The sequence below is a fragment of the Gymnoscopelus microlampas genome (assembly GCF_963454915.1).
Source record: "Gymnoscopelus microlampas genome assembly, chromosome: 8".
In the NCBI taxonomy this organism is placed as follows: Eukaryota; Metazoa; Chordata; class Actinopteri; order Myctophiformes; family Myctophidae; genus Gymnoscopelus; species Gymnoscopelus microlampas.
In genome coordinates, this window is record NC_139945.1 from 57,156,946 (window position 1) to 57,217,893 (window position 60,948).

Here is a 60,948-nt window from a genome sequence, read left to right on the forward strand (position 1 = left end):
TACACTGTCTCTCTGTATTATATGATCCTATAGTTTACTGAGACACTACACTGTCTCTCTTTATTATATGTATGTGTTTACCTTGCCTACTGTTCTCTCTCTCTACGTCGTCCTCAGACGAGCCCTCCATCGGCGTCTCCAGTCATCTGGGTTCTCCATACATCTGGCCAGCTCCTTTGTGCTTTCTGCACCAGCATCTTTCCTTAGTACATCCACGTAGGTAGGTGTTTATACATGCTTATCTTCAGTGTGTGTGTGTGTGTGTGTGTGTGTGTGTGTGTGTGTGTGTGTGTGTGTGTGTGTGTGTGTGTGTGTGTGTGTGTGTGTGTGTCAACATGTGAGAGTGAAAACATATAATTATGTACAGTCCATGATGAGTGATTAATGAAGGTCATGACAGGACTTAAAGGAATGCAGTATCTCAATAGTTTGATGTAAAGGAGCCTAACTTTGATCAGAGGTGAGGAGGAGGTCTGATTGTGAGGCTGTGGATCAAGGGTTTCCATGGATTATGATTGTGGAGCGTTGTTACGGGGCCAGGCTTCAAGCCAGGGTCTGTTTTGATATTGGTATTATTCCGTTTCTTATGCCGTTTTTGGCAGTTCTGGCTTAACCGTGCAGCTCTTTTTACGAAACCCGGCCATATGGTAGATGGTCATGAAAAACTATCAAGAAATAATTCTCACAACCTTTCGTCAAAAGGTGGCGCTATAGCACTCAATTGAAAATGCCAACTTTGAACAGGTACAACTCATGCCCTATTTGACCTACAGCCATGGAACTTGGATACACACATGCGTCTCCTCATGCTGAACAACTTTCACACTCTGACTTTTGACCTCTGACCTTTAGATCTCCCATTTTTTTTGTATGATATGAAAATTGGCTCTTAAAAGCTTCATTCTTTCACTTATGGAAAATCCGCCACTAACGTTTTGTCGGCAGAGGTCCAAAGTTCATGTGTAAAAGGTTTCGTGCAGATTACTCAACAACATCCAATCATCTGCCCCTAACACATACATGCAGACCCACATTTGTTTAAAACTTTGCAGAAATGTAGAGGGTCAATCCAGATATCACTGAAACCAATCTTACTCCAATTGGCCAAAGGGGGGCGCTATAGCAATTTTTTGAAAATGCAAACTTTAAACAGGCCTAAGTCATGCCTCGTTTGGCCGAAAGTCGTGAAACTTGCTTACACTTGTGCCTTGACTCATGACACTTGTGCCATGACTCATGTATCACTTTGACCAGTAAGCTCCGCCCTTAGATTATCCGCTATTTTGAGCAGTTTGAAAAATACTTGTTTTTGGCAGTTCTGGCTTAACCTTTGCATACGCTTTTCACATTGGACATGTAACAATTTTGAGCAGTTTGAAAAACACTTTAACCCAGGATTTTCCAGCTATTTGTGTGAAACTGTATCATCTGCGTGAGCTCCTTCTTCACTGGTTCTGGTCCGTTGGTCCAATGGCTTCTCTCTACAGGTCGCCGGGTCAAGCCTGACCTCATACAGTCTCAATTTGAATTGCATTGCAAACAACATGACTGTATCAATGAATTCATGTGCAATAGAGAGTATGTTTTTTTCAATGTACAGTATACCCTATTTCCTTGTGAAAATAGCCAATCTAAAATCTCACAACTTTTCAGATAGCAGTACTTTTTGAGCTTGTAGATTGGGTACTTTAACTCAGTTCTTAGGAGACACAACATTTCTTTATTGGTAAATGCTTTGTGAACCAGTGATCTAGAGTAGTTGGCGAAACAGAGGCTTGGTTCATCACAAACATAAAGGGTTGTATATATCAACAGACACTATCAGGACAGCCGTATCTCTAGTTCAATGAGAAGAGAGGCAGCCTGTGAATCCGGAGGTTGTTGGTTCGATCCCTGTCCCGACAATGTGTTGAGGTGATTGTGATTTGGCATTCTTAGGTTTATGCATAGTGCTTCTTGAGGTTAGGGGTAGGCATAGTTTTAGAGGTTAGGGTTAGTGAGGGTGGGTGAGAGGAAGCATTGCAAAAAACATGACCTTGTTAAGCTCAGTCTTCTATGTTTCTATGGCTTATTGTGCATATTACTTAATGTTTGGTCTTTCTTTTTCTTTCAATGTATGACATACTTCATTTTGAAAATAGCCGATCTACAATCTCACAACTTTTCAGAAAGCAACGTTTTGTGAGCTTGTAGATCGGCTACTTTCTCTAGTTTTCGTTCCGAGGAGACAAAAATGTCTTAATGGTAAATGGCTTGTGAACCAGTGATCTAGAGTAGTTCGGGACACAGAGGCTTGGTTCATAATGGACGGAAATGAGGATAGGCTTAGGCGTTGTTTTACTGAGGTTAGGGTTAGTGAGGGTTTAAAATGCTCATGTTAATTGCATGGTCTTCTATGTTTCTATGGCTTATTGTGCATATTACTTATCATTGCTTCTTTCTTTTTTCTGTCTGCCTTCCCTGGCCCGCTTATTGCTGCTTGCAGGTATATTAGTATACTTATTATTTTAGCTTTCCATTTGCTCCTTTGGTCGTTCATCTGGATGTAAAAGTGTTGTTGTTGTTGTTGTTGTTGTTCAGGTTTTTGATGACTTAGCATAAGTTCAGTTCATGTCCAGTAGTTTGTTGAGCTCTGTACAGTGCTGTATCATAGGCAGCAGAGACATCTATAAAAAGATGCTTTAGTTATTACATTCAAACCATCGTCAATGTGGTGGGTAAAGATTAATAGCTGTCCAGTACCAGGTGGCCTTAATGACCTGGAGGCCTGTTTCTATTGAAACGGATGAAACATAGTAAAGGCTGCTACTGTCCAGTACTGGAGCGGCCAGGGCAGAAACCAGCTTGGAGTCTATGAGTGGTATGAGACGTACTGTAGATTATAATAATAGTTAATGTACAACATTTAACAGACACAATAAAACCACCTGACCTAGCTGTCACCTTTATGTTGTTAGACTTTGATGAGGAACAACATGTTTAAACTGCTCATATAATCATAAAGTTTAATGAGGGGTGGCCATGGCTGGATGAGTAGAGAAGCCTAGTTTATGTGTCAAAGGGTCTCTGTCTATGTGTGTCACTGAGCAAGACATAACTGCTTCCCTGTAGCGCCTACTGCTCCTGATATTAGGATAGGTTAAATGTCCCCATATACCCCCCACCCCCCCTTGGTTAATGTTTACCAAGAGAGTAAGCCTACCTCAGATTTATCTTGTTTCTTACCTTTATACCTGTATTGTGGTTGCACTATTTTACTTGGGGGTGTTCACTCTCCATTCCGACATCTCACCACTCCGACTAGTGGCTTCCGCGTGCGGTTAGGGTTAGGGTTAGGGTTAGGTATAGGGTTCGTCAACGTCGGAAAGGCGACATGTCGGAAAGGAGAAATGCACCCTTACTTGGGTAAAGTTACTTGATTTCACTTTGAAAAAGTACACGCTTATCTTTGTTGAGATCAGATGCTTTGGCCCTTTTCAGACTGTGTGTGTGTGTGTGTGTGTGTGTGTGTGTGTGTGTGTGTGTGTGTGTGTGTGTGTGTGTGTGTGTGTGTGTGTGTGTGTGTGTTCTATGATCCTATAGTTTACTGAGACACTATGTTGGCTCTCTGTATTCTATGATCCTATAGTTTACTGAGACACTACACTGTCTCTGTATTCTATGATCCTATAGTTTACTGAGACACTGCTCTGTCTCTGTATTCTATGATCCTATAGTTTACTGAGACACTACACTGTCTCTCTGTATTGTGTTTACCTTGCCTACTGTTCTCTCTCTCTACGTCGTCCTCAGACGAGCCCTCCATCGGCGTCTCCAGTCATCTGGGTTCTCCATACATCTGGCCAGCTCCTTTGTGCTTTCTGCCCCAGCATCTTTCCTTAGTACATCCACGTAGGTAGGTGTTTATACATGCTTATCTTTATTGAGATCAGGGTGTGTGTGTGTGTGTGTGTGTGTGTGTGTGTGTGTGTGTGTGTGTGTGTGTGTGTGTGTGTGTGTGTGTGTGTGTGCGTGTGTGTGTGTGTGTGTGTGTGTGTGTGTGTGTGTCAACATGGGAGAGTGAACACATATAATTATGTACAGTCCATGATGAGTGATTAATGAAGGTCATGACAGGACTTAAAGGAATGCAGTGTCTCATTAGTTTGATGTAAAGGAGCCTAACTTTGATCAGAGGTGAGGAGGAGGTCTGATGGTGCGGCTGTGGATCAAGGGTTTCCATGGATTATGATTGTGGAGCGTTATTACGGGGCCAGGCTTCAAGCCTAGGCTAATTTTTGAAATTGGCATTATTCCGTTTCTTATGCCAATTTTGGCAGTTCTGGCTTAACCGTGCAGCTCTTTTTACGAAACCCGGCCATATGGTAGATGGTCATGAAAAACTATCAAGAAATAATTTTCACAATCTTTCATCAAAAGGTGGCGCTATAGCACTCAATTGAAAATGCCAACTTTGAACAGGTACAACTCATGCCCTATTTGACCTACAGCCATGAAACTTGGATACACACGTGTCCAAATTTTGAATGATATGAAAATTGGCTCTTAAAAGCTTCATTCTTTCACTTATGGAAACATTGGACATGTAACAATTTTGAGCAGTTTGAAAAACACTTAAACCCAGGATTTTCCAGCTATTTGCGTGAAACTGTATCATCTGCGTGAGCTCCTTCTTCACTGGTTCTGGTCCGTTCGTCCAATGGCTTCTCTCTACAGGTCGCCGGTTCAAGCCTCAATTTGAATTGCATTGCAAACAACATGACTGTATCAATGAATTCATGTGCAATAGAGAGTATATTTTTTCAATGTACAGTATACCCTATTTCCTTGTGAAACTATCAGACACTATCAGGGCAGCCGTATCTCTAGTTCAATGAGAAGAGAGGCAGCCTGTGAATCCGGAGGTCATTGGTTCGATCCCTGTCCCCGACAATGTGTTGAGGTGATTGTGATTTGGCATTTTTGGGTTTATGCATAGTATTTCTTGAGGTTAGGGGTGGGCATAGTTTTACTGAGGTTAGGTTTAGTGAGGGTGGGTGAGAGGAGGCATTGCAAAAAACATGACCTTGTTAAGCTTCTATGTTTCTATGGCTTATTGTGCATATTATTGTTGTCTCCGCCAGGCCGAAAGGCATGGCGAGAGAGTATGTGTTACCCTCCGTCCGTTTGTCCGTCCGTGTGTGTGCGCGTGTGTGTGTGTGTGTGTGTGTGTGTGTGTGTGTGTGTGTGTGTGTGTGTGTGTGTGTGTGTGTGTGTGTGTGTGTGTGTGTCTGTCCGTCTGTGACCAGCTAATCTCCGCCACCGTTGCCTTGATCGCAGCGAAACTGTGCACACACACTCCCTGGATGCCAATTCCGAACTTCTGCCCCAAATTTTTCACATGGGCCTTTTATAGCGCCACCAGGTGGCCAATTTGTGCAAAACATATTTTTTGACAGTACTCCTACATATTTTGTCCAAAAATCTCGCAAATCGGTACACAGTATCTCTATAGTCATTAAACGAAACAGATCTTTCAGATTTTTCATATTCCATCCTGATTGACTCAAAATGGCTTCCAAAGTTTGCAGGAGTGCTCCGTTTTCAACAAAATGCCTCAAATCATGAACACAGCATTCAATTTCCGTGAAACTTTGCACGCATATTTCCACTATGCCGAGGAATAAATGCCACTTTTTCAAATCAGCCTCATGGTGACGCTATAACAGGCCGATTCATGTTTTTACCTATAACTGCACCGATCTGTGTAAAACTTTGTATGCGCACTCCCTAGAGGTAAAGGAAAAACCTTTGCCCTGCATTTTTCACATCTACCTTTTATAGCGCCACCAGGAGGCCGACTTATGTAAAACACATTTTTTAATATTACTCCTTCCAATTGTATCCAAATTTCACGCAAATCGGTACACATGATCTCCATAGTCATGTGATCAATGGGCGGCAGTGGTTCAGGGGTAGAGTGGCCGGGTAGAGTGAGCTGGAAAACCGCAAGGCTCCCAGTTCGATCCCGGGCTGGGGCGCTCCCCTAGAGTTAGTGTCGAAGTGTCCTTGAGCAAGACGCTGAACCCCTAATTGCTCCCGATGAGCAGGTTGGTGCCTTGCATGGTTTCCTCCGCCATCGGTGTATGAATGTGTGTGTGAATGGGTTAATGGCACAATCAATGTAAAGCGCTTCGGATAGAAGCGCTATATAAATGCACCATTTACCATCAAGACGGATGTGTTTGATTTTTCATATTCCATTCTCATTGGCTAAGATTGACATCTAAAGTTTGCTTTAGTGGCTTGTTGAACGCACCGTCCGATTGCGGTCAAACTTTGCACGCACATTCACACTATGTTGGGAACTAATGCCACCCTTTTAACATTGGCCTGTTATAGCGCCACCAGCAGGTCTAATTTAGCAAAACTTTTTTTTGCACAAAATGCCTCAAACCATGAATGCAGTGTCCGATTGCCGTGCAAGGCCCAAGAACAAATGGCACACTTTTCACATTGGCCTATTATAGCGCCACCAGGAGGCCACAATAACTTACCGGAGCTGGCGGAAACCTGTGCTCCGAGGAGCACTTTTTCTAGTTGGTAAATTGTTTGTGAATCAGTGATCTATAGTATTTCGGGACACAAAGGCTTGGTTCATAATGATATAAAAATATTAACAGACACTATCAGGGAGGCCATATATCTAGCTCAATGGGAAGATATGCAGCCTTTGAGTCCATAGGTCGCTAGTTCAATCCCCGACAATGAATTGAGGTGATCATGATTTGGCATTATTAGGTTTTAAGGGTTTAAAATGCTCATGTTAATTGCATGGTCTTCTATGTTTCTGTGGCTTATTGTGCATATTACTTATCATTGCTTTTTTCTTTTTTCTGTCTTTTTTTTAGTTATTGCTGCTTGCAGCTTTATTAGTATACTTATTATTTTAGCTTTCCATTTGCTCCTTTGGTCGTTCATCTGGACGTAAAATTTTGTTGTTGTTGTTGTTCAGGTTTTACTTATGCTAAGGCATAAGTTCAGTTCATGTCCAGTAGTTTGTTGAGCTCTGTACAGTGCTGTGTCATAGGCAGCAGAGACAGCTATAAAAAGATGCTTTAGTTATTACATTCAAACCTTCCTCAATGTGTTTGATTAGTAGCTTTCCAGTACCAGGGTGGCCTTAATGACCTGGAGGCCAGTTTCTATTGAAACGGATGAAAAATAGTAAAGGCTGCTACTGTCCAGTACTGGAGCGGCCAGGGCAGAAACCAGCTTGGAGTCTATGAGTGGTATGAGACGTACTGTAGATTATAATAATAGTTAATGTACAACATTTAACAGACAAAATAAAACCACCTGACCTAGCAGCCTTTTGTTGTTAGACTTTGATAAGGATCAACATGTTTAAACGGCTCATATAATCATAAAGTTTAATGAGGGGTGGCCATAGCTGGATGAGTAGAGAAGCCTAGTTTATGTGTCAAAGGGTCTCTGTCTATGTGTGTCACTGAGCAAGACATAACTGCTTCCCTGTAGCGCCTACTGCCCCCCCCCCCCCCCCCCCTCTTGGTTAATGTTTACCAAGAGAGTAAGCCTACCTCAGAATTATCTTGTTTCTTACCTTTATACCAGTATTGTGGTTGCACTATTTTACTCAGGTAAAGTTACTTGATTTCACTATGAAAAAGTTTAACTGACCAGTGACCACCTGTAACTGCGCTGTTTATTGTCTCCACCAGGACAAATGGCATGGCGAGAGTATGTTTTGCGAATATATGCACACACACTCCCTGGATGCCAATTCAGAACCTCTATCCCAATTTTTCACGTGGCCTATTATAGCGCCACCAGGAGGCCGCTTTGTGCAAAACCCATTTACTCCTACAGATTTTAGCCAAATGTCATATAAATCGGTACACAGTATCTCTATAGTCATGTGATCAACACGGATCTGTCCCATTTTCCATATTCCATCCTCATTGGCTAAGGTTGGCTGCCAAAATTTGCAGGATTGGTCAGTTTTGAACAAAATGCCTCAAATCATGAACGCGGCTTGTGATTTCCGTGAGATTTCACACGCACATTCCCACTAGGCCGAGGAGGAAATGCCACCCTTTTTACATTGGTCTGTTATAGCGCCACTAGCAGGTCTAATTTAGCAAAACACATTTTTGGCACAAAATGCCTCGAATCATTGCCTCGAAGTTTCATGGCTGTAGGTCAAACAGGGTATGAGTTGTACCTGTTAAAAGTTGGCTCTTTCAATTGAGTGCTATAGCGTCAATCTTTGACGAATGAGTGTGAGAGTTATTTCTTGATCGTTTTTCATGACCATCTACCATATGGCAGAGTTTCGTAAAAAGCGTATGCACGGTTAAGCCAGAACTGGCAAAAGCGGCAGAAGAAGAAAAAGAAGAATAACGCCAATAACAAAACAGAGCCTTGCAATTTGAGCTCCTCAGACAAAGCTCTACTCGAAATTCCAATCTCCCATGAAAAAAAAATAAAGGTGATCGGGCCTTTGCTTTTAGAGCCCTGACTCTCTGGAATGCCCTCCCCTTAGAGATCTGGAATGCCCTCCCCTTAGAGATCAGGCTTGCAGAGTCTGTGCCCCGGTTTAAATCCCTCCTGAAAACCCACTTATATAGAGTCGCTTTTATTCCCTAAATGCTTTTACCCATTGTGTCCTACTGTACTGCTGCATTATTATTTATTTTTTTATTTTTTCTTTGCTTTTAATGTTTTCATGTTCTTTTTACGGGGCCAGGCTCTGCAGAGCAAGGCTCTGTTTTGTTATTGGCATTATTCTTCTTTTTCTTCTTCCGTTTTTGGCAGTTCTGGCTTAACCGTGCATACGCTTTTTACAAAACTCTGCCATATGGTAGATGGTCATGAAAAACGATCAAGAAATAACTCTCACACTCATTCGTCAAAGATTGACGCTATAGCACTCAATTGAAAGTGCCAACTTTTAACAGGTAGGGGAGACCGGGGACGAAAGTAACACTTTTTGTATTTGCCTTCATAATTCACAGACTACTTGAAATATCCTAGTCATCTTTTGCAATAAGAAACATATATATGTGCCCTAATTAATAATACAATTTTTAAGCTTTCACTTATAAGGACAAGACTAAAATATTAATTTGAATGCAATGAGTCACAGTGTTACGATTGCCCCCTGTGACGGGGGCAGTTGTAACAGTGGTTGGGGGCAATTGTAACACTGTAAAAATAAGTCATAACACACTTTATCTCAAATAAAAACACATCACTAAGTAATATGTATTTGTTATAATTTAACATTTATACTTACAAATGTTTTATATACATAATTACAATTATTTTGTATTTTTATTCAAATTATTTATTTCTCAATTTAGTTTTTTCACATGTATGTCATTTTTTTTATTTAAATGTATTTTTACTATGAAATGTAGTGACATTTAGTGAAATATGTTCATTTACTAACATAAAAGTATGTAATCCCAGACAAAAAATATGCTTGCATTGAAAACACATTGTTACAATTGACCCCGGTCACTTTGTTACAATTGCCCCCGATGGGTCAATCATGATAAAATCACATATTCTAGCTAGAAACACCTATACTAGCATAGGCTGCTGATGTTAATTTGTGACCAATAACATAGAGATACAAGTCATCTAAGTTTAAATCAGCTGACATCTTATCTTTAGACAGCAGAAGGAAAATACCGTACACTCAAAAATGTACGTTTACACCTCAAAATCATTTTTTTGTTGAAAACTTCTGCTGAGATGAAATTATCATTCTATCCTTCCATAGGCAGAGAGAGGACCCTACTGAGCATGTGCACAAGAAGTCTCACCCCTCTAGCTTGTTCCTAATTAGAATTATTGAGTGTGTTACTTTTGCCCCCGGTTACTTTTGTCCCCGGTTTCCCCTACAACTCATGCCCTGTTTGACCTACAGCCATGAAACTTCGATACACACATGCGTCTCTTCATGCCCGACAACTTTCGTGGTCTGACTTTTGACCTCTGACCTTTAGATCTCTCACCATTTTGAATTATATGAAAAACAGTCATTGGCTCTTAAAAGCTTCATTCTTTCACTCATGGAAAATCTGCCACTAACGTTTGGTCGGCAGAGGTCCAAAGTTCATGTGTAAAAAGTTAGGTGCAGATTACTCAAAAATCCCAGGAGGAGATTAAACTATTGCAGTGGTATGAAAATTATTCATCTGCCCCTAACACACACATGCAGACTCACATTTGTTTGAAACTTGGCAGTAATGTAGAGGGTCATTCCAAATATCACTGATCTTACCCCAATTGGCCAAAGGGGGACGCTATAGCAATTTCTTTAACATGCAAACCTTAAACAGGCATAAGTCATGCCTCGTTTGGCCATAAGTCGTGAACCTTGCTTACACTTGTGCCTTGACTCATGAGGAACACATTTATCACTTTGAACAGTAAGCTCCGCCCTTAGATTGTCTGCAATTTTGAGCAGTTTGAAAAACACTTAAACCTAGGATTTTTCAGCTATTTGCGTGGAACTGTATCATCTGTGTGAGCTCTTTTTTCACTGTTTCTGGTCCGTTGGTCCAATGGCTTCTCTCTACAGCATCTGCCTTTCGGCCGCAAGGTCGCCGGTTCAAGCCTGATCAAAAATAGTCAATCTACAAGCTCACAACGCTTCGCAGCGTGACACGTTTTGAGCTTGTAGATCGGCTATACAATGTTCCCCCCATGCTGGGGTTCATGTGGTTAACTCATCCAGTGCCACAGGACGTAAAAAACGTCCTCTCTAACAAACGCCCTGAGTGCCACTGAACGTAAAATACATAGATGAAACTCTTTCCCAGCCTGTGACAAAATTTGGGGCTTCTATCATGAAAGAAAACATGAAATCATGCCATCATAAGGTCAGGGTGACCTAGAATCAAAAACATCTTATTTAGAGTTAGAGTTCCCATGATCAGAACAGCTTCTGTGACAGTCAAACGTAAACATTATGTGATCATTGCCGCTGTCGGCCACGTGATAAAAACAACTCGTCGGAACACACACACACACACACACACACACACACACACACACACACACACACACACACACACACACACACACACACACACAGACAGAGCGTGGGGAAACAAATCCTTGGGGCTTCTTTGATGAAGGGATCACGTGAGAAAACAACTTATTGGGGCCTCTGTGATCAAACAACACCGACATCAAGTCATGGGGTCAGCATGGGGACAGCTTCTTTGAAGAAAGGAGACACGTGAGAAAACAAACTTGTTGGGACCTCTGAAATCAAACAAACCCCGACAACAGCCATCAGGACTGATCATAAACAACCTGTGAGGCTCCGAAGATCAAAGGACCGCCGTCCACCACCTGACCAAAACAGAAGTTTATAAAAGTTTGTGGGACACAATGCCCATTGTGGGGAAGCAGTGAGGAGTGCTTGTGAGAGAGAGCGTAAGCGATCGATCGATTTTACAGAGAGAGTTTGAGAGAACACACACACACACACACACACACACACACACACACACACACACACACACACACACACACACACACACACACACACAGGAGAACATGCCTGCCAAGCCAGTCAAGCGCAAGCGCCTAGCCTCCGTCGGGCGCAGACGCGCTGCTTCTGTCGGCGATGTCGCTGGGCCCAGCTGGGCCAGTACCGGGACGCGCCAGCAGACCATCCAGGAGGCGTTCCGTTGCGTCGAGGTACCGGTTACCGCAGCCTCCGCGAGTGTACCGCCCGTGCCCGTTGCCAAGGTGCCCGTAGGAGAGACAGACTCGGAGGTCTATGGCTGTGAGGGTCCATTTGATCCCCATTTGTATTTTGTATACACTAAGAGTCCAGACCTGTTTGTATACACTCTAAGAGTGTATACAAACAGGTCTCAAGCTTCCTGCCCATGGCAGATTACATAAATACAACTTAAAATACAACATTGGGCCCGTTACCTCACATCTTAACAGAGGACCGGACAAGAACCTATTTGAAGAGATGAGATTGTCTTCTACTCCAGGCACTAGAAACAAAATGTGTCCTCTTAAATACCTCATAATTAAACAACCACTCCAACTTTTGGCCCTCATCTTGCCAGAATAGATCAGGTTTTTGTTTTTGCATTACATCAAATAAAGGAACCCTCAAATCGTCATACAGAGTACAATAAAACATAAAATGGAATTCATTGTCGACATCTTTCAGGTCACATACATTGCATATTCTATTCTCTTCTGGCACAGCTGAGAACCGACCTACCTCAATAGCAAGAGGCAGGATACCAGCTCTCGGGTGCATTTCGCCTTTCCGACATGTCGCCTTTCCGACGTTGACTAACCCTATACCTAACCCTAACCCTAACCCTAACCGCACGCGGAAGCCACTAGTCGGAGTGGCGAGATGTCGGAATGGAAGGAGCACCCCCCAGCTCTCAGCTGAGCACACAATGACCGCTGGTTTCTGGTTAAAAAGGATTTGACATAGGACTCAGTACCAAAACACTGCTTAATCTGGACACCAAAACACTGCTTAATCTGGACATATGATCTAAGTTTTGGCTTAGACCATATGTCGTTTGACCATTTCTCTTTGTAATTACAAAATATTTTTTCTTTCAACAGGTTAATGTTAATATATATATTATATCAAAATGTGATATATTATAATAATGTAGATGATATATTATAATATAATACATTTCGTATTAATGATGTAATCTATTATATTAATAATTTTATATGTTGTTTTATTGTATAACGTGATAAAGAATGTTTTCAGTGGGATGTTGCGTGCTGGTGGTATGAAGAAGTTAGGCCTATCCATGGGCCCGCCATGTCTTAAGGCGCAGTGTGAGTGTCCAGGGGCCGTTTTTGAAAGTCCTTTGTAAGTGTAAGCACGTTTGCCTGTGACGGTGTGGGCTGGAAGATTTGTGTACATAAACGACACACACACACACACACACACACACACACACACACACACACACACACACACACACACACACACACAGGGGGAAAGGGACCGTCACGGCCACACCCCCTCCCCATGCGCGGGTGCACGCACGCACGCACACACACACAGTATCAGATGTGCCGTCCGTTTACACGGGAACAGTGTTTACAGGGCTTGAATCTGCGAAACCAACCTCCAGAGTGGAATTCTTTGACAACGCTCTGTGTCCCGTCTCTCAAATCCTCAAAGCTGTGTATAGAGACGGGGACTTCGTCACCCGTCTAAAAAATGTCCAGAAGTGCTGCATGGGCTTGTGACAACTAGCGTCAACTTGTGTGTCTGGACGCACCTATCCACACGTTTCCTAGGGCGTTGTGGGCATCACTTCCTGTCCATTTGATCAGGCATCATGGATCAAATGGACAGGAAGTGATGCCCACATTGCCCTAGGAAACTTGTGGATAGGGTGAGAGGAAATGAGCGGATACAGTAGGCGGGCTTTAGACCGGATGTGAGCACTGAACAGGAAATAGAAGCACATTGAAACATACAGTATAGTCAGAAACAGTCAGAAACCTAGAACAGATCTACATAAGCTCACAGTGCATCGCTGTGCAGCGTGTTGTGAGCTTATAGATCTGCTATTTTCAAATAGCCAAAGTACATAGTAATAGGGCTGAAGTGGTTAATGCGCGTTTTGCAATAATAACGTAACTATATAAAAGTAACTAAAGCTTTCAAGAGCTTCAAGATTCAAGATTGCTTTCAATTCAATTCAATTCAATTTTATTAAAGGTCACTATGTCGTACTATAGGGTATTCTAGTATGACACAAGTGTTAATGACCATTAAAGACTGTTTCCACTTTACTTAAAGGTCACTATGCCGTGCTATAGGGTATTATAGTATGATACAAGTGCTAATGACCATTAAAGACTTTACTTAAAGGTCTTAAAGTTATGTTATAGCATATTATTGACGTTTATAAGACATTATTCCATTTAATAAACATGTTGGTCATAATGCGTTATTACATTACAGCTCTATGTGCCTTTATAACTGACTAAGTTATGGTAGTTATAATGTGCTGTTCCACTTAGCATAATAATGCATTATGACCAGCAGTTGTAATTAGTTATAAACAGTCTTTATACATGACCATAAACATTTATAACGAGTATTATAATGCCTTATAAGTGCATTATAATGCATTATAAATGAGCTTACAAAGCATTATAAAGGCGACCTTGATAGAAAGTGTTACCGAACACCAATAAATCTATACATATTCTCTCAGCCATGTCAGAGCCATGTTTGCGAACGCGGAAGGAGGCGCGGCGAAGCCGCGCCTCCGCCCAAGTGGAGCCTACTATGAAACTCTGCTCGGCTTGTGTCTCTGTCTGTGTGTGTGTGTGCAGTATGTGTGCACTGCCTGCACTGCCTGTGTGCAACCGACAGAGTGCGCCAGAGTGCAGCTACAGTCAAAACACACACACACACACACACACACACACACACATACACACACACACACACAGTCCGTAAATACACAATATTTTCGAGCTGCGTTCGCTTCCAGCGTTCGCGCGTCTTACTTGTAATATACAGATAGACACTGTCTTTCTTTCTTTCTCTTTCTTTCTTTCTTTCTTTCTTTCTTTCTTTCTTTTGTTCTTTCTTTCTTCTCCCTCCTTCCTTCCTTCTTCCTTACTAACTTATTAACTTACTAACTTGCTTACTTCTTAGGTGCTTCTGATGAGATGATGTAAGTGTTAAAAGTAAAAAACTGTAAAAAATGGAAAAGCACGGGAAAGAAAAAGCTTGTTCTTGGCAAACAACTGGAATTTATTTGACTCAAACACTGCTTAGTGTAAGTTATCACTTCCTTTTGATCAATTAGGTCCACAGAAACGGGACCTAAATGGTGTGGCTGTTAGAAAAATATCAGGAACAAGCCGCTGTCATGGGGAGAGGCGCAACCAAGGGCCCAGCATCCGCCTTTGAAATGTAGTCTAGTAGAGGGTCGGGCCGCTACGCGGCCCTCCCGTCTAGTAGCCTGGCCCGCACATCGGAGACAGAGATAGAAGAGCGTATAGACGTTCCTTGCAACACCGGTGCTTGTTTCTCGCACATGATTTGGCAACGCGCAAAACGAAAGCGAAACCTAACTGCAGCATGCAAACCGAAAGCGAAACCTAACTGCAAGACGCAAACCAAAAGCGAAACCTAACATGCAAGTGACAAACACGAAACAAACACGAAACCTAACAGACAAACAGACAAACACGCAAACACGCACACATCCAGTTTGCCAATTGTATATATAGATAATAGGAAGTGACAGTTCATATGAATGGCCTGTAGTTTCGCTGGTTTACCCCTGCTGGTGTCAGAAGAAATAACTCTCAATGCAAGTGGATTGGTTTTTGCCAAACTTTATAGACTTGATTTTCCTACCTTAATAAACATTGTCATAAATACTATATGCTTCCAGTCACTAGTTTAAAGTCTTCTTTCAATCACCATGATATGCGTTTTGGTAAATTATGGTCCCATTTATTTTAAAATTGATGATAAAGTAAGGTATGCTCTAGGAGGGGCGGGGTGATTTGATTGACAAGCTACACGACCAATAGCATTCATTCCCCGCCCCCGCTCTCGATTGACAAGCTACCCAACCAATAGCATTCATGTCCGGTGTCATAGGATATGACGTGATATGACGCGATATAGAAAGATGGATTTGAAATTGCTGAACAATAGGCTTCATTTACGGTATGTAGAGTCTATGAGTGTAACGCTGTCCATTCTTTTTACTGTCTATGGGTGCAACATGCTGCCATGGACCGAATGCAGTGGACAGCGCTCATTGAGGCCTTATGTCCCATAGGGCAGTGGTTTTCAACCCTTTTCATATAAAGGTCCATTATTTATTTGGCATTTGAGTCACGGACCACCATTTGATGAGATTTAGCCTCTGAGACCCAAAACGTAGAATAGTTTGTTATCGTTGGATAATATGTTGTCCACAATTCCATGATGTTGGTGCCATAGGAGAGAGAGGATAGGCAAACGTTGATCAAAATAACAATTATTGTGGGATCGCTTTAGCGATCCCACCCTAATGTTATCTTCACTATTTATTATTACTAGAAGCGGGTGGCCGAGGGTCTAGTCGGGGACCGGCCTACACAGGAACGATGTAAATAGGGAATGAATGCTCCACCCTTTAAATCAAACCCCATTATACCTGTTATACCCGTCGAAGCCTAGCTAAGAACGTAGGCAAAGGTCTGAGCTATCTGCGTGCGAAATTGTGTTTCAGACACAGTGCCGGTTCCCCCTTTGATGCAAACCCCATTATACCTGTTGTCATAGTTTTATGCCCATATATGGAGATCTCTGTATCTGGTTGTCTGTGTCCCTTTATGCCCATAATGGAGATCTCTGTATCTGTCTGTGCCTTCGACTGTGTTGCAGACACAGTGCCGGTTCCCCCTTTAATGCAAACCCCATTATACCTGTTGTCATTGGACCCGTTTTGACTTTATTATGGAGATCTCTGGATCTGTCTGTCTGTTTCCCTTTCATGCCCATATATGGGGATCTATGTATCTGTTTGTATGTGTCCTTTTATGCCCATATATGGCATATATCTCTGTCGCTTTTTGTTTGTTTCTTCTTTAAGCAGAATATGCAGCCTGCATAAATCTGCATCATTCAAGTCATCATCCCAGTCCCACGCTTTGTTGCTCTTTTCTTTTTTGTAGCGGGAGAGTTCAGCTTGAGTTTTTTTGGAGAACTTGTTTTTTGTTGGTCTTGTGCTGTTGATTTAGCTTGTCTTATGTTTGTCTCCCCCGTCTGCACCTCATCCAACTCAGATCTTGACTGATCCTTGTTTTCTTCAGTAAAAGCAGCACAGTTAATTAATTCTTCATCACCGATCTCATCAAAAAAACTGTCTCCTCCTCTGTCTGCTCCTCCTGTCTTCCCACCAGATGTTGACTGTTCCATCTGCTCCCCAGGAACACTGTCTCCTCCTCCGTCTGCTCCTCCTGTCTGGCCAGCAGATGTTGACTGTCCCATCTGATCCCCAGCAACAGCCTTATTAGCTTTCCATTTCGCATCCCAATAGAGTTTTGTAATTCTTTGGTTCATTTTTCTTTTTTCCTGCTCCAGTTTTTGTATATAAAGAAGGACTTGAGTCGATGTCTTGAAGGCCTGCTCCTGCAATTCCTTCCGGCTTTCCATGAACTTGCACTGATTTAGAAGAATTTAGAAGTACCAAGTTGTTACGAATTATTTCTCCTTCACCGGGGTTTAGCTTTGGTAGCGTTTCTGGAGTACTCATTTTTTTGAGAGCTGCTTATAGACTATATGCAGAGGTCTGTCAAGAGTGCTGGACTTAGCTTAGAAGCCGGCTTATATACTTTCATCTGTCACCTCGGAGTGAGAGGAAGAAAGACTATAGTTTATGCCACACTCAGAGATTTTTTGTTGACTCATCTAGTGTATGTGATGCCTTTTATGAAGTGATGTCACAATGAGTCAGCGCTTGCTCCGGAACAGCCCGATGTCAGTCATCTCCGCATACGGAGATTCCAAACCTTTCGTGCCGGATCCGAAAAACTGTGTATCGGGTCGGGTCGAGGCCTAGCTAAGATCGTAGGCAAAGGTCTGAGCTATCTGTGTGCGAAATTTGGAGTCTGTAGCACCAACCATGTGCTTTCAGGGCTCATCCATGCGATTCAGGCCAATTTGGATTCGGCGTCCATTGGCTTCAATTAGTAGTCAGGACTCCGCATATGGAGATTCCGAACCTTTCGCGTTGGTTCCGGAAAACCGCATATCGGGTCGGGTCGAGGCCTAGCTAAGATCGTAGGCAAAGGTCTGAGCTATCTGTGTGCGAAATTTGGAGTCTGTAGCACCAACCATGTGCTGTCAGGGCTCATCCATGCGATTTGGCCCAATTCGGCCTCGGCTTCAATTAGTAGTCACGAATTCCGCCCGTTTTTTGACCTTCATACCCATTCATTTCAATGGAGAAATGTCAGTCAGTCAGTCAGTGATGTAATGACGTCATCTTAGTGCTCCCACACTGTTTCTTCAGGAACAGTACTTTCTAGTTTAATTATGTAATGATGTTTAACAATAATTTTACAATAATAAAAACATCTATAAGGGTCCATTTGGTTACCAACTTCCAACTTCCATTTGGTTACCAACTTCCATAATTTAGCTGGAACCTGACCGGTTGAAGACCCCTGCCATAGGGGACGAAGAGGAGGAAGGAAGGACGGAAGGAACAAACCGCCCTCCTTAGCTGATATGCTTTCCTTCCAGGACAGTGAAGATGTCCTTTAAGGATTTGTGGACACACTGCAGGAACTCGTGCACATCCCGAGCTGGGTAGCTGGAGACATTGCAGCCGATCCATTCGTCGTGGACCACGTAACCCACACCAAAGCCATCAGGGACCACCGGGGCAAAGCCTCCTAAGCTGAGGGCGGGGCTTGTGAGGGTGCTAGTGGAGAGGATGTTGTGGTTGATGGCAGCATAGGCTGGGTCTTGGTATAGGCTGTGTAGAGGCTGGCCCTGGGAGTTCGCCAGGTAACGCAGGGCAAACAGATGCCGGTCGAACCCCTGGCCCATAGCTGCTTCTTTGGTAAGTTGCCCATGATATTTAGAGCATGCAGTGAGCATTGCCAGCAGCTTTTCGGTACTGTGTTGTCCCGGCTGGCAAACAAAGGCGTGTGCACAGGACGTTGTGTGTACGGTGGCCGGACGGATGGTCTCCGTGCGGCCGTGTTTAAATGCCGCTGTGCTGCATGACTCGTACGTAGCCACTGTCTTTCCATACTGCCTCAGGAAGCCCATCTGAAAGGCCAGCTGGGCTACAGCATCTGGGCTTAAGTTCTTCTCCTTAAGTTGTTTCTTGCCACCCTTCTGAAACTCCACGGTGTCGACGGTGAGCTTTGACACGGCCGCATCAAAGTTCTCTTTGGCTTTCTTGATCGCATTCTCCAGCTCGACGCCGCCCAGGTTGAACTGGAGTCTGCGCACGGCAGCATCCGAGTCCACAGCAGCAGGGGCAGAGTTAGGGTTTACCAGCGGCTTCTCTGTGGTGTCTTTGAAGATCTCATTCAGGAATCGGAGCACGGCCACGCCGTCGCCCCAGGAATGTTCAAAATTGATCGCTGCCTGTCCGTCTTTGGCTAGAATAAGGCTGAAGGATTTGTCGTACCAACGGTTGCAGCCGTCCCCGTGCAACATGTTGTGGGAAATGTGGATTTTGTCCCGCATGCTCTCATCGTCCAGACAGAGACAGAAGATGGCACTGTCGACAATCTGAAGCAGCTCGCCGTTTCCAGCAGCAAGCAGCTTGTCCCTCAGTCCGGCCCACACGTCCCTGTTCTCACTGGTCAGGATCCCAAGAGGAAAGGCGGGTGCAGGTGTTGGGTCAGCCAAGATATACTTTAAGTGGGACTGGATCTCTGCAGGTTTCACCAAGTTCCCATCCATGTCTACTACATCAAACACATACATATTGCCCTTCCTCATCACCAAGAGATGTCGCGCTTTCTCATCAGTGAAGAGCTCATCTTTGCCACGCTTGGGAATGCGAGTGGAATTGAAGAGGCATAAGTGCTGAGACATGTCCAGCGGGTATGCGTTTACCATGTAGGCTCCGAACCAGGACAGAGACGGGGGTACCCAGCGGATGAACTTCTTGAAGGTGTCTGTGTCACTCTTAGCTGGGTTGAGGTGGAAAACCTCTGGCTCCAGCAATCCAGCACGTAGTGTCTTCATAAAGCGCACGGCAGAACACACCATATTGGTGCCTCGTACTAGCTGGTCATTGTATTCTGTCTTTGGGTCAGGATGGAAGGCCATGAAGGGGTTGTAGTTCAATACGACAGATTCCCGTGCAGATAGATACATGTCAAACCACGGAGCTGAAATATAGCTGGTATGCTTATTATTATTGTCCTGAGCTACCAGTTCTTCATGCAACTGTTTCCCCATGTGGCTCATGAAATCCTTTGCCAGTATTGCTGTTTCTCTGAATTGGTCATCATCCAACAGTGGCCTCTGTGCAGACAAATATCTCTTAATTGTATCTTCCAGTATAGGGATAGGTAGTCTCGGCAAACTCTTCTGATAGTGCATAGAGGGTACAATACTTTGATGCAAGTAATCCAATGAAGGCCCATTTTGGCCCAGTATTTCTGGAGCTGTAATTTTGCTTACTGATGACCAGTGCTTGACCAGTGCTTTAATCCTTAAGGATTTTAGACTGTGGAAAAAGAGCGGTAATGTCTTTACCATTCTCTCTCCTCTCGTGTCTTTCTTGACCTCAAAGACGACTTATTAAGTAAAATCTCTATCTGTATTGCTGTCCCTGTCTTTATGCTTAAATATGGAGATCACTGACATCATAGATGACTGACATCATAGATGACTGACATCATAGACTTCCCTCCAAGTAATAAACAAGGGGACTGCACCAGTATCTCTGTCTTATCCTCATTGACGACTGTACTATCCTCTCGTCCTTATACTAGAGGTTCGGGCCGCTATGCTGCACTCTCACCTACGTCGCACCACTGATCTGACTGATATGCCCATATATTAAGATCTCTGTATGTGTCTGTCCTTGTCCCTTTTATGCCCATATATGGGAATCCCTGATGTCATCGCTCATCAGTATGTGCCCATATATGGACCTGACTGATTTGCCTCCAAGATTCCACCCAGCCCTTCAATTTATGAATTCTCCTATCCATGAACATATTAATTTCTTAGAGGATGAGGTTTGGAAGACATTAATTGGTCTTAAAAAAATCTCCAGGTTATGACAATATTGAGTGTGAATTACTGAAAACCATTCATGAGTACATTATACAACATCTAACTCACATTGTTAATCTTTCATTGGAGCAGGGAATAGTTCCTTCTGAACAAAAAATAGCCAAGATTATCCCTATTCATAAAAATGTTGACTGGCAAGTCTGGCAAGAGGGCTTGTTTGGCTTATTGTTGTCGTCCACCAAGTGGACGAGCCTATCAGCGTTCCTAGCCTGGTAAAGCCCCTCCTCGCTCAACGTTCTGTGATTGACAGCGAAAGTTGGCCAATCAGGTGGCGAGTTCGAGTGAACCCGTATGAATCCGAGTGTAGCCGACAGGCAGCCATTGTTTTCAGTCCGCTGTTTTTGGTTTCGGTTTTAAAACTTGAAAACGCTCTCAAACTTCTTTTTTGATGCACAGAATTTACTTTTAAGATATCGTTTGGATAGAATTTAGTTGTTTAACTTCACATATGTGGTCAATTAATCATGACAGAGCCTATTTAAAAATAAAAATTCAGAGAACCGGCAGGGGCGGGCAGTGACACGCATGTATCCAAATAAGGCAACCTATTTTGGGCACGGCCCTTTCAAAAGTCCCGTTGGGTCACATTGGTCTGGAGGTAGCCTGGGAAGCAGACCTTTTCGGGTCTATGATCCGGTCGGGAGCGGAAGTAACCCTGCGTCACAAGGCGCGTCAACCGCGTCATCAGGCGGCCAGAACTGCAAATCCGGAAAGACTTCACCCCAAAATAGGTCCGTCCTAATAAAATCCTTGAGGCGGCGTAGTTTACCTTATTTTTCAAATATAAATGTGAGTGTACTTTCCGGAGACTATTTAGCGTCTGTATTATCCCACAGGGAAATTCTATTCCATTTAAATAGGTAGGCGTGGCCTAGACCGGATCACACAGGTCTTTAGTAACACATACCAGGCTTTCCTCCAAGGTGGAAAGACTGGTGACGCAAGGTTAGTCTGGAGGTAGTCTCGCGTGGTCAGACTATTGCCTCCCACAATTTACAAATGTTTCCGGTTATACAGTCTGGGACTCGGAAGCTCTGATCATGATCAGAAAATAAACCGGATGTGAAGCCTCCTCCCCACTTCCGTTTAGTCTTTACAGTCGCGCAAATTTATCCAAAAATATAAATACAAATCATCTAAGTATATTTAGCTTGCTGCTAAGCAGAAATTGATATTAAAAAGTAAAATGTAAAGATATTTCAAAATATATTTTTGTGAACGGAAGTGCCAGTTTCCTCTCTCGGATTTCAGGAGTTGTAGTTCCAGACTCTATATGGCATTCAGAGATTGTGGAATAGTTGTCTGGCTACGGGAGACTAGTCTGGAGGTGGCTGAAGGGGAACAACTGCATATTGGCTGAAGGGGTTGTCAGTCAACAGTATTACTCCCGCCCAACTCCAGCCCACAGTCAAAAACACACACAGGTTCTCACGCCAAACTCCTTCCTGAAATCAAATGGAAATTAGATTTTCCGGAGGGAGGGGCTTTACCAGGCTAGGTCTTGCCACCATCTCTTTGGAAGCTACTTTGCAGGGAAGGCCGTCGTCTTTTTCCTCTCGGGAGAGACGTCGCTAAACTAGGGGTCTTCAACAAGGGGTCCGTGGCCCCTAGGGGGTCGTCAGAGTTACTACAGGGGGTCCGCCAAATGTTTGTGTGATACGGAACATTATAGCCAAAAATAGCAGATCTACAAGCTCTCAACGACTCACAGCGATCGGCTATTTTTGGAGAGTTGGTGTAGAGGGAAAAAGATCAGACCAAGTTCAGAGCCAACAAATAACAAATTTACTTGAGCAAAAGTACAAAAGAATTGGTAACAAAATGTACTTAAAGTACCAAAAGTAAAAGTACTAAAATGTTTGAAAGTAGAAGATCTACAAGCTCACAACGTGTCACCATGCGACGTGTTGTGGGCTTGTAGATTGGCTATTTTCAAATAGCCTAGGTATGAAATAGGGCTAAAGCGGTTAATGTATGTTTTATAATATAATAATTGATAATTGCAAAGTAACTAACTAAAGTTTTCAAATAATTGTAATGGAGTAAAAGTACATTATTTGCCTCTGAGATGTAGTGGAGTAGAAGTACTGAAAATGCATGCAATGCGACACATTGTGAGCTTGTAGATCTGCTATTTTCAAAAGACTTTTATACATTTGAAAACTTGAAATGGGACATTCTGCCAAATGAGTACTTTTACTTTTGGTATTAAGTCCATTTTGATGCCAATACTTCTGTTCTTTTACTCAAGTACATTTTGAATTCCAGACTTTTACTTGTAACAGAGTATTTCTATATTGCAGTATTGATACTTTTACTGAAGTCAAAATCTGAGTACTTTTTAAGCCTGTATGGCACTGTTGTGCCCTATGTATAGCTTTCAGCGAGTTACAAGGTTATATAATGCATTGTGAAAACATTACAGATATACATTGATATAAAAATAAAAATAAAAATGTACTTTTGAATGCTGAAGTATTCTTAAAAGCACTCTTCTATCCTGAGTGCCATTTTGACTGAGCTACTTTCACTTGTAGTGGAGTAATATTTGACCAGGAGTATCTAATACTTTTGTCTCAAGTAGTCCTATTGGTTTTGAGTAAATCTGACCAAATATCTGCGTCAAAAATAGCAGATCGACAAGCTCACAACGCGTTGCCGTTGTGACAATGTTCCGAGCTTGCAGATCAGCTTCTCTAGAATCCAATAAGATGATGTAACTATTCCATGAATCTCTCCCCATAATATATCTATCTGTCTGTCTGTCTATCTATCTATCTATCTGTCTATCTGTCTGTCAATATGTATGTCTATCTGTCTGTCTATCTGTGTCTATCATTCGGTGACAGTCATACAGCTCCTCCACCAGGGGGCGTAAGGAACTAAGCCAAGTGCTGGATCTCTTATTGCGCATGCGTGAAAGTAAACACAGTGACCCGGAAGTATTGTGTTGTAGTTTTTCATGGTGGAACAACAAAGCGTCAAGACTGCATTGTTGCCATGTCCGCTCATTATAAGCCACGTTGGGCTTATTTTTCTGTAAAGTTGCTTATTTTGGGCTTGTTTCCTAAATGTTATTTGAACCAGTGGTTTTTTAAAGATTTTCATTAAGGACCCCCAAATTAATATGTATTTGTCCACAGAACCCGCTCATCTGAAAATATTTTATGCCAGGGACCCTCATACAAGATTTGTCTCGTTATGTTTATGAATGAATAAGGCCCTCATTGGAAACAAGACCGCAAGGACTTTCATGAACGGACCTGTTTAGACAAAGAATTTTAAATGTAACTGTGCTGTTTAACATTTTTTGCCTAATAAAATATTCAATCAATCAATCAAATGTTTAAAAAAATATTCAAAATGTTGAACTCTTTTCAAGAAGTTTTTTTTTGTTTAAATAGCCGATCTATGAGCTTGTAGATCTGCTATTTTCAAATATCTGATATCTGCATATATTTTATTTGTCATATATGTTTCAAATTGAAACATATATGACAAATAAAATATATGCATATGCATATACAAAAAAACATATAGGTTTAAAAGTGTTCAACATGGCGTGGTCGCTTCTTTTGGGCTTGCTTTCATAGACCTGGTTGCTTGTTTCTCTCACAGAACCTGGCAACGCTTCCAGACGGGATTCAAATAAACAGCTCTTCGTTGAACAACAACGGAGAACAATATCCACAACACAAACGGTTGCCACATCCGTGGCTTGAAGGTAAAACACTTCATAATTTGGCATCATGTGTAAATGTGTGGAGAAAAAGTAGCCCTGGTTCAAAGCGTCAGAAGGAGTTCTCCTTGACGCTGTGGGACTTTCGTAGCCATGGTTCACATGACGCTCGTCTGTCACAAGCGTCATGGCGCAACTTGTTCCTGGTTTGAGAATTGTCTTCATTTACAACCCAGACAGCTACAAAAAACGTTCATATTTCAAATATAAAGTGTTGACCCCATGGCCACGGATGTAACAAGTTGAAACGCCTGGGTTGAAGTACCCGTATCTTCCGTATTGTTCAATAAAAGAACATTTGTATCCGATCGGTGGCCGTTTTCTCATAGAGTTATAACGTCATCAGAGTGCAGTACACCTCACAACCAATAGGGTCGCGTCGTTGAAAGCATATGAAGGACATTTTGAAAAAAATGGCCACCGATCGGATTAGAATGCTTTTTATTGATCAATACGGAAGATGCGGGTACTTAGACCTGGGCGTTTTAACTTGTTACATCTGTGGCCGTGTTGTCAACCCTTTATATTTGAAATCTGAACGTTTATGTAGATGAAGTGGTTGTAAATGTAAAACATTCTCAAACCAGGAACAAGTGGTTCCATGACTGTCATGATATGACAGTCATGTTCCAGGGCTATAGGACAGTCATGTTCTCCTCTCACACCCGCGGCACCGCAGATTGCGCAGCCGCTCGTCTTTGGGTAAAAAATAAAGCATACACTTTCGCTACTGACCAAAACAAAGAGGGGTTTATGGAGTTGAAAGCCTACTCTACTTAGTGGGTACACTCTGAGCCCCCCACCCCACGTCTAAAACACACTTTTTGGCCAGGAAAGAAAATATTTCACCGGAATGAAAAACATTTTTGGTTGCTCCATTGCGCCTCCTACAGATCTGGTCGATGGTATTTTTCTATTGACCAGATTTTTTCCTTCCCGTGAAATATTTTCTTTTCTGGCCAAAAAGTGTATTTTAGACGTGAGGTGGGGGGCTCAGAGTGTACCCACTAAGTAGAGTAGGCTTTCACCTCCATAAAACCCGCTTTGTTTTGGTGAATAGCATTTTCATTGACTTTATTTTTTACTAAAGACGAGAGGCTGCGCAGCCTGCGGTGCGTGCTCAAAGGAGAACTCGTTCTAACGCTAATGGACCAGAGCTAAACTACCATGAGCCACTGTGGAGCTACACTACGTGCTAGCATAGCTGCTAATGCTAGTCCTAGCCAGAACAACATACTAGTAATGCAGTGGTGGGAAAAGTACTCACATTCTTTACTCAAGTAAAAGTAGCAATACTAGCAATGTAGACACACTCTGTTCAAGTTAACAGTCTGGAATTCTAAATTGACTTGAGTAAAAAGGGGGTGCTCCTTCCATTCCGACATCTCACCACTCCAACTAGTGGCTTCCGCGTGCGGTTAAGGTTAGGGTTAGGGTTAGGTATAGGGTTAGTCAACGTCGGAAAGGCGACATGTCGGAAAGGAGAAATGCACCCAGTAAAAAGTACAAAACTATTGGTATCAAATCAAAATGTACTTAAAGTACCAAAAAGTAGAGACCCAGCTAGCAAAATATGGGGTCATCCCTATGTTCCCCAGGTTCTATGTTACCCAGGTTCTATGTTCCCCACTTCCCCCAAAAAAGGTTCTATGTTCCCCGGGTTCTATGTTCCCCACTCAACCAAAAAAGGGTTCTATGTTCCCCACTCATCCAAAAAAAGGTTCTATGTTCCCCACTCAACCAAAAAAAGGTTCTATGTTCCCCGCTCACCCAAAAATGCAGGAAATGGTGAGACATTTAAAAAGTTAAATACATGTATTTATACCCATTAGTTATTTGTAATTTTTCAGTTTTTAAAGTGTCAAAATATCATGTTTTGAAAACTTCTTTGAAATGACTGAAAATCTATTTAGGGGTGTCACAACATTAATTTCACGATACATATGATACGATACACGATATTGGGCTCACGATATCGATACGATATTATTATCATTTTTACTATCATCAACATTGGCCATCATCTTCAGTTTCAAAGTGCTTAATTTATAAAGCATATAAAAAGGTGCTCCTCAGAGCACAGGTCTCCGCCAGGTCAGGTACGTTATTGTGGCCTCCTGGTGGCGGTATACTAGGCCAATGTGAAAAGGGTGCCATTTCTTCTTAGGCCTTTCAATCGGACACTGCATTCATGATTTGAGGCATTTTGTTCCAAAAATGTGTTTTGCTGAATTAGACCTGCTGGTGGCGCTATAAGAGGCCAATGTGAAAGGGGTTGCATTTCTGCCTCGGCCTAGTGGGAATGTTTGTGTGAAATTTCACGGAAATTGCAAGCTGCGTTCATGATTCGAGGCATTTTGTTCAAAACGGACCAATCCTGCAAACTTTGGAAGCCAACCTTAGCCAATCAGGATGGAATATGGGAAATCGGACAGATCCGGGTTGATCACATGACTATAGAGATACTGTGTACCGATTTGCATGACGTTTGGATAAAATCTGTAGGAGTAATGTCAAAAAATGGGTTTTGCACAAATCGGCCTCCTGGTGGCGCTATAACAGGCCCATGTGAAACATTTGGGGCAGAGGTTCTGAATTGATATCGAGGGAGTGTGTGTGCGCAGTTTCGCAGCGAGCGGGCCAATGGTGCCGGAGATTAGCTGGTAACACACGGACAGGACACACACACGGACGGACGGACGGACGGACGGACGGACGGACAGACGGACGGACAGGGGGTAAAACATAATCTCTTGCTTAAAGGGGCTACACCATGAATGTAAAAAACTAGAAGTTCGGGCCGCTACGCGGCCCGAACGTCTAGCGTGACGCGTCGTTCACTTTGCAGTGCCACCTTACAGGCACCTAAAGAGGTGACGTGCATCACCTCTGCAAGGACCCAAACCCACTTTGTGATTACTCACACCTGGCTTGTCACACCGTCACACTGGCGTCGCATACGGACAACCGACATGGCGCAGGATTCAAATTGTATATATAGATATATATTATATATAAATATTGCCCCCTAATACGTATTAAACAGGTTGTAAGCCTAAAAAAACATCCAGATATTTTTTCTCACAATCTGACTGTCTGTCATTCCAAGCTTTTTCAGCTGCAATACCAAAACGTCCTTTTGGGCAGAGGGGTGCTACTGAGCAATTCTGTCTGTCAATCAATAAAAAGTGTTGTGGTTGAATATAAACATATTTTTTAACCTTATTATAGTGCCTGGTTACTGACATGTTACTGACCATGATACTGACCATGATACTGACATGTTACTGACCATGTTAATGACATGTTACTGACCATGATACTGACATGTTACTGACCATGATACTGACCATGATACTGACCATGTTACTGACCATGATACTGACCATGATACTGACCATGATGCTACCATGATACTGACATGATACTGACATGATACTACCATTATACTGACCATGATACTGACCATGATACTGACCATGATACTGACATGATACTGACCATGATACTGACATGATACTGACATGATACTGACCATGATACTGACCATGATACTAACATGATACTGACATGATAATGACATGATACTGACATGATACTGACCATGATACTAACATGACACTGACACTTGCCATGAAACTGAGCATGATGCTGACCATGACACTGACCATGATACTGATACTGATTATAAGATGTACAGTAACACTTTTCTCAACAATTTGAGCAGTTATGGCCCGGACAGCTGGCGTGGCGGTCCGGGCACAGCGTGTCGCGGGTTCGACTCCCGATCCTGACGGACTTTGCTGCATGTCACTTCCATCTCTCTCTCCCCATTTCCTCTCAGACTACTGTATACTATCTAATAAAAGGCAGATAAAGCCAAAAACAATTATTTAAAAAAAAATCTTAATGTAACAAATTATTACGTTATTATATTATGCAAAAACCCGTTATTGCGCTACCGCTCATGATTTTATTATATTATGAGCTTTTATGACTTTTAGTTTATTATGTTATGAACTGTTATTACGCCGTTATTACATTATGAGTTGCTACAAGGTGCTCTATATCACCAAGATGGCCGCCAGGGGAAAGGGGGGCAAAGGCGGGCAAGTTTCTGATAGTAATTTGTCCCCATTATGTTCAGTTGTGTGTTCAGAGATGTTATTAATAATTAGAAATAAAAAATGTATGTTTCCTGCATTTTTGGGTGAGCGGGGAACATAGAACCTTTTTTTTGTTAATGGGGAACATAGAACCTTTTTCGGGTAAGTGGGGAACATAGAACCTTTTTTTAGGTAAAAGGGGAACATAGAACCCAGTGAACATAGAACCTTTTTTGGTAAGTGGGGAACATAGAACCTTTTTTGCGGGGAACATAGAACCTGGGGAACATAGGTACGGTCCCCTTCCGTTGTCAGTTATGACTGTCAGAATTGTGTGTTGCGGTATTCCCCAGTCCTCTGTACATCGGTCAACTCACGTTTTATACACTCTGCAGTGTGTGGGTGGGTGATCTGGTCAAGTCTCAACAATATGTGATATGCCTTTGTTCTCCTCAGTGCAATAATAGCATGCACTAATTGCCAGAAATTACGCTGTGAGTCCTTTTGTGGACCATATGTCCAGCCCAATCGTTATTTTGTGTGCTGTGGCGAGTCTCTTTGAATTTTTGTTTTTCGTCCTTGTACAGCTTGTCAACTAAGTTGTTTACTTTTGTTCTTTTGGGTATGGTCAGCCTCTTATCAAAGGTCTCCATCATGAGGATGAAATCTTCATCCTCAACTGTGAGAGCAGGTAGACCTGTGCGTCCAATCCAAAGAGCGATGGCCTTTTCTTTTACACATTGTTCCTGAGAGTCCGACCTATATTGGGATGCTGCGGCGAAGGCTGCTTGGATGGATGACTGAGCTCCGTCAGTCCTAGAGCCACCAAGTTTCAATTTTGGAGTTCTGGTCTCTGGGATCTGTATATGGAAAAACACAAAGAAGGGCCAATTACTCTTGAGTACATAGTAGACCTCCTGTAAATGCCTACATATGAAGACAGATATGACTGTGCTAACAGTATTATTATAACTAGACCATACCCGGTCGAGGCATCCGTGGGGGGATATGCGCACATGATCTGGCAACCCGGGAGGCGACATTGTTTGACACATAAACGCTAATAAGAAGCTGAGATTTGATGAAATTGAAAAACGGGCTTCACAGTTAAGTTCAGATGGTAATGGTCAATGGCTGTGTGCAAAATCAGAGCAATTGGTCCAGCCAGTGAGGAGAACCGGGTAGCTTCACTCACGCACCACTACAGAGGTTACTAGAATTATAGTAGGACTAGACCATACCCGGTCGACGCATGCGTGGGGGGATATGCGCACATGATCTGGCAACCCGGGAGGCAGTTCGTCCCATAGCTGGGCAGCCGCAGCTATGGGACGACATTCTTTGACACAAAAACGCTAATAAGAAGCTGAGATTTGATGAAATTGAAAAACGGGCTTCACAGTTAAGTTCAGATGGTAATGGTCAATGGCTGTGTGCAAAATCAGAGCAATTGGTCCAGCCAGTGGGGAGAACCGGGTAGCTTCACCACCACCACCACCACTACAAACGCACAGAGGTTACTAGAATTATAGTAGGAGGATATATATGTATATATATATATATATATATATATATATATATATACAACTAGTCAGTTAGACGTGCTGTGATTGGCCTGTAGTCAACGCGCTGTGATTGGCCAGTAGTCACTTTGAGTGGCAGCTTGCCTTCTATGGCGGCCGCCAGAGCCTTGTATTGTGATACAGGTCACTCCAATGAACTGCAGAGGCCAATGAGGTATCTAGGTTTCTATCTATGCTCTGCTCTGGCTCCCCAGGCGGGCTCACTAACCACTCGGCTACGGCTGCCCCATAACTTGAGATACATGCTACACATCACAGCCGAATATAGATAATTTGACACGTCCAATGTGAATACTTGACATGCATCAGGGACACTCGTGTCAATGACGCTTTCAGTGTGTCAGGGCCTTTAAACTAACTTCGAATAGTGCTATATTTAAATACTTACAGACATAGTGGTTGAAACTGCTTCACACCAACAATGCTGGTGTAACTAAGACATTTAATGCAAACATATCTTTGCAGATTGCTTGAAGCATGGGACTGTGTTTTTGAATCACTGCCACACTTCTTTACACCCTCTGTTCCCTTGTTCTGTTCCTTCATTCCAGACCAGTGTGTGGAGTCCAGTCTGCAGGGGAAGATGAGTTCTCCAGAACCATACAGCACTGTTTCTATTAAACAGGAACCTGAAGACCACCTGGACTACAGTAAGTTTCATGCTCTCTCTCTCTCTCTCTCTCTCTCTCTCTCTCTTACTTCTATTCTGTTCTGTTTTACTAATACAATATATTAGTCAACATTAACTAATTTAGTGCCAATGGCGTCTTTGACGTGGGTTTTACTTTGTGCATGCACAACTGCTACTTAAAAAAATGCTTATATACAACCAGAAAGCCTGCTGTCGTAATGACACAAGTGATCTTCATAATCTAAATAAATACCGTAAATCCTCTAATAGTAACCTCTATTCAATAAAAAGCTGTCTCTCTATTAATGACCGGGGGCGCCGTTGAAAAAAGCAATTAAAAGCCCCCCTTCCAATACAAGTTGAGCCTGAATTACAAGCCTTTTTTTTTTAAGTCTTAAGAGGGTGCTAGACACGTCTCTCGCCTCTATAGCTGCTATGCCTGCCGTCGGTTCAAATCACCGTGACACAGAGTTATATATAGGACAACATTTAATTAAAGTAGCCTACTTGAGTAAATGTACTTAGTTACTAGTACTTAGTAGCTGCGCAGCTCCGGTCACCGTTCACTGCTCCGCTAGAATGGAGCAGTGCCAGATTCTGCAAGACTTTCTCTCGCAGTTGCCAGATTCTGCGAAAGAAATAAGCAACACTGCTAGTGGCTCCCCATTGGCTTAGACCTGTCACATGACCTGTTTGCCACTAGCAGTGTTGCCAGATTCTCGAGACAATCAGCAACCAGGTCTACGAAAACAAGCCTTTTGCACTGTTTATTTCATACAGTACTTGGTTTCAATAAATTAACCCAGTACATTTTACTGGGTTTAAACTGACACAAAATGTTGATTATTTTCATTCTGATCTGTTTGAAAAATGGAAATATAGGCCTCTCTCTTATACATGCCTCCTTTCAATAAAAGCCCGGTACCCACTACAGTTGAAACAAATACAAGCCCGGGCTACTATAAGAGGATTTACGGTAAGCATAAACAAACTGTTTCATAAGAACAATGTTGGTGTACAGTAGGGAACAGATATTGTGTACACAAAATGACAAAAACAACAAAATCATGAGCAGCATAATTTTTAATGCAGTGCTAAGCCGTTCTCTGATAGAGAGGGAGAATAATTTGCTGCTAGGGGTGAAGAAATGGGGGAAGAGGGAGCAAAAGATTGGTTGGACACTAGTGGCCAGGCAGCACTGGTTTCATCAGTTGTTGAGTGCTAGGCTGAGATTATGAGCGGCGCAATGAACATAATGGGCAAGGGTTCTTTCTCTGCTATTCTTGCTTGTACTAGCAGCCCGTCATACCCTGTCCACGGCATTTAGACAGATCTAATCTGTTTTTCTCTATAGAGCTCTCAAGCTCTGCAGCTGATGAGCCCACAGTTGCTTCAAACCCCTGAAAACACTTCATTGACCTGACTATATCTGTAGGGGTGCCACGGTACAGTTGGCCCACGGATCGGTTTGTACCTCGGTTTTGGGGCCACGGTTTCGGTTCAGTTTCGGTACGTATTTTACATATAAAGAACAAAAAAATGACTCTTCAAAATATTTTCTTTATTTGCTTATGAGCAAATTGAAGTACTTTGTAGAAAAATAAACAGAACAAACAAAAGTAAACAATAAACATGAATTAAAAATTAAAGTGCCTCAACTTAGCCTCAACTATTCCAACATGTAAAACAATTTTCTATTAAACAGACTCTAACTGGTATACACTCACTGTAGTATAAAATATAAAATATCAAAATAAGGTGCACAGTTTTGGCAATAGCCATACCAGTGGTTCTAAAACTCTTACATTTCAAGTTCACCACTTACAGACTTGAAAGGGCCGTTTTTGACCCCCCTAAAGGAACCCAGCTGCCATATACAATTAAATTAGAGGAAACATTTAAATAAAAGTAAATCAAATGCCTAGCAGGCTAGCATTAAACAACTTTAAGCAGTGACTGACTTCACATTCAGTAGGCTTAGGCTATCAGAATTAGAGGAAACTGTTAAATACAAATGGCTTGCAGCAGTAACACTTAACACAATAAACATTAGTACTTCAGTAGCATAGCTTATTTAGGTTGGCTTTTTTTTTTATTCTTCTATTTTGAGATTCTTCTGCAAGAACACAAGCTTGTCAACATTCTCTGCAGAAAGGCGAGAGCGGCATGCACTAACAATGTCCCCTGTAGTGGAGAAAACTCTCTCACTTGCAACAGATGTTCCTGGGACACAGAGGTGACGCTTTGCAACTTTTGCGACACGAGGGTACTTTGCCTCGTTGTCCTTCCACCACACAAATGGATCATCCTCCACATCGATGCAGTCCGCTAACCTGTAGAAGTTGAGTTCCTCCTCGACTAACTGAGAAAGGGGCTTGACCTGACGCTGGGTTCTGTAAACCTCTCCGAATAGCTCTGACATGGCTGTCTTCTTCCTGGGAGGAGGGGAGAATGGATTTCGTCCCTCTGTGGATGGGCCTGGCCTGGCCTCTGGCTCTGCTTGACTCTGAGTCTGCAACAATAGTAATAATACACAACAAATGTTTTAAGATATAAAATATTACAGGACAAATGAAAAAAGCTCTCATGCTTTTTTTGTTATCCTTTGCTTTGACACATGTATAATATGTTGCATTTGTGTCCATACATGCAGCATATATATAGTGCAAATATAATGGCAATCATAAAATCACAAAATAGCCTACCTGCTGTTCATGCTCCAAGATTTCTGCAGTGATTTCACTGTAGACCCGGACACGAGATGGTTCATCCAGGAAAGGGAGGGATTTAAACCTGGGATCCATCGCTGTGGTCTTTTGAAGGTACCTTACAAGGTCAGGATCTGTGTACCTACAATTTAGGCATTTAGCACTATTAGCAGACATTCTTAATCTTGATTATAATAATATTGGTTATAGTGGTCCCGACTCCCCATAAGGAACCACTATAACCAAATATGACTAACAAATTATTAGAATGTGATAAAAACAAAATACACAAAATATAACTAAACTAATACACATAAAAAATCAAACTATAATCCATAGCAACTTGCAATAAGCAAGGACAAAACATGATAGGCTATTAGGTTTAATGCATGGCAATAATAATAATCTAGGAGGATTTATATATAAATACCTTGGAGTAAGGTCCCGTACAATTGCTGCTTTAGCCTCTCTGATGGTTGGACTGTCCTCGGCTAGTGGTGCCATGGCATCAAGGATTTGAACCTTTAGAGGGAGTATCATAGAAGCGGTGGGTGTTGTCTCGCTGCTCATTAATTTAGTGACAGACTTAAGTGGTTTCAGGAGTTGAACGAGTTGTTCTGCCATTCTTTGTTCGTTGTCATTTAACATTGGCATGTCCTTGACATTCTTCTTCACAGCTGTGTCCATTAATGTGGCATAGACGGCAGGCTGCTGTTCCAGATATCGTTCTAACATGTCATGTGTAGTGTTCCAACGAGTACTGACATCCATGATTAACATGTTTGTAGGCAATGTTAATGCCTTTTGTTTCTCAGTCATCTTACTGTTGGCGGTGGTGCTTTTGTGGAAAAACGTGACAACTCGCCTTACTTTCCCTAGAAGACGGGACACTGTGTCGTTGTCAACTGACTTCTTGGCTGCGAGGTTAACAGTGTGGGCGAAGCAGCCTATCTGTGGCCCCAGCGCCTCCACTGCATTGATCGCGTTGACTATATTCGATGCATTATCTGTGGCGACCGGGATGGTTAAAGGCGGCCGCTCCAACTTCCACTCTGTCACTGCGTTTCTCATCTCTTCTGCCAAGTTGGCGCTTGTGTGGCTTTCATGCATTGCACGAGTTTGCAGCACTGCACTTTTGATTTCCCAATCTGACAAATAGTGAGCTGTAACAGTAAGGTAACTTTCCGTTGCACGGGACGTCCAGCCATCAGTGGTCAGCGCGAGGCTTTGGGCTTTAGCCAAATCGTCTACAAGCTCTTGGCGCACTGTTTCATAGATGGCAGGAATTACTTTCGCACTGAAATGTGTACGGCCAGGCACAATGTAACGTGGGTCGATGGTTTTCACTACGTGACGAAAGCCCACGTTTTCAACCATGGAAAGAGGCTGCATATCTTTAGCAATGCACATCCCAATTGCAAGGGTTATTTTCTTGTGTTTCACAGAACCAAAGCTATAGGGCTGCTGCAAAGTTTCTCGGATAGTCTGTTGTTTTTGTGCCGATGTTACCTGCGCGGCTGGCCTGCTCCAAGCGAGCGCTACATCGGGGTGGTGACGCTGTAGATGTGTGCTCATATTGCTAGTGTTCCCATGTGCATACGCCACACGCTTTAAGCAATGCTTACAGATAGTCTTAGCCCTGTCCACTTTTTTCTCTCCACCGTCATCATAGTCAACAGGGAAACCAAAGTGTTCCCACACCGCAGATCTGAATGAGGCTGGCGCCTCATCAAACTTTTCTCTCGCACTCTCCTCCACTCCGCCGCTTGCCATGATGACTTTTGTTTCCTGACTCCTGTGGGCTGCGGCTCGGATTTCACACACACAGGCGGTAGGGGGGAGGGGGCGAGCCAGTGATTGGATGTCTACTCGCGGGGCGGGGATTTCTACAGCACAGAGTGCTTGCTGTAGTGTAGGCACAGTTCTGCTGGTCAGTGTGGCCAGCTGTAAGAAATTCTCTGATTGCGAACCGAAAGATTGCGGTTCATAAATGCGTATTGAACCGTGCATGTCGTACCGTACGGTTCGGTTAAAATCCGTGAACCGCGGCACCCTTATATATCTGTAGCAATATATTGTCCATGATGACGGAATAAAACTGGGCTTCGTTTATTTCATCAGCTTTCAATTTCAATTAAATTCAAAGGAGCTTTATAGGCATGAGAAAACATACGTTTACATTGTCAAAGCAAGTGTCAAAATATAATAAAAAACAGTTTAAGAAAACGGGGAAAGTATATACAGTTGGAGGGGCTACAGCATTGTATTAAAGAGAGTTACATTGCGTTATTATATACATGCTATATATACAGGGTATGAAGCTTTTTTGAATCGAATAGCATCAATCTTTTGCAGTCACTTTGGGACAATTAGCATTTTTTTCCCCTCAAAACTATTTCAATGGTATACAAAAAAACGTAGATTTAAAATGTGTTTAAAGGTTGCAGCTCTGTTTATATGCGCAATAGGTCTAGAGGTCTACTCGGTACAGATAGTGCGGGACACTCAATGGTTAGTTGTTCTTAGGGTGGTTGTATTCCATTGACTAACCTTCTTTTATCGCAACAGTTCACAAATCTTGCTGTTGTGTTCGTCGTTGTTGTATTTCTCCCTGTAGCTATGGGAGTTTTTTGTCGTTGGTCATGTTTTCAAACTCACTTTGGGTGTATGTAATCTGTGAGAAGTATGTGTCTCTGATGTCTCGGTATAGTGGGCAGGTGGTTAGAAAGTGTAGCTCTGTTTTCGCTACACTTTGTGTGCAGTGGGTGCATAGTCTGTCTTCCTGACTGGCTTTCACACGTTGAGATAATATGTAAATAATCTCATCTTGAATCTGGTGACGTAGGTATTTCACTGACCCTTCTGGTCGGTTGGTCAGCTCTTTCGAAACAGGGTCTCAACGAGCCAAAAAATGCCCAGCATTTCCCTGACCTAGAGCCTCCCTATGCCCCTGAATGCCAAGTTGCATGATGCTAGAGTGTTACATTTACTGTGCACACCATGACCTGTCTCCAAAACTGTGTTGCACACTACACTACACTACACAGGCATCAAGATGTATTTGAGAAGGTTCATGCTTGTACATTTTTGGGGGGAAAGATGTCTCCAGGCATTTATTCCGTTTACGCATTGTTACGACCCTTTAGGTCTAGTCTAAGGATCGCAACATAATGACGGAAACCACAGCACTTGAATGAATTAAATTGTATTTATTACTCACAAACAGCAGGAGTAGAGTAATACTGAATACAATGCGTTTTAGTGAAACTTGGAACAAATAACAAAACAAATGAATACTACGAAATATGAGAATGAATGAATAAACAAAGGAATGAAACACAAAGAACAAAGCAGGCTAACCAATAACAAATGATAACTAAACAAAACAGAACAGAAGCCTCCTCAAGAGGAGCTCTAAGGCACCATAGTCATTGGTAGTTCATAGAATAGGTGGTGGGGGAAAGGAGGAACAGAGTCTCCGCTCACACTAGTAAGTGCTGGTGTTTCCCCAACAAGTGTCAGATACGAATGAGCCTTTGTAGGAGATCTGCAGCCGGTCTGTCAGTCGTAACCATGGAAACGAAGCGAGCAGGCCAATCCGTGGGGGTGATCACTCCCCACGTGCCGATCCGTCGTCAAGCCACGCCCCCATGCCACAGGACGACTGAGATTGTCAATGAGTGAGATCAGCCAACGCCCAGGCCAGCGCTCTCACTCATTCTGTTGCAACTCTTAGGCCTACTATATAGGATATAGAAAACAAACATAACAGCACCTTAACAAATAATAACCTAATAATAATACTAATAATAATAACAACGGCCCCCTGGCCGTAACACCCCCCATCCTAGAGAGAACTTCCTCCCCCAGAGGTTTTCTCTAGCATGGGTTTACACTTTAACCCTAAGGTTTACTTTACACACGTGAGAGGGCATCAGCCAACACATTATCGACGCCTCTTTTATGGCGAATCTCAATATTGAAATCTTGCACCAGTAACGACCACCTCATCAGCCTCTGATTCGAATTTTGCATTTGTTTCAAAAAGACCAATGGATTGTGATCCGTATAAACAAGAACAGGTAAAGGGCTTGAGCCGACATACACTTCAAAGAATTGTAATGCTAGCAGTAAGGCCAGAGCCTCCTTTTCCACAGTACTGTAATTGCCTTGTGGCGCATTGAATTTTTTCGAATAGTAGCAGATGGGATGATCGATACCTTGTGCGTCCTCCTGCAGTAACACCGCACCGGCTCCGCCGGCGCTGGCATCCACCTCAAGTTTGAATGGCTGGTCGAAGTTTGGGGCTGCCAGCACAGGGGTACTGCAGAGGAGCGCCTTGCAGGATTCAAAAGACAGTTGGCAAGCAGGTGACCACACAAATGTTTTTTTAACACTGGTCAGGTCAGTTAACGGCACAACTATCGCAGCAAAATTTTTGCAAAAGCCGCGATAATAACCGGCCATTCCGAGAAATCTGCGGAGCTCACGCCTCGTTTTGGGCGCCGGATACTCAAGTATTGCTTGAATTTTTGCATTTACTGCGCGGACCTGACCTTGACCTACCTGCCTGCTAAGATATGTAACCGTAGCACACCCGAACTCGCACTTGGCCAAGTTCATTGTGAGGCTGGCCTCTGTCAACCTCTCAAAAATCAATTTTAAAATGTGAATATGCTCAGACCACGTCTCTGAAAAAGCAACAACATCATCCAAATACACTTCACAGTTCTCTATCCCGTTAAGAACAGTGTGCATTAACCTTTGGAATGTGGCGGGTGCATTTCGAAGCCCGAATGGCATTACAGTGTACTGATAAAAACCATCGGGTGTAACAAAAGCGGACTCAAAGGGACTTGCCAATAGCCTTTGAGTAAATCAAGTTTAGTAACAAATTTAGCAGAACCAACCCTATCCACACAATCCTCCATGCGAGGCAGCGGGTAGGAATCGGCCTTTGTCACATTATTAACTTTTCTGAAATCAATGCAAAAACGCTGGCTACCATCAGATTTAGGCACAAGCAAACATGGTGAACTCCACGCACTAGAGCTGGGCACAGCCAGTCCGTTCTCTAACAGATAATTAATCTCTTTCTTAAAAAGAGCACGTTTAGTAGGATTAACCCTGTATGCATGTTGTTTGATTGGGGGGTTATCACCTACGTCTACGTCGTGAGAAAGGACATTAGTGCGGGAGGGAGTGTCTGAAAACAGAGCGGAATTATCCTTAATTAAAGAAATAATATCTGCTTGTGCGCGTTCATCTAAATGGTGCAAAACATTTGGCAAATTTGCCACCACGTCAGAGTTTTGCAAACGTAAACCAGAGGAGTTTTTTGCACGTAAGCCATCACTTTCGGGGGAATAAAGCGAGGGCGCAACGAATGCCACCGAGGCAACAACAGCGGGTGAGACTGGAGATGCGCTCTCGGCGCGATCACAGTATGACTTGAGCATATTCACATGACAGACCCTTGTCTTCTTTCTACGTTCTGGTGTTTTAACCACATAATCTGTCTCACTAAGTTTTTTCTCTATCACATAAGGACCACAGAATTTTGCTTGAAAGGCAGAACCAGGGATTGGGAGGAGGACCAGAACTTTATCACCTACTCGAAAATCCCTCTTTACAGCCTTTCTGTCAAAATTCTCTTTCATCTGATCCTGAGATTCAGACAACGCACTGCGGGCTGTCTCTCGAGCTTTGTGCAGGCGCTCACGAAATTTGGAAACATAATCCAACACATTTGTGGTTGGACTAGTTAGGTCACACAACAGGCCATCTCTAAACGCATGGAGAGGACCACGAACACTGTGGCCGAACACTAATTCGGCAGGACTGAAGCCAAGCGACTCCTGCACACTCTCCCTAATAGCTAACATAAGAAAGGGCAAACCCTCATCCCACGCTTTTACCGTCTCAGAACAGTACTTCGTCATCATCGACTTAAGCGTTTGATGAAAACGCTCAAGCGCGCCCTGGGACTGTGGATGGTAAGCACTGGACTGTCTGTGTTTGATAGAAAGAGAGGATATCACCTGCGCAAACACTTTGGAGGTGAAATTACTTCCTTGATCCAATTGAATTATTTTCGGTAGGCCGAAAATAGAAAAAAAATTAGTCAAAGCTTGAATCACCACTTTAGCCTTTAACGTGCGTAACGGGAACGCCTCCGGATAGCGAGTAGCCACGCACATCACAGTCAATAAGTATTGGTGACCAGACTTTGTCTTAGGCAATGGGCCTACACAGTCTATGATAATATGTTCAAATGGTTCTTGAATGATTGGAATTGGTCTCAACGGGAGGAATAACCTGGTTAGGTTTTCCTGTGACCTGGCACACATGACAGGAGCGCCAAAAATCGGCCACCGCGGATTTCAATCCTGGCCAATACAAATACCGAAGGATACGATGATAAGTTTTTCGAACACCCAGGTGCCCCGAAAAATGATCATGCGCCAAACTCAAAATTTGAGATCGAAAGGCCTGAGGTACAACAATTTGTTGCACCGAATTCCACTCCAAATTACCTACAACAGGCGGATACCACTTACGCACCAGAAGGCCGTCCTCCTCACTATATGGGCAGCTCGTGTCACCTGTACGAGCTGCAGCCCAACATATAGTGAGAGACGGATCATTCTGTTGCACCAGCATGAATGATTCTCTGTTCACATCAAACACAAACTCGGCCTTAATGGGCAACAACCTATCACCCACTTTCTGCTTGGATTCGTGTGCAGGAACACTCAGTGGCTTTTCAGAAAATAAGAACGAATCGTTCAAACTTAACACATCATCAAATTTCCGTGCCTGCGCACGGGTCACAGCACAGGCAGGGAACACAGTGGGTGGTCCCCCACATACAGAATCAAAATGGTTTAAGTCAATCACAGGATTCAAAGTAACCTCTGGCGTCGGGAAAACCTTCTCCCCTGCCAGATCATTACCGAGAATTAAAGCAACACCGTTCACAGGTAAACAATCTCGTGTACCGACCTGCACAAAACCTGACACAAGAGGCGAGCGCAAAAAGATGTTATGCAGTGGCGCGCGTAATGAACTCATTTCTACCCCGAGCAACAGCGCATCAGAGCCACAAAAAGACCTATTTGAAAAGGGCACTGCGTAAAATCAAAGATTGAGAAGCCCCCGTATCACGCAACATGACAATGGGGACCTGCTCATCTTCACTTTCAGACAGTGCAACTGTACCTTTTAAAAGGAATGGGCCAAAGCACTCGTCCGTCTCTGCCTGGACAGGCTCACCTGAACCAAGTGGAGACGGAGAAATAGAGCGCACAAAACCCACACCTTTTGATTTTTTAGGAGAATTGGAGCTCTGATTATCTTTGCGCTGCAGGAGCGTGGGGCACCGAGAAATGAGATGCCCCTTCTCATGGCAATAGTAGCACTCCCTAGCCTCCGAAGAGGCACGGCTACTATCGCCAGAGGGAGGCGGGCTTTTTGAGGACCTTCTCTTGTGGTAATGTTTCCCAGACTTTCCATTCGGGCCGCTTTCGCGCCGCCCGGATGGAAAAATTGGACGGTGAGACAACACAAATTCATCTGCACTAATTGCAGCCTTGGCGATAGTTTCAACTTTTCGCTCATTCAGGTACACTACAACTCTCTCTGGCAGACATGACTTAAACTCCTCTAACAGAATCAGCTCGCAGAGCTGGTCAAAGTTGTATACCTTGCTTGCTTTACGCCACTTTTGAAATTGCACACACTTCTCCTGTGCAAATTCAACGTGAGTTTGATTGGCAGTTTTTTCAGTAGTTCTACATTTTTGGCGATATGCCTCAGGGACCAATTCATACGCCCGAAGAATTGTTGCCTTAACAATTTCGTAGTCCAAACTCTGGTCAATAGATAGACTAGTACAAACCTCTTGGGCTTTGCCCACTAATTTACACTGCACCAATAAGCTCCACATATCTCTGGGCCATTTCACAGTTGCTGCTATACGTTCAAATGCATGAAAATAGGAATCTATCTCCTTTTCCTTAAAGGGAGGCACTAAGTTAATATGCCTAGTGATGTCAAATACAGGCTCAGTGCGCTCAGGGAGGGGGCTGGATCCCGTCGCAGCTACAGGCTGAGAGGCAGGTGACCGGTCAGAGTCAAGCCTCACCCGCAGATGAAACAACTCGAGCTCCTTGCTCTGCCGCTGGAGGTTAACCTCCGCGGTTTGGAGCTCGAGCCGCTTCATCTGGAGCTCCACCTCTCGGAGGCGGAGGGCCACTCCTAGATCACCCAAATCCCCCTCAGCTACTGGTTGTTTTTGCTCAGACTTTTCAGGCGGTTCTGGTTCGGAATCAGAGTCTGAGCCATGGAGATCCGCATCCCCATGGCCTCCAGGGGCTGCCAAGAGAGTGTCTGGCTCCCCCCCAGCTACACCCCCAGATATACTCACCGCCGCTGCTTCTGACGATTCTAGGATACCCCTCTCCTTTAGTCGCTGCGCCACACTGGCCTGTATCTCTGCTTTTCGGGCCCCAGCCGAAACAGAGATCTTGTAATCTTTTGCTATGGCCAACAGTTCTACTTTTGTGCACTGGCTTAAGTGTTCATCAGTGAGGACTTGTACTACTTCTACCTGACCAGAGGACATGATTATACCCCGTTAGTACAATATACTACCTGCCAATCTTTTTCTTTAAAGCAAAATATACCTCTTTCACCCCGCAACCACCCTACTATTGCTACTCACTTTAACCAATTATGATTGCCTTAGCTTAACCAAAGTAATTAATTAGCCTAACGAAAAAAAAACATTATTTTTTTTTTGTGTGTCTTTTTCCAGCCAAACCGAGAACCCAGTTTGTGTAATGGCCTGGATCCGACCCAAACCACCACACAAACTGGACCGGACGAGCCCCCAATTATGTTACGACCCTTTAGGTCTAGTCTAAGGATCGCAACATAATGACGGAAACCACAGCACTTGAATGAATTAAATTGTATTTATTACTCACAAACAGCAGGAGTAGAGTAATACTGAATACAATGCGTTTTAGTGAAACTTGGAACAAATAACAAAACAAATGAATACTACGAAATATGAGAATGAATGAATAAACAAAGGAATGAAACACAAAGAACAAAGCAGGCTAACCAATAACAAATGATAACTAAACAAAACAGAACAGAAGCCTCCTCAAGAGGAGCTCTAAGGCACCATAGTCATTGGTAGTTCATAGAATAGGTGGTGGGGGAAAGGAGGAACAGAGTCTCCGCTCACACTAGTAAGTGCTGGTGTTTCCCCAACAAGTGTCAGATACGAATGAGCCTTTGTAGGAGATCTGCAGCCGGTCTGTCAGTCGTAACCATGGAAACGAAGCGAGCAGGCCAATCCGTGGGGGTGATCACTCCCCACGTGCCGATCCGTCGTCAAGCCACGCCCCCATGCCACAGGACGACTGAGATTGTCAATGAGTGAGATCAGCCAACGCCCAGGCCAGCGCTCTCACTCATTCTGTTGCAACTCTTAGGCCTACTATATAGGATATAGAAAACAAACATAACAGCACCTTAACAAATAATAACCTAATAATAATACTAATAATAATAACAACGGCCCCCTGGCCGTAACACGCATGCATTGTTATTATAGTAGGGTGCATTTTACTTGGCAACAAGCCAGCAAGGCTCACAGTAACAGCGGTCAGATTTTGGTGAATACTGCAACCCAACATGCGTGGCAATTTTATTCCAACTTTATTGGAAGTGTAATGATGTTCCGAAAAAAAAACTACTACTACTGTCCGTACCAATAGTCCATGAGCCAGAGCCCCAAAATTGAGCAATGATGAATCGAAAGAGTGGGCAAAACCAAACCTATATTAAATTGTTCATAGGGTCAATACGAGTAAATAAATATATGATAACCTTTTCACAGGAGTAGCTTTTTCATGGTTATCACACATTTTGTTATTTTCCCCATACGTACATGACAGGTGAAAAAATTACAACATTTAAACAAGAAAGGATGACATAGATGTCATGGTGGACGGCGCAGGCCCCCCCCCCCCAAAAAAAAATAATAATATAGTGTTTGGGGGTACAAAAGCATGGGATGAAAAAAAAAAAAAAAGGAGGTCCGCGTTCCCCCCCCCCCCCTTAGGGGTCCCTGGAGACCCTTGGGGGTCCCTGGGGGTGACCTACAGACACGGCGAAGGAAAACTGTAAAGCCACAGCCACGCATGCAAGATGTTGCACATGAACTCTGCAGCCGCACTGAGCAGAGATGCTCATAGGCCTGCGTCCTGCGTCGCTGACGCACAATATTGTGAAAGGACACTGGCGTCCATGAGACGCACTAGAGTTGTCACCAACAACAGAGAAAAATATAAAAATAATTAGCGATAAAATTATTAGTGCACGATAAGTATCGGCCCGATAATTATCGGTTCGATATCAGGAATTATGACGTCATCCCGATAAAACCGATAACATTAATAATAGCTCCGATAATATATAATATTTGTCAACTGTGATCTGCATGGACTCTCGGTTAGACACCGTTGTACTGGAGAAGTATAACTCTCGGTTAGACACCGTTGTACTGAAGAAGTATAACTCTCGGTTAGACACCGTTGTACTGGAGAAGTATAACTCTCGGTTAGACACCGTTGTAGTGTTGTGCTAGTGTTGTGCTAGTTACTGAAAACCAATGACTAGTTACCATTACTAGTTACTTCATGTAAAAGTAACTCAGTTACTTTACTAGTTACTTACACCAAAAAGTAATGCGTTACTGTGAAAAGTAACTTTGAAGTTACTTTAAAAAAAAAGGGCTCCCATTATTGCCCTTATAGCCTTCATTTCAGTACTGTTATTGCATTGGAGAATAATACAATCTGTTGATCAACTTGACATGCATTTGCATCACTGAACTCTGCTAAGCAATGTGGTCTATACCAGGGGTTGCAATATAGGATTGTAACCTGCTGGTCCCAATGTCCGGAATGAATCAAATTTATCAGACATCTGATAAAAAATACCGGTCATAATTATGTTTAAGCATTAATTACAATTAAGCAGGTGCGTAAATACAGCCTAACACTTAGGCCTACAGCATTATATTTTGGATTGAGCTATTTGAACATGAACCATGATGAACGAGTAATATACACATTTTATATACAGTAGCAGGGTCATCTTGCACAAATACATTAATTACCTACACTACCATTTGTGCCTGGCAATCTCCTTCTCACCCATTGACTTGCATGTTAAATGATGGCGTTTCCCCTTAAAAATAATCGATCATTTCAGGAGCAAGAGCTTAAAAATCTCTTCTAAATCTAGTCAACAAGGCCTGCAGTAGGCTATGCACTGGACAAATATGCATGACATTATTTCAATACACTAAAAACATGGGAAATGTTAGAGGGAGTAATAGCCATGGATACACGACGGTCGACTGTCACGACCGTCATGGATGAACTTCAACCTAGTGTTTGCACTTTCTCCATTTATGGCCCGTACATCTACATAAACGTTCATATTTCAAAGATAAAGTGCTTATCCCATGGCGACGGAGGTTACATGTATATATGGGCTCTCAAAGTTCCTGTATCATCCGTATTGTTCAATAAAAAGCATTTTAATCTGATCGGTGGCCATTTTCTTCATATGCTTTTAACAGAGTGACCCTATCGGTTGGTAGGTGTATTGCACTCGAATACATTAGGAAAAAATGGCCACTAATCGGATTAAAATGCTTTTCATTGAACAATAGTAGTTCAGCTTGGGAAAAGCAGCCTTTAACGGGTTTGGGTACGTGGTTCATAATCACCATTGCGTTATCGTGGTATTCCTTCTCTCTCTCTCTCTCTCACCTGTTGTGAGCTTGTAGATCTGCTATTTTCAAATAGCCAACGCAGCCATGCAGATCTGCAAGCTTAACCGAATGACTGTTAAAGCAGTTTGTTTAAATTACTTTATAAAATGTTATATTTTCACAGGGATTATTTATTAGTGTAGATATACATTTTGGAGTGGATATATGTGTCCAGATGCCTGTCAGACCGTCTGCTCCGCAGGTCTAGAATGGAATAAACGGGCGCAGCCAACGTCAACAACTGGTCTCGACCAGACGTGAGATCTCAGCGTACGGTAGGATGAAGCCCACGTCAGGATATATTGATAAATGCCGAAAGGTGCGGTGATATCGCTGTACGTTCATTATTCGGGCTGCACCGCGTTGATAAATGAGGGCCACTGTGCCTTCCTTCCGCCAGACAGCTTTTTGTGTATTTACTATGAATATCGCCCCTATACTTAAGGCTGACAAATAACGTAATACACATCCATTCTCTCTCTACGTCCTGCGTGTCTGGAGGATGTTGGGTCTTTTGAGCAATTGAGCCAATGTGTATTCTCAGAATCCCATTTCACACTCGAGTGTGAAATGTGTCTGTCTGTGTCCCTCATTCACAGAACCGGTTTTCTACGTCATGACATAAGCGCACAATATAAACACCACACACATGTCCTGGCCTCGTTCTCTTCATTTTTGATTCTTGAGACAGCAGAGAGGCAGCAATGGCACCAGCGTAAAAAAAAAAGTTTGTCCAGAGCAAACTCATCGACGCGAGGACGCCTAAACGAACGGTAGCCACCGTGACCGCCTAAACCACTTTCAGGACAAGCTGCTTCAGGCTGCAGCATCAGTCCTGCTTGGTAAAATAAAGGCTGAACTCAGTGGACATTGGACAATATTTTGCAATAGGCCTACTCGCGTATAAAGATTTCCCGCTTTCCAAACGGGAACTAGTTGCAGTTTGTATTCGATTCATGGAGGATGGAGGACTCATCAAAGAGCGGGCAGTGGAATTTATTGACACCGCGGATTTAACTGCACGGTGCATCACAAAGCACTCCTAAAAGAAACCAATCATCTACCAACTTTTGTAGGCTACCCGTGTCTAAGCTAAAACATAAACATGTAGGTCGCCTACATAGGCTACTTTGGTAAATAAATCTGGTTATTTGAAGAGGAGGTTATTCAACTCTCCAGCTGTCTATCTGCGACTCTCTCCCCCCCCGCCCCCCACCCCCCCTTGCGCTTCAACTACATGCAAAAAGGCCGTTCGCAGCTCGCGATGCTTAAATGAAGAAATGTACACGGAAAATCATCTAAAACTATGCTAAATAAACCCCCAAAAAATATCAAAAATAAAAGCGGGGCTTTATTGTGGCTTAAATAGATTCAAGTCGACACTTATTAATGTTTTGGTGCATTCTATAATTTAATACAAAATTCTGATGCCTCCATAGTCAATAGTCTATATGTCTACCTCTGCAGTGCCTGAGTGCCTGTGACAACAGGCGGCCGTTCAAAAATTTTCAGAGCAAAGAGGGGGCGTCTCCCTGCATGAATCCAAGTTGCAGCAACCAATCGGTGTTCGGAGCAAAGGGGTGGCGTCTCCCTGCATGAATCCAAGTTGCAGCAACCAATCGGTGGCAACCAGACCCTTTTTTAGCAAACCGGCCCCCTTTTTCCCACAAACAGAGAGTTGCTTACCAAACCCCGCCCCCTTTTCACCTAAGCCCCGCCCCTCTTTATAAGGCCTCAGAGGTTAACTCCCCGAATTCCTCAGATGCCTCAAAAGTGATCATAGAGGACGGCTCGCTTGCGCTCTGCCGTCCTAAAAATAGTTATCATAATGAAACTTCCCCAGTTGATTACTTACATGAAGACAATGATTTATCGTATTACAAGTTTTCTGAAATTATATATTTAAATATGCAAATTAGGCATTAGGAAAATATGCCCACATTTGCATAACTTTCCAGAATCAACATTGGAACATTGGACAAAGCCAGAGTCTACTTATTTCATTTTGTTAAGATGTTGGAGTCAAAGGTTTTTAACGAGGGAATATTCAATATTTGGCAAAATTTTGGGGTTCTGGCTTATGGACTAAATGCCTAATTTGCATATTTAAATTTTCATGTAAGTAATTTCCTAGTATAACCATAATACCTGATGATTATGTTTTAGTGGGGGGGGGATCACTGAAAATCACGGCACCCCGTCTTTAAGGATATATCTTTTGGTATTGGTGTCCTCGATATTTTCACAGAAATTGGCCCGATCGGTTGGAAAGCATTCTAGGGGCCCTATTTTTGCCGGTGACTTACTCATTATCCCTAAACTTCTTTGCCATTTTTTACTGTTTTAAAAAAAAATGTAATAGTTCAAATAGCCAATCTACATGCTCACACCGATGTAGTTTTGAAAATGTTTGAGAAATGTTTGAGAAAACTGAAAGAGAGAGAGAGAGTGCCAAAACACACCTGAACAAGCCAAAATCCTTCTGGGAAAATGTCCTGTGGACAGATGAGACCAAATTAGAGCTTTTTGGTCTCTGTCCACAGGACATTTTCAGTAGTGGGGTCGTCCTGGGTCTCCTACCATAGAGTCCCCTTCCATTGAGTTGGTGACGGATGGTGCGAATTGAAAAAGTTGTACCTCGTGTTTGAAGGAGGTCAGCTTGAATCTGTTTTGCAGTTGTCCAAGGTCCTTCCTCCACCATTTAAACAATCCTTCGCTGCAATCTTTGGTCAATACTTCTCTTGCGGCCTCTTCCAGGGAGGTTGGCTACTATACCATGGGCCTTAAACTTCTTTATAACATTGCGCACAGTGGACACAGGGACATCAGGTCTCTGGAGATGGACTTGTAGCCTTGAGATGAGTCCATGCTTGGCTACAATCTTCTCACTGACCTTCTCAGACAATTCTCTGCTTTTCTTTATTTTGTCCATGCTTAATCTCTCAAGAACAGATTCAGAGCTGCGCTTAAATCTGTCGGGAGCCGTGTTGATAACCTATGCACATTGGCTACAAGTGGGCGGGCCTTCAGATCAGGAAGCAGGTCGCGCTTTACCCAATCAAATGTAGTGGATATTCTTTTGCAACTCTAACGGGGTGTCAATAATATTGTCCAGGCCATTTATTTTATTTCTGCGTGGAATGAGCTAGGATTCATTCCATTTATTCATAGTATTTATTCCATTTTTTTGTTGTGTTCCTCTACAAACCAAATACATACATATGTTGATGCCAAAAAACACATTTCTGGAGGAATTGTAGTGTTTGTTTGTTTTTTAAATGCAAAGGTGCTAATTAAATAGAACATTACATTTAACACACCCAATACCAGCCATACCAACAAGGTCCAATGCAGACCAACCAGGGGCCCCTGACTCTATTCTAACTTGCCCATCAGTCAATTTTTCATCAGACAGCTTTTTAAAACTGTTCAATGACTGGGAAAATTCTATTTCATGTGGGATTTTGTTCCACTCCTCCCCCCCCTGTGAATTGGAACGAGCTTCTACCTACCTTGTTTTTTTTTAGGTTTGGTGGTTTAAGATCAGCTACACTAGCCCTTGTGTTCACGCTGTGGTAGTCACTAACATTCTGGAAATAACCTTTGAAGTATTTGGGGCACTGTTATTTCAAAATGTTATAGACCATAATAAGTCTCAGTTGTTGTATTATACCTTCCACGGGGAGCCACTTTAGTTCTTTAAAATGGTTATGGCCAATGTGGCTTCTTGGGGAGAGGTAAAGGGGAGGTAAAGGACTACCCATTAGTTTATTTTGGGCCGTCTGTAGTTTATCTTTTGTTTTTTTTTAGATATGCCATTATACCGTAGTTAGGCAGGTGTCGTCAAAATGGCATTGAACTAATGCTGAGGCCAGTGTCCTCATGATGGTTTTATCTAGGTATTTGGCTATCCTAGCTAGGAACTTAGTCCTTGCATGGATCTTGCCAATGACCGAGAGAGCCATCGACTCACTAGTCATACTCTGATCTAATATGCAGCCTAGATAAGTAACTGAAGTTTTCTCCTGGTTATTTGTCATATCTGCCCTGTGCAACTTCAAAACCTAAAAGCCAAACAGAAACATATTGTTGTATTCATTTGCTCCAGTTTTCAATGACAAAAACAAAATCAAATCGTTAATCGCAATTATTTGTGACTATTAATCGTCATGTAAAATGTCATAATCGTGACAGTCATGAGTTAACGTTGTCTTATTGTTACTTCAGTTTGCATTTTGTCACTCACTTGCCTGTCTATTCTTTAGTCATTCCTACTGTATGGTGGCTTCCTCTGGTCTCCATGCTCTATGTAAGTGGTTCCCAAGTGGGGGGTCCCCAGATGATTAGCTTAATGTGTCACATTGTTTTCTCACTCAACAGTAAATCAACGTACAGTATTAAGTGTATACAGGGTATCTGCACATTTCTAAAGATACAATTTAAAAAGCCATTACGCCGTCATTAGCAGTAGCGGTGGGCGGAGGAGGCTGTCCAGTGTTAGAGCCCCGGGGCAACCAGCGACATGCAGCAACATAACCCACTGTTTTCTTCAGCTCCTCCACATAATGAACTCCACTGTGTCTCTGAGATTAGCCTGTAAGCTCCTGTCTGTCTCTGAGAGGATGAGTCAGGCCCCTCTCTATTATCTCATTAAGACCTGGAACTGTGTCATTTTTAGATTTGTGCTAAATAGCATTATTTTACACTTTGGGCTATTCAAAAATAGCAGATATACAAGCTCATAGCGCGGCACTGTGACGCGCTACGAGCTTGTAGATCTGCTATTTTTGAAAAATCGTGAAAATGTGTGCACATTTTTGAATATATATATTTTTAAAGCGAACATTTTTATTATTTATATTGATGGGGGTCCGCAGCCAAATACATATAATTTTGGGGGTCCTTGACATGAAAAAGACTGAGCACTAGAGATGCACGATATAATCGGTAACGTATCGATATCGGCCGATATCAGCCCATATCGGCCGTATCGGTATCGAACCGATGTCAAAATAAACCCGATTAAATTCTCCGATATTGTATATTGTATAATAAAATGAACGAGAGCAGTCTCTCTCCCTGTCTATGTCTCTTTAAGAGAGTCGGCTGTAGCTCCTCCCCCCTCCACGCACTATACATGCTGTCTCTCTCAGACAGAGACAGTGAGTGCACTACGCAACAGGCTGCTAGGCTAAACTGCTACGTGAACAGAAAGTAGTCGAAACTAACAGCAAACTCTTCACGTCCATTAGTTCATACCCAGAACAGTCAGAGGGTTTCTTGTACATCTTAAATTAGATTAGAGTAGTGAAACTGCGGAGGATATATTTTCAACACGAATGTGTACATTGCGTCGATTGGGAGAGCTAAGGGGGGCTTTATTGTTTAGACACCAGCTTCGAATGCTATCAATGCACTGAATGGGAGATTATCACGTTATATCAGACCATTGAATGGGCGAGTAGGCGACGAGTAGGCGATACACGGACCTACCCGCTACTGACTACCGACCTACAGCACTTGGAGGCGGAGCAGTCCCCACAATGTTAGAGCAGAGGCTAATGAATTTAGGCAACAGACAATATGAATAACACTAATAACAAACTAGATTCAATGGCCCTGATTCATAAAGGGATTTACGACCATATTTTGTACGTACCGGCATTTAGGACAAGTCGTACATATCCACCTGATGCATAAAGATTTTTTGGTCTGTGTTTTGTGCGTCAGGTGCGCACGTTCTCAGGTCAGCCCCGAGGCTGGCGTACTAGGGCTGAAATGTGCGTATGTCTTTAGAATGCTTTATTCTTCATGCCAAAATCTATTACAACAGTGGCAAACCTCAAATAAAATATATATGTGCCCAACATTTGTCAACACATATATATAAAAAAATAAAAAATAAATGTCAAACGATGTATTGCTTAGACATGTAGATAGATTCCACCGCTTTTTATTTATTTTCTAGGCTATGAGTCGCATTTAGAGCTGAAAAGAGTGTGTTTGCCAGCGGGCCATCTCAGCCAAAGTGTCACGTAATAATGAAAATAGGCTATCATGCCTTAATGAGACTGCGGAGAGACTGACGCACCTCAGTGTCCGTGCCGCGGTATTAATTTGTAGGCTAATAGTCTACTGTAGGCTACTCTACTTTATATTGATCACATGAACGCCACACACAACAGCCTAATAAATATTACCATCTGATGAGGAAACTAATAGTGGATGAAAGCTGTGTCCAGAAGATCTATTCCCCATTCCGACGTAGGACAGTGATATATTAATCAAAAAATAACTAATTTAACTAATTCAATAAGTAATCAATAAGCTCTGGTCCATAATCGGATAGCAGCGTTCCACTTGGATGCTGGATTTCATAATCTTTTTACCTTGGTAAAGGTGCGCAATGTTCATTAGAAAAGGCTTATAGGCTATAATATCCTTTCCACGTTTTATTAGCCTTTTATTTGGTAATGGGGTTAAACCTTGTAAACGTCTTTATTCTCATTACACATGAGAGCATTTATTACGTGATCCGCTTCCAGACAGAACAGTAAGTTGTCACGGCGATGCGACACCGCATCTGTTATCTTTAACCGCATCTGTTATCTTTATTCTTTAGACGGCGGAGTTTAACTTGCATCAGCGTTGCCAGATGTTGTGAGAGAAATAAGCAACCAGGTCTATGAAAATAAGCCCAAAAGAAGCAACTGACAGCCCATTATAAGAACTTTAATTAAACCGTAGTGAGCTTGTAGATCTGCTATATATATTTTTTTTAATCTTGTAATAAAATGTGGAATATTTGGAAGATTTTTTAAACATTTTAACAACACAAATCTGCCTCCAGCGGGCACAAAACATTTTCAGATGGGGCTTATAGGGATAAATTAGCCTACATATTAACTTGGGGGTCCATGACATAAAAATATTTGACAACCACCGGTTAAAATAATTGAACAATTGTGAAGCAAGCCCAAATAATGAACTACACTTTAGAAACAAGCCCAAAAAAACGCACCCCACAGCTCCCAATATTTACAAGCAACTTTACAGAAAAATAAGTCCAAATTCGCTTATAATAAGCAGACATGGCAACACTGTTTAACACGGTTCAGCACGGTGACGTTGAAGTTGGATGCTGTTGGATGCAGCCTTCCAGAGAGTAATCATCACACCTGGTCATACGCACTGGTCATACGCACGTCTCTGTCATATACGACACCCCTTTTGAATCGCACGTCCGTTAGTGAGTACCAGAAATACGACCTCCTTTACGAACTTCATTTACACCATATTTACGACCCTCGTTTTGAATCGGGGCCAATGATCTTAGTTCCATAGGCCACATAACATGGTTTTGTGTTATACAAAGATTCAAATCATTCTGTGATGGCTTATAGCATACAAAAATTATGTCATAGTTAAGTTTGTTACTTAGAAGAATATATATAATTAATGTATTTATTCCATAAATATTTTTCATTACAGTAGGGCTAGTGGAGAGGGGGGTTTACCATCAACTTTCACCAGTAAAACAAATTAAAATAAAAAAAAATCAGCAATGAGCTCAATATAAATATAATATATAATATATCGGTATCGGATCGGTATCGGCCGATATGACCAAGCAAATAATCGGGTATCGGATATCGGTCATAATTTCAATATCGTGCATCTCTACTGAGCACCACTGATATAGAAACATACGTTTTTCAGAATACTGTTGAGATTTAGGAGACATGTAGAATCGGCTTCAGGTCTCAATGGGTTAATGACTTTTAAGACCTTTTTTTAATACCAAATTGGTAAAATATTACATAAGAAAGAGTCAAACATGGTGAACATTGCCGAACTACAAGCTATGTTCACAGTATTTATCTGTGGAACCAAGTCAAACTAAATGTGATGCCTACAATTCCAACTGCTTGTCAGGATGGGGGTTCCCCAGTTCAAACATGATTATTTTGGGGGGTCGCGGCCTGAAAAGTTTGGGAACCCTTGCTCTATATGTATCATGTCTGTATCCTCTGCTTCATGTCTTCCCACTTAACTTTGTTAAAGTTAAAGTGGAAAATGTGGATCATGTGTTATGATAGACAGTTAGATAGACACAGACAAATAATTAAATATTACAGTACAAAACTGAGACTGTTCAATTTCCACCACAGTCAAAGTGTGTTGGTGAATTAGAGTGGTTGGAGTCCATAACAATTGTCTTTGATGAATGGGTATAGGGCATAGCAGTGGCGGCCATTTTGTGGGTCCACTCAATAAGAGATTTTCAAAACATATTTGTATCAATTATATTAAGCCTAGAATCAAGCCATTCAGGCTCCTGGCGAATCATGATATTAAACATTTGATTCTGGTGGGGGGGATTGGCCTAAAATAATTGATAAATATTTTTGGAAATCTATATGGGAAAAGTGAATGGCCTTTTATTGAGTGGAACCACAAAATGGCCTTCACTGCAATGCCCTATAGACTTATTGCTATAAAGCATGTAATTACAGTGGACGTTTCTCCAAATACCACAGCCATAAAACAGAGGAAACGCTTACATAGAACAATGTCAAATTCAAACTAATGGTTTTCTCTCACTTTTATCTTTTTGCCTAGACTTCCTGCATCTCCCTGTGTGTAAAGAGGTTTCCCTTGAACAGCAGGAGAGGAGCCCCAGTCTGGTCCAGGAGGAACCAGAGCCTCCACAGATCAAAGAGGAACAGGAGGAGCTTCTTCAAAAGCCAGAGGAGGACGATACGATAACATTGCTAGCAGTGAAAAGTGAAGATGACGACGATGAACACAGAGAGACAGAGCCCGTAGCCAGCACCTCGACTGAACACATGAAAACACAAGCTTATATAGAGTGCTGGGTGCAATCGCAACTAACTAGTGATGACCAGCCCCCTTCTTCACACCGTCCTGAATCCGACGCTGAAGATAGTGACGAGTGGGGGACCGGGGAAGATCAGTCGGCTGACCAGCTCCCCTCTTCACAATGCTCTGAATCTGACACCGAAGACGCGGGGGGTAAAAGCTTTAGTTGTACAGAGTGCGGCAAAATGTTTAGCCGAAAGGGAAATCTGAAGAGGCACACGATGATTCATAAGGGGGAGAAGCCCTTTACTTGTAAGGTTTGTGGCAAAGCGTTTGGTCACCTGGATCATCTGAAGAGACACATGAGGTCGCATACAGGGGAAAAGCCCTTTACCTGCACAGTTTGTGGCAAAGCCTGTAGTCAAAAGAGTGATCTGAAAACACACATGAGGACGCATACAGGCGAAAAGCACTTTACGTGTGCAATTTGTGGGAAAGGTTGTAGTCACTTGGGCCATCTTAAAACGCACATGAGGACTCATACGGGGGAGAAGCCGTTTACCTGTACAGTTTGTGGCAAAGGCTGTGTTCAAAGGAGTGATCTAAAAAGGCACATGAGGACTCATAACAGGGCTACAGACTGACATCGTCCCCAGTACATACAAATAAGTATTTGGGACGAAAATGTATCTCCCCTGCGATGCAGACGGGTCAAAAATATAATTTTATGAGCCAACTGTGCATACTACTGTCACTGTGCAATCTCACGACACGAGACCAATGTACGAGCGACACGAAAGATATGTTTACATCCGTTGCAAACATGCTGTACTATTTGGAGTGGATGGACACAGCGGATGTGAGAAGGGATATACGGTCAAACTGGTAATCGTCAGTGGCGTGCACGGACATTTTCATGGGGCAGGTGCTCAAGTAAAAAAAGAAGGGCACCTTGCGCGGCGCGCAGATCCGCCGGCTGCCTTAGTAGTGTGAGATTTGTAGAAGAAAATTGCAACGCACATTTTGGGGAATTGTTAATATATTAGAATATTTTAATCCAGAATTGATCGATATCACCATGGGCTACATACTGTAAACCAGGGGTCTTCAACGTTTTCAGGCCAAGGACCCCCTAGCTGAGAGAGAGAGATGAAGCAGGGACCCCCTCTATATTGTATAAAATTGTGTTTAAGATTATATTGTATAAAATTGTGTTTAAGATTATACTTTTTTTGTTTACTTGGTCTGCTCTTTTTTCCCTCTACACCTATACCTCTTTGCCAAAAATAGCCGATCTACAAGCCCACAACGCCTCACAGCGCGAGGCGTTGTGGGCTTGTAGATCTGCTATTTTTGGCTAAAGTTCTCCTCAGAAAAGGGATGCTAGGTTCCGAATGGTTATGGTAAAAAGAAAAATCATATCACATAAAGATTTGGCGGACCCCCTGTAGTAACTCTGAGGACCCCCTAGGGGTCCTGGACCCCCTGTTGAAGACCCCTGCTGTAAACTGGAAAAAAAAGGGCAGGTGACCTAGCACCACCTAGAATCTATCTGTGCACGTCCCTGGTAATCGTATTCATTTATATACAGTGGTCAATGTGCTGTATGTGTTGATGACGATATCAACATGTGTTGATATTGTCGTAGTGAGAACTGGGAGGGGAAAGTTACAATGTAGACCACGCCCCCACGCAGCCTCTCCTCCCCACAAGAAGAGGCTCTAGCTGAACATTAGGGATCTACAAGAGAGACCTTTCCATGGATCAACACCTTGCATCTTCGTTCACCAAAACATTGCTGTGCCCCATAAAGAGTAGTTAACGCTATCATATGATTATCTAATAATGTTAAATGGAACATGATATTGCCTCACCAGACACCGACTTAAAAAGGGAGGATGTTGTTTGAACAGAGGACCATATTGTTATTAAATTGGTTGTTTTAATGATTACCTTTGACATCTGTTTAAAACGCATAGCTATGCCCAAATACAAGCTGTTATGTTTTTTTTTTAACACTGCAGCCAGTCGTCCAGGCATTCATTTCACGGAGCTCCGTGCTGTGGCGGCTTATTTACTCCCAACAATGGTCTTTTATTGAACTCTCTCAATAACACTAGCTCAGCTCGTCTCAAATAAATATCTCCGTCTCATAGGGATGGGACAAGTTACATTTAAAATGGGATGGGAAAGTTTCATATTGTGGCAAAAAATAATTGCGATCAACAAGATTATCGCAATAATCAAAGTGTGCTTAAAACTTAAAATGCCACTTTTGTTAACCTCATTAACTCTCTCAGTGCCAATGAAATAAAAAAATATGTTCATACTGTGCCAGCAATTCTTTAAAAAAAAGTTTTAAAAAAGTATTTTAAAAAAGTGCTTAGGGAGCGAGATACAGCCTTTTTCAGTTATAAGTTACACAAGGAGTGGATGGAGCTGCAAATCTTCAGATAATGATATCTTGGGTTCTGATTTTTTTTTTTTAACTCTTCCGTTTCGTTCTTGGCACTGAGGGCATTCAGAAAAAACTCGGGATGTCTCGTTGTGTGGCAGTGAGAGAGTTAACCCTCAGCATCCCTATTTTGGGGGGAACGTTCGCCAAAAATAGCCTATCGACAAGCTCACAACTTGTTGCAGCTTGTAGATCTCCTATTTTTGGCAGATCAATTTGTGCAGAGTGAAATAAGAGCGTACCAAATGCACGCTTTACAGGTCCGCTTTATCAAGTATAGAGGGTTTAAGTGGTGCTGAATTTGCAGCTCAACAAAAGGGCGGTGGACAATTTCAACAATTTAAACTCTGTGATATGATTATTGTGAGCGTTCTTTTGTTCACAATAATAGTGATTATCGTACCATCCCTACCGTCTCAGCCACAGTTCCACCTGAATCTAAATGACAATGCTATAGAAGCCATCTGAGTTGAGACATGATATCACACACATACAAATGTATGATCATTCATTGTAATCCAGGGTGACAATGACAAGTCAAAGATACTAAAGCAGAGGAATCACCTTATCTGACAATATCAACTGAATAAAATGAGCTCAACTCAACCCTGTTTATTCTCTTATTATCTTATATGCATGTTTTTAACAGTCAATGGATTTTACTGCTTACATTCATTATGATTGAAAACCAAATGCTTATGTTGCTTTCTTTAATTGCTGATTCAACTTCAATCTCCACATTAACCAAGTAAGTTGCTTCTGGAGACAGATATTGTCTTATTGAAAGAGGATAGTTCATTATTTGTTTTTGTCATTTAATTTTAAATGTCTTACATTGGAAAATTAATAATAATAATAAAATAAATTGAAAAATGAAGCCTCATTCAATAGAAGGACAGTATCAGAGATCAGTTAATTTGATGAATGTCAAGTATGAAGCCATACATAATGTACGCATGTTTCCTATAATTTGTATATTTAATGTGTGGAAATTGGTTATCTGAATTATTTGGGCTGAGAAGCTATTGAATGTAAGATACTACAATGGTATGAGAATATATCAATGAAGGTGAAGGTAATAATGTATGTGCAGAAAAGTCTAGTCACAGCTACGGACGGAGGAGATGCGATGTAGCTATGATTGTAAATCGGCTATATAACGAAAACCTTAATATCCGGTCAGCAGAGCAACAGAGTTACAGATATTAAGGAACAGGCCTCGAATGCTATCAATGCACTGTATGGGACATTATCACGTTTTATCAGACCATTGAATGGGCGAAGTAGGTGACATATTGACCTACCCGCGTTTTCATCTGACCATTCATTGGGTGTAATCAAGAAATACTGACCTACCCAGAGGCAGAGCAGTGCCTGCAGTCATTTAGATCTAAGTGCAGAGAAGATTTGATGTATCAGGTGTTACAGACACACAATAATCTAATTCAAATGGGTTGAAATACAATTCATGTGGGTCCCAGCACATGTTGGCATAGAAGGTAATGAAGAAGTAGATGTGTTGGCCAAGAAGGCTCTGTTAAATAATGACATCCAGCTGAATATAAGTCTTAGTAAGTCAGAGGCAAAATCAATTATATGGAAGAAAGCTGTGACAGAATGGCAACAATCATGGGAAGAAGAAGAAAGGGGAAGACCATATTTTAGATTCCACAACAGAGTGAATGCAGGAAGAAAGAGGAGAAACGGAAGTAGGAGAGAGGAGGTTATTATAACAAGACTAAAAATTGGACACAGCACATTAAATAGGACCTTGCATCTGATGGGGAAACACCCCACAGGTCTATGTGATAATTGCCAAGAGGAAGAGACTGTCGAACATGCTATGATGCATTGTAGGTTATATCAAGCTGAAAGAGAGGCCATGATTGAAGAGCTGAGGGAGGTGGGAATTGAAGAAATAACGTTTGAAAGGATAGTGGGGGCAGCAGAGGACAACTCAGGCAGAGGCACAGTGGTGACATTTATTAAAGAAACAGGACTGTGGGATAGAATTTAGTGAATTATGGATGAACAGAAGAGGGCGGTAATGCAACTATAAGGATGCCAACCGCCACAAAACACCATAAAGAAGAAGAAGAAGAAGGCAGAGCAGTCCCCACAACATGATTTACGATTCTGTGCCTATCTAGTTGGGTCATCTGTGGCACTTCCGTGACAGTGGAGAGCAAAGGTCCGTTTCTCAATGGATTTGTCATCTAGGAGGGTTATTGAACAAATTTAGCCGGGGTGTCTTTTTAAAAGGGCCGGAGAAAATGTGTGAGACCAAAATCCAAAATGGCTGCCGTGAAAATGAACTTTTTAATGGTTTGACCTACAAAGATGCACAATACATGGTTTCAGAGCATATTTTGGTCAAGGAATACATATTTGGTGTTTATATAATGATTTGACCTATTGTTGACCTTCAAATGCAAAATGGCTGCCAATTATGAGCTTCAAAGGGTTTTTTTTTTCCAATAATGATATAACATAATATAATAATAGAAAGTGTCCTATGCATATCATGTTGGAAAGTGCGTTTTGCCTCATACTTAGGATAAATATTAAAATAGTACATATTTATCTTAGTAGTGTTAAAATTGCAATAAAAGCACCATATGAAAACACAACATAAAAAGCCCATAAAAACACAACCAACAGGGGTCAGAAAATGCATGATAAAACTCATATTGAAAGTAATCAAAAATGCATTATAAAAACCCATATTAAAAGAGTCCAAGTCCATGTAAAAGAGGAATAAAATGGCTTTATTCATAAAAATCCCTTTTAATTAATGAGGTGGTGGATGAGTATGTTGGATATGTATGAATATATGCATGTGTGTGTGTGTGTGTGTGTGTGTGTGTGTGTGTGTGTGTGTGTGTGTGTGTGTGTGTGTGTGTGTGCGTGCGTGCGTGCGTGCGTGCGTGCGTGCGTGCGTGTGTGTATGGTGCAATGTGCATGTATTTCTATGTGAATGTCATGGTCTATCATTGAGCCCATTGGGTGCGACCGTCTTAAGTTTTGCAATCCATCTATGTTCGCTGAGTTTCCGCTGTCCACTGGTCCAGCGGACTCCGCATTCCAGACCTGAAATAATGAGGTTAGTGGTGGGATGGGACTGGAAGTGTGTTTATAGTGTTGTCTGTATGTCTGCACGTGTGATATGATATAGATGTTGTTTGAGTCTTATTTCTAATGCATGTGTGGTCTCTCCTATGTAGTGTTTGTGACAGAGTGTACAGGTGATGATGTAGACTACGTTGGGAGTGCTAAGTGATAATGAGTCCTGAATGGGGGATGAAGTATGACTATGAGGGTTGGTGATGAATTTACGGCATCTGAAGTGAAGTGTGTGTGGCTGTGGAGGCTGTTGGGGGAGGGAAGTGAAGCTAGAATGCACAAGGAGGTACCCTAAGTTTTTGTTCCTTTTGAGTGCTGATATGATTCTATGGGACTGTAATGGGGGGTATGATTGTTGTGTGGTGGTGAAGTTTTGTTTGAATGTGTGGTGCAGTGGTTGCAGTCTGTGTGAGAATGTGGTGATTAGAGGAATGAGTGTTGTAATGGTGAAATGTGATTGAAATGTTCTCTACCTGAAGAAATTGTAAAGCAACGGATGATTTGGGACTTAATGATGCCTGCAAATGTATGCTTTAGATGATAGCTGTGTTTATGGAGTAATGAATGTGTGGCTGTGTCCTTAAAATATACTTTGGTGAGTAGTTGTTTATGTGTGTGGTTTATGGGCTGTAGAAATACTCTGGTGTCCAGGAAATGAATCTCTGTTGGATGTATTGTGTGTTTGATGGTTATGGAAGTGTGGTGTGTGTTCAATATGTTTAAAAATGTGTCAAACTGTTGTAGTGTATGTGGCCAGAGTCCTATGATGTCGTCCAGATATCTGTAATACATGAGTGGTTTGAGTGGACACTTGGCCAAGGCCTCTCTCTCCCATTCACTCATGTAGATGTTTGCATAAGCGGGAGCAAATTTCTTGCCCATGGCCGTGCCCTTGATCTCTAAGTAGTGCTGGTCATTAAAGACAAAGTCATTACAGGTTAAGCTAAGTTATAAGAGTTGTAATAATGCTTGATCCTGTCGTGTGTTATCTGGGTGTGCTTGAAATAGTCTTCTAACTGTTTGTAGGCCTGTGGGTGTGTTAATATTGGTATACAGGCTATTTATGTCTATGGTAAAAATGTGG

At 42.5% G+C, this 60,948-nt stretch overlaps 2 protein-coding genes and 1 long non-coding RNA gene across 3 annotated transcripts in view; 2 read left to right on the forward strand and 1 right to left on the reverse strand.

Annotated features, from left to right (window-relative positions):
- LOC311050992 overlaps nucleotides 1-3,897 on the forward strand; it is a 4,415-nt gene extending 518 nt beyond the window's left edge. The window contains exons 2-3 of the long non-coding RNA XR_014601352.1: nucleotides 118-220; nucleotides 3,793-3,897. This is a non-coding gene — a long non-coding RNA (uncharacterized lncRNA). The remainder of the gene's footprint in view (nucleotides 1-117; nucleotides 221-3,792) is intronic.
- Nucleotides 3,898-18,283: 14,386 nt separating this feature from the next.
- On the reverse strand, nucleotides 18,284-20,293 carry LOC311050666 (carnitine O-palmitoyltransferase 2, mitochondrial-like; the record flags this gene model as incomplete). The annotated part of the gene is made up of 2 exons (XM_084064752.1): nucleotides 18,284-18,618; nucleotides 18,688-20,293. The coding sequence occupies 2 exons, from the start codon at nucleotides 20,291-20,293 to the stop codon at nucleotides 18,284-18,286; spliced, it is 1,941 nt and encodes a 646-aa protein (XP_083920878.1).
- A 4,177-nt stretch (nucleotides 20,294-24,470) lies between these two features.
- Nucleotides 24,471-56,480, forward strand: LOC311050348 (uncharacterized protein). The gene is made up of 4 exons (XM_084064363.1): nucleotides 24,471-24,560; nucleotides 30,816-30,914; nucleotides 54,086-55,181; nucleotides 56,023-56,480. The coding sequence occupies exons 2-3, from the start codon at nucleotides 30,848-30,850 to the stop codon at nucleotides 54,928-54,930; spliced, it is 912 nt and encodes a 303-aa protein (XP_083920489.1). The 5' UTR covers nucleotides 24,471-24,560; nucleotides 30,816-30,847; the 3' UTR covers nucleotides 54,931-55,181; nucleotides 56,023-56,480.
- The last annotated feature ends 4,468 nt before the right edge of the window (nucleotides 56,481-60,948 follow it).

What these genes read in the sequence shown, in the direction of transcription:
- LOC311050348 (XM_084064363.1), top strand. Translation starts at nt 30,848, where the DNA reads ATGAGTTCTCCAGAACCATACAGCACTGTTTCTATTAAACAGGAACCT. An exon ending in TGAAGACCACCTGGACTACA is followed by an intron (nt 30,915 to 54,085) that starts GTAAGTTTCATG and finishes CTTTTTGCCTAG; the next exon opens with ACTTCCTGCATCTCCCTGTG.